Source organism: Perca fluviatilis, chromosome 10, assembly GCF_010015445.1.
Source record: "Perca fluviatilis chromosome 10, GENO_Pfluv_1.0, whole genome shotgun sequence".
Lineage (NCBI taxonomy): Eukaryota > Metazoa > Chordata > Actinopteri > Perciformes > Percidae > Perca > Perca fluviatilis.
Window position 1 is genome coordinate 10,682,494 of NC_053121.1, and position 57,894 is coordinate 10,740,387.

Sequence of the window (57,894 nt, forward strand, 5' to 3'; positions counted from 1 at the left end):
AGTAGCAGACACATCTCTAGAACAACTGTTAAGAGGAGACTGCGCGAATCAGGCCTTCATGGCCAAGTAGCTGCTAGGAAACCACTGCTAAGGAGAGGCAACAAGCAGAAAAGATTTGTTTGGGCCAAGAAACACAAGGAATGGACATTAGACCAGTGGAAATCTGTGCTTTGGTCTGATGAGTCCAAATTTGAGATCTTTGGTTCTAACCGCCGTGTCTTTGTGCGACGCAGAAAAGGTGAACTGATGGATTTTACATGCCTGGTTCCCACCGTGAAGCATGGAGCAGGAGGTGTGATGGTGTGGTGGTGCTTTGCTGGTGACAATGTTGGGGATTTATTCAAAATTGAAGGCATACTGAACCAGCATGGCTACCACAGCATCCTGCAGCGACATGCCATCCTATCCTTTTTGCGTTTAGTTGGACCATCATTTATTTTTCAACAGGACAATGACCCCAAACACACCTCCAGGCTGTGTAAGGGCTATTTGACCAAGAAGGAGAGTGATGGAGTGCTGTGCCAGATGACCTGGCCTCCACACTCACTGGATCTGAACCTAGTCGAGATGGTTTGGGGTGAGCTGGACCGCAGAGTGAAGGCAAAAGGGCCAACAAGTGCTAAGCATCTCTGGGAACTCCTTCAAGACTGTTGGAAAACCATTTCAGGTGACTACCTCTTGAAGCTCATCAAGAGAATGCCAAGAGTGTGCAAAGCAATAATCAGAGCAAAGGTTGGCTACTTTGAATAAACTAGAATATAAGACATGTTTTCAGTTTTTTCACACTTTTTTTGTTAGTAAATAATTCCATATGTGTTCATTCATAGTTTTGATGCCTTCAGTGAGAATCTACAATGTTAAATAGTCATGAAAATAAAGAAAATGCATTGAATGAGAAGGTGTGTCCAAACTTTTGGCCTGTACTGTATGTTACTAATGTTTGATTACTAAATATTAATTAACACCATTCTCAGTTTTTACAGTGCATGATAACATCTAAACAAATGTTGATAGATGTAGCGTTACATTTTTTTAAATATCAAACAAAAAAGCAATCCAGCTTCCCTGGTAATAAGACCGAAATAATAACACAAAGATGAATACATATAAATCATGATAAGATCTCGTGAATAAATGTTGATTAAAAGAGCGGTTATAGGGCTAAAAATACCAATAATAGCAAAGCTGTATACAGCTTCTCTGCTGCAGCCCGACTCTCTGCTGCAGCCCGAGAATCGTGCTGTGGTCACGAAAGATGCTTCCCATTGAAATACATTAGTTTAAAAAACGTGCTGACCATCACGAAAAAAAACTAGATAATAGATTTAATTACGTAAACATTTCACAAACTGCCGTGAGACTGGGTTGCCACACAAGCCAAGAAAAACACAGCTGGAGTAGGAGCTGCCCCTGCATACCTCTCTGTGTGTCTGTGTGGAGGGAGGGAGAGGGAGGGAGAGGGAGGGAGAGGGAGGGAGAGGGAGGGTGTCGGAACGCGACAAAGTCTCATCTACCGACCTGATATTTAGATTTTTTATTCAATAAATATATTTGTTTGACAGGGAAGCTGTACGCAAACATATATATATAAATATATATACATATAAAATAAGAATAAATAATTTAAATAATAAAAGCACTCCAGAAAAAAGGGTACTCTTTCTCCAGGAAGAAAAAGGGCAGGTGCTCAAGCTTCGTTTGATGTCTATGTGTGCACATGCCTGGTTCAGCGCATCGCCACAGTCCTTTACCAATGGTGGGAAAATCTTTACCATCCCCCATCTACCTGACCCAGTGGCCTTAAAGAAAGGAGCGTTTTATTGGTTCATGAAACACGAAAATGATAGGCAGTTCTAACAAAACCTTATGACAATATGCCAATATGCATCTGCCACCACATTCTCCTTGCCCTTAATATGGCATATGTCCAAATGATAAGGTTGTAAGAATAGGGGCCAACTCATTAACCTTAGATTTGGATTTTGAAGGGAACGCAGAAAGGTCAATGGATTATGATCAGTGTGTACTACCAATTAGGAACTTGCCCCACCATGAACATCAAACTGTTGAAAGGCCCAACAAGAGCAAGAGCTTCTTTTTTTGAGTAATGTCTTCGATAAACCTTGAACTTCTTAGAGAAGTAAATGACTGGTCTTTCAACACCATTTTCATCAATCTGCAACAAAACTGCACCAGCCCCAACATCACTCGCATCAACTTGAAAATGGAAAGGCTGGTCCATCCTAGGAGATGCAAGTGCAGGAGCCCTCGACAACAGAGAACACTTGGAGACCAAAAATAGTTAACATCAGCCTTAGGGCTGGGCGATAAAACGATAACGATATGTATCGCGATAGACACGTAATCAATATCAATAGAAAATGCGTTCGATAAAACGTTCGATAACTTGTTTTTCTTCTTCGGAAGAAACCAGAAGTTGCGAAGCAAGTTTGGTTGCATGAACAAAGGCACTCACTCTCTGGTAACCTAGCAACGTAGGGAGTGACACTCTAACAGCCAATCATGTAACAGTATCATGTTTGGTTGCGCCACATCGCTGTCTCGTGTTGGATTCTACAATAACAGAACCGGCGGCGTGGAGCGATAAGTGGAAAGTGAGTGCCGCGAGCGAAGGAGGAAATTGTTGATAAAACAGGAAAAGTCAGTATGGCAGTTTTGGGGATTTGATAAGTCTGACCGTCGTCCCCACCAACACTACCGCAAACTTGTTTTACCACCTTAGCCGCGCTCACACTTTGGAGCAACCGTATTCGCCAGCAACGTCCAACAACATCTGCAGCTGCTACACCGCACAAGCAGCAGACCACCATGGAGAGGTACTCTGCATCAGCGCCTTACTAAACGCTACAAAGAAATAACGGAGGCAGACGTGCTGAGCACTGTCCAGAAGCCAGGTTACCAACCTAGCACTAAACCTGCAGAAAATAGTTCTTCTCAGGTTTCAGGTTTCTCTATGTTTATATTTAACACTTTGCACCATTTTATTACACCTTATTAAGCAGTTCTTACTTATTCTTTCTTCACTGTGATTTTAGACTTATGTTTACATTTTAATTATTTGAGTGATTTCCATGGTTGTGTTGACATTTCTGCTTTTATAACTGAGGGGATTATAATCAGAGGAAGGTTAAGTTTAAAATAAAAATGTTTAAATTTAATATATTTTTCTCCTCGTCCTTATTTTAAATAGGTCATAAAAAATATCAATAATTATCGATATCGACCGATATGAAACACTTATATCGTGATACAGTTTTCATCCATATCGCCCAGCCCTAATCAGCCTTCAAGAACTCCATTAATGGGGTCACTACAGAAGCAAAATTAGCACAAAACCCACGGTAATAACCTGCCATTCCGAGAAAACGTAAGATGGAACAGGAAATTCCTGTATTGCCAGAACTTTCGCATGAACGGGTAAAACCTCCCACACTATCTTGCCCAAATATGTTACTGTCGCCTTAGAAAACTCACATTTAGACAGGTTGACAATCAATCTTGCCCAAACCAACCTGTCGAATAGAGCTTGTACTCTATGAATGTGTTCTTCCCACGTCACTATAAATCACCACGTCATCCCAATACACTGCACAGCTGTCCAACCCACAACCTCTGAAATGTTGCTGGGGCATTTCGCAAGCCAAAGGGCATGAAAGTATAAGAGTATAGTTCTGATGAAGTTACAAAAGCACTAATTTCTTTTTCCAAAGAGGAACCTGCCAATACCCTTTCAGATGGTCAAACTTGCTGACACATTTGGCTGCCCCAACCTGATCAACACAATCCTCCATTCTCTGGAGAGGAAAGGAATCAGGCTTTGTTACTTCATTAATCTTTCGGAAATCAGTGGCCCAGTGTAGGGCCTATGTGTGTAATCAGGTTTGCTAACCAATAGACAGGGAGAAGCCCAACTAGATGAAGATGGTTCGCCAATGCCATTTTCCAACATGTATGACACTTCTGAATACAGTATTTTCCTCTTTTCTGGGGAAACCCGATAGAACATCTGAAATATGGGCTAAGCATCCCCAACATCAACATCATGTTCAATTGAAGTAGTGCGGTTAGGATTATCTGAGAACAGATAGGGGTAACTTTTGATAACCTTGATAAACTGTTTACATTTATTTACATCCAAATGACTTTTCTAAGGTTTCTGAATTTTTTAGTCTTTTCTCCAGCCTCATAAAGCCTCTGCATGAAACAATTTACAATATGTAATTAAGTTCTGTGGAGGGTCAGTCGACATCCACTGATCATGACAGCCAAGGGACCATGAACTGTGTGGGCAAAAACCAGCTCATTGGGACTAAACCCTGTACTTTCTTGAACAACTTCTCTAGCTGCTAACAAGAACCACAGTAAACCCACATCCCAGTCTGCCTTTAACTCTTTAAAGTAAGAACACAGCAATGCTGATGAAAGTGCTCAAGTGCACCCTGGCTCTCTGGATGGAATGCTGAGGACTTGTTATGCTTGATGTTAAGTTGTTGAAGAACTTGTTCAAACAATCAAGATGTAGAGATGACACTTGGTCACTCAATGCAGACAGATATGAACTGGCTGCTACAGATTTTGCAGTGGTGGTACATAGTGGATAAGCAGCTGGATATCTAGTTGATCAACACATTACAGTTAATAAGTAAGTACAACCTGATATAAACCGGGGAAGAGGACCCACACAGTCAATGATGAAATGTTCAAATGGCTGACCCACTGCAGGAATTGGAAACAAAGGAGCAGGTTTTAGGGTTTGATTGGCTTTGCTGGCAACCTGGCAAGTGTCACACAATCTTATGCCGAAACATCACATTTTAAATATGGCCAAAAGAAATGCTGGAGCACACGATTGTAGTTTCTTTTTACATCCATATGTTCTGCAACATTACCATGAGGTGTCTGTATTACTTATGTCCTATATTTTGTAGGCATTACAACTTGCACAACTGGATCACCACTACATCCCTTCCCATGTGGATGCCACACTCTGAACAAAAGGTCATCCTGTATGAAATACCCCTGTGTAACTTCTACCTGAGAAGAAGGCAAAACCTGCTTGAAAATATCTTCCAAAGACTCATCGGCTCTTTGTTCTTTCACTAGCTCTAACCGAGAAACAAAGATCAGTAGGCATTGGAATTATAAACATTATAAAAAAGATGTGGGTGCTGGACGGGAAATTGACAACTACGTCGGTCTTAAACTAGCAAAGACACACTTTGCGCTGCACTGGGTGCAAGATAGGGCCCAATGTCTCAAATGTTGTAACACCCGAAGGAGAGCACCAACAATTAAAATGTAATTTCAAATCCCTGGCAAACTCAATGTGTTTTTTCTTTCTGAAGCCCTGAAACGTTGGCGATATGCCTCAGGAACGAGGTCATATGCCTTCAAGACAGCTGATTGTACTCTTCACAGGCTTCAGAAGACAAAGCTGAGTAAACCTGCTGAGCTTTCTCAGTAAAAATACACTGTAACAACAAAGTTTACTCCTCATCATGCCAGTTTCTTGAATCTGCAACCCGCTCAAACAAACTGAAGAAAATATCTACGTCATTTTCATTAAACTTTGGCAACAACCTCAAATTGCTTGCAACATCAAAACACAAACGAGATGTTTCCAGATTCCAAGCCGATTTAAGCAATTTAAATTTTTGAACTTCCAAATCAAATGTCAGTTGTTCCTTTTTGAATTTCTCCAATTCTTGTTCATGTTCCATTTTCAAAACCAATAATAGTTTTTGTTGTTCAAATGTTAAAGCAGCGGTAGAAGTACTAACGCCACTCTTACCTCACTCGTCTCCCAGCACTCCCTCTTCCTGCAAGTTGACCATCATGATACACTTCAGGGTTTCCTTTGTACGCTTGGGGTCAACATCAATAGAGTAGCAATCTTCTTCAGCTGTTCTTAATTACATTGCTCCAACAATTCATTAGAGGGATCCTGAATGAAAATTTCCACAATATTAGACATAACAAATTAACAAAAGTAGCAAACTAGATACTCAAATTGAAGAAAACAAATCCTCCCAAGAAACTGGAGTCCCCATTCTAAACTAACTAGTTAGATAAACTAGCTAACTAAACTCATCCCTAATCTTTGGACAGATACATGTGGCGTTTTTTTTTCACTGTCAGTTGACCTCAGAGCACCACAGATGTAATCCCAAGCATATAGCTCCAACCACTTTCCTCATTACACTAAAGAAGTCCCCCGCAACAGACTCTCTATTAGACCCTGCTTCTAAACCTCACAGAGGAGAACCCCAGCTAAAACAAGGCCATACCAAACATTTAAGCACTACTTGTTTACCTTAAAACATTGAGCAAAAGAAAAACCCTCCTTTAAAGATGCAGTAGGTCTTATAAAACTAACTTTCTGTCATATTTGCTGAAACTGACCCTATGTTCCAGTAGAACTACATGAATTATGTAATATAAAAAAAATCCAGCTCCTCTGGCACCACCTACAGCCTGTAGTGCGATTGGCAAAATTCCACCGCTCCCGGTTGATTTTCTCCAATCAGGGCCACATCTACTATCACTATCTGCCTGTCAATCACTGCTCAGGCACGTATATAGCGTTCTTCCCTCCCCCTTACCCGGGCACAAGCTGCAGAAAGATTTCCCAAAACTCGGGTGAATATTGGAGTGGCTTTTCAGAGGTGGTGTGAGCTCCGAGATTTTAAAGATCTGAAGAACGATGCAGACGTAGCCACATTTCTTCTCGACAGGTAACATAATTACCATGAATGATTAATCTTTCACTTGGTTATTAGTAGTCAAAAGTCCACAAAGCTACCTTGGTGAGCATGATAGTAACGTTTGCACAGTGGTCGGTCTGATATGATGCTGAAATGGCTAACGTTAGCTTGCTAGATAGCATCATTTTACTGTTGGTGAGTAAAGTTAACGTTGTGTTAGTGTTTAGTTATTGAAAATGTTGTCTGACATGCCGTTAGTTCTGTCACACTCCCTTGTGTGGGAGGGGCTTAGGAGACGGTTTGGGCTGCAGCAGAAAGGGGGGAGGGACTGAGAAGTTGTCGATGTTCAAATTTGTTAGCAAAGTCCTGGCTCTTTACAATCTTACCTACAGCAGCTTTAAGGTCCTCAAACTGAAATGTACCATCTAAAGTCACACGTGATACTCCACCCACACGTAACAAAGAAAACCACAATGGATTTGAAATTAAACGAACAAGAACATCTTGTTCGTTTCATTTCAAATCCATTGTGATGGTGTATAGAGCAAAAAAGATTAGAATTGTGTCGATGTCCCAATATTTATGGACCTGACTGTAACCCCCAACTGCTCAGGGTGCCTTTAATGGGCTGCCCCCTCACTCTGACCATACCTGTCAAGTATCCCGTTTTGGCCGGGAAAGTCCCGTATTTTACCCTTCTTTCCCGCCGTCCTCCCGTATTAGTATTTTCCCGTAAATCTCCCGTATTTTAACCTGCGTTATTAAAAAATAATACCCTGGGTCCGAGCGGAGTAAAAAAAAAAAAACATTCCCAATCTGAGCTCTGTCACTAGCCTCGCGATAACTGCCACCTGCAGTAGCCTACTACAGGTACTGTAGGTGGCAGTTGTCGCGAGTTTAGTGTGTGAGGTCAGATGATGAGAGACGGATGATGGACGCTTCGACAGAGACAGTGCGCTGCCAAAACTTATGAAGGCTTTACTATGCATTCCCCATAGCAATGCAAGTTCAGAAAGGGTGTTTAGCATGGTACGAAAGATTGTTACAGAGAATAGGATGACGTTAGACAACAGAACTGTTTGCGCTCTACTCTCATGTAAACCACTCTGTAAACCACTCTGGCCCAGCCCACAAATACACTCCTTCCAAAACAATCTTAAAGAATGCAAAGTCTGCAACAAATTTATACAATAACTCACTAAAAGAGTAAAGAAAAGTTATGTGAAATGCAAAGAAAAACTGTAAAAGAAAAGCAATATGAAATGAAAAGAATGTGTGGAATGAAAATAAAATGTAAAGACAAGCAATTTTATAAATTGTAAATGTTTTCAGCATTCTGCATCAAGTGGTGATTTTAGCTTTCTTGGACACCTGTCTTAAAATGTAAGGGATACTGGAGCTTGGTTGGGGTGGTGGGACTGCTTGCGGTGGGCGCCGGAAAACTTTCCCTTATTTTCAAATCCAAAACTTGACAGGTATGACTCTGACACCCTCCATTAGTGCATGTATAGGTCCTGGGCATGTGTGTAATAACTAACAACAAAGTGAAAAAAATAGTATTAGTGTTACATTACAATATCAATACAAATACCATAAAACAAATTAAATACAAAAGTTTTTATTTTATTTTTCCATTACTTCTCTACTGTAACTGAACCCCCTTCGACCAGCCACGGCCTCTTTTTTCTTTCATCCCGACTGCTGTGAAGGCATGCATTTGTCAGGCAGCCACCACCACACTTGTATACAAAACCAAAATTGACATTCCTTGCACTTTCCCATATATATATAAATATATATATATATATATATATATATATATATATATATATATATATATATATAAATATATAAAAAATTCAGATTATTTTGTGGGCATTTTAGGCATTTATTTATAGGACAACTGAAGACATGAAAGGGAAGAGAGAGGGGGAATGACATGCAGCAAAGGGCCACAGGTAGGAGTCGAACATACGGCTGCTGTGTCGAGGAGATACCTCTGGATTTACCTCTGGATATGGGTAAAAAATGACAAAAAATGTCTAGAATCCCTTATTTTTTTTAACAGGAATATTTAAATCTCTCCAGTCATATTTTCAGGTAAACATAATTCATTTTACAATATATGCAGCCACCTCTCTGTCTGTATTCTCACTCATCTCCTGCCCACAGCACTACCTGATTGGTTACACATCAGGAAAGCAGTGGTTACGCATCATGAGTAATAGCCAATCAACACCACTGAAGGCTGCTGTGCCACCGACTCAAAGCACCTCTGGTAAACCAGCGGAGCTGTTCGAGGCAGCTGCAGATATTACTGAAGTTGCAATAAACATCACAATTCTCTACACCAAAGTTGCAAAAACACCCAGTGTTTCCATCTGAAAAAAGATCAAAACATCAGTTCTATGAGCAAGAGACCAGGGGCCCATTCTCCGTACGTCGCTAACTCACTTAGCTGGATTTGATTGTTGGCGATTTGGCATGATCTTGGATTGTTTAGTTCTTCGACGCTCATCCTGGACTTGCTGTCATAGCAACAGGTGCGCAATCAATAAGCGAGCAGGCTTATTTCATGTCAACAGGATTAGATCCCGGCTATATAAACGGAGGTGATATGGGAAGTCTGTCGCAGCCATGTCTTGTCCGTTTTTACGTCAGGAACCTGTTGCTGAAGGTGCCAGAATAATTCAAAGAGCTTTTCGAATCAATCGCGTTTTGCGAGATCGACAGGATCCTTTAGCGCAGCGCGATAATCTACTGATTGAGAGATATCATTTTTCTCGGGAGGGTCTCATCTACATTATCAACTTGTTGGAGCCACACGTTAAAAGTTTGACTCGTCAGAGTCGGGCTTTAACAACTTTGTATTGCTTTGCGATTCTTTGTGAGTGGCACTTTCCTTTACACCATTGGAGATGCCGAAAACTTGTGTAAAAGTGCTGTATGTCGTGCCATTCGCAAAGTTTATCTGGCACTCAAACAGTTTTTAGGGGGTTTTGTCGTATTTCCAAGCCACTTAAGACCACAGGCTGTGAAGCAGAATTTTTTTGCCATTGCAGGTACATAATTGTTAAAGTGATGGTTCGGAGTAATTTACCCTAGGGTCCTTTGCACCATGACCTCGAGCCAAACACCCCCCCAGAAGCTTTTTTCACCTGGGTCTAACATTGGGCGAGTTAGCGTAGAGTAGCGTTAGCCGCTGAATAGCTTAGCGCGGGGCTAATGGACCCACGTTTGTATCTCTTAAATGACCCCACTAATAATGCCCAAAATGATACCAAAGGTCTACACTAGTATGTATAGGTTATGCACTCATAAAACGATGGATTGGAAAGTTTGTAAGCACACCAGAAGTTTATGTAAATAACACTTGCCTGCTGGCTTCTGCTCTCTGCTGTTGTTGTTGCTGCTGTGAGACGAGTGCTTAGGGACGTCTACAAATTATAACACCGAAAAGAGATGCAACAAAAATATTTTTCCAATCCATCGTTATGAGAGCATAACCTATTTGTACTAGTGTAGACCTTTGGTATCATTTCGGGCATTATTAGTGGGGTCATTTACGAGATACAAACGTGGGTCCATTAGCCCCTGCGCTAAGCTATTCAGCGGCTAACGCTACTCTAGGCTAACTCGCCCAATGTTAGACCCAGGTGAAAAAAGCTTCTGGGGGGGGTGTTTGGCTCGAGGTCATGGTGCAAAGGACCCTAGGGTAAATTACTCCGAACCATCACTTTAATGAAGATCATGCAACCATGATCATGCCAAAAAGTAGCCTGGGATTTACAGTATTTGTTCCTCAGGCTTCCCTAACGTGATTGGTGCCACAGACTGCACACACGTGCCCATCAAGGCCCTACCTGGCCCCAATGAAGGGGATTTTGTGAACAGAAAGGGATTTCCCAGTGTAAATGTGCAGGTAAATTACTATTCTTAATATTCCAGATTAGAAATATATATAAAAATAATGTAATCAAATAGTATGCAGTTGACTGATTACCAATATTTTAGATGGTGTGTGACTCCATGTTCCACCTCACAAATGTGGAAGCCAAATGGCCTGGTTCTGTGCATGACTCCAGGATTTATAGAGTCACATTTATGCACATTATTTGAACGTGATAAGGAAAAAATTATATTTCAAGCTCACTTTATTACATAATTTTATTCTGAGCCTAACAAAACTGCATTTTCCAGGTGCTTACGACGGGATCCTGCTTTGTGACAGGGGCTATGCCTGCAGGCAGTACTTCATGACGCCATTCCCTGACCCAAACCCTGGACCACAAACCCGTTTCAATACAGCTCTAGCCAGGACAAGGGCACGCATTGAAATGACCTTTGGGCAACTAAAGGGAAGACTTCAGTGTCTGAAGTGTCTGAGGGTTGCACCTGACAGGGCCTGTGACATTATTGTTGCATGTGCCATCCTCCACAATATTGCCACCATCAGAAAGGAGAGGACCCCTGTGGTGGAGGTGCAGTCTGATGATGACCTACAGCCAGTGCACTTGGACCAACCTAGTGGCAGAGCTGCACGGGACAGAATTGTGGAACACCATTTTTGAGTTTTTTTTTTTTTTTTTTAACACACAAAAACCTTCATTAAATGAATAATAGAAGACAAGACAACATGCTTAGTTCATTGAGTTTTATTTCAATTATTGTTTGTCTTGATCAGTCAGTAATGGTCATCTTTTGCCTGCAATAAGATATATTGTTATCCAAGGTTAGCAATAGTACTCTTTGTGAAAAATAGTGTTTTAGCACTTACTCTGAAGTTCCTTTTGAAGCAACTCAATCTCTAGTGCCAGTTTTGTCTTCTTTAAGGCGTCAGGCTCGATTTCTCCCCTTAATTTTTGTTTCTTAAGGTCAAAATACTAAATTTTCTGTTGAAGATGCCGTTTATATAGGGTACGGACATCACCCTGTGCCATTCAGAAAAAAGAAAAATTAACACAAGCCTCATGCAACAGAAATAAAAAGGAAAGGTAGACTGCTCACCTCTGTATCACTTCGTGCTGTAGGCCTGTCTGTAGGCGTTTCCTCCTGCAACTCATATTGCAATCAGACATAATATGCACATAACTATAAATAAAATAAAGTTATTTATGCACTTACACGTACTTCCTCCAAAGGACAGTCATCTGAGAGGGTTTCTTCACTGTCCTGTGCAAAATAAAAATGGGTATTACAAAGTGTTGTCTTTCCTTTGGATGTAAAGTTAGAAAAAGTCCACTTACTGCACATATTTCAGCCACCACTTCCTTGGGAACAGGTAAAAGTGTTGGTGTATTATGTAAAACTACACAAAAGAGGAGAACACAATGGCATTACAATGAACTACACTAGGAAAAAATATGATCAATAACATATTGCAAAACATTAGTACATTAAGTTATGCAGTTTTCACCTTCACAAGTCAAAGCAATTGACTCAATATTTATCTGTTGAAATGACTGTACCAGCCATTTGGATTATAGACATATTTAATTTAATGCAGCAACAAATTATTTACACTGTAGCAAGATGATTTAAAACTCATTTACCTGTAATTAAGGTGTTGCTGTTACTGATCCCTGGCTGTAGGTCTAAGGAAGAGCTGCCCCCAGGGATGCCCTCCACAATGGGTCGGTTCACATTTAGCCCAAGGGCCTTCTCTTCTGCCGGGGTATAATGTGGGGGTGCAGGACCACCACCTGTATTTTTATGCTCCGCCTTTTTCTTGGTTGCTGTTATAAACAGACAAACACATCATTTAAAATGTTTTTGGGTAAAAGAGAATAAAACAGTAGAAGTAGAAAAGCTTACCAATTTGAAGAATATTCTTGTACTTCACTTGTACTTGTTCCCATGTTCTAGTGGGTCCTGAGCTGGCTCTGACATTAAGCAATTATGAAATTATTAAAATACAAGAATATATACTGTAATAAGTGATATAACCATAACGTGGAACACTTACGCATTTAATTTGTCTGCTACTTTTTGCCAGCCCTCTCTCCTGGCTTTTGCAGACTTTGAGGTGTTCCCTGGCGTTTTAATTATTGTTTCAAACTCAGCATACTCTTCCAGTAATAGTTCTTGCTCTGCTGTGTTGAAAAACTGAGCGCGCTCTTTGGCCATGGTGAGCAGATAGCAGCGTTGCTGATCAAAGTTTCTGCTATCGATACATATCCCCTTTTAAACAAGTGCATGAACGCACAATTATCTCACTAACTCAATCCAGCTATACTAATCATCAACGGCAGGTGTGTTCGAAGAACCTAATTAAGCAGGTCATGATTAGCACGATGATATCATCTAGGATGTGTCATTTGATCTCGGATGTTTTAAGCAACGTACGAAGAATGGACCCTAGTAAGGCGAGGAAAAGGGAGTGAGACAGCGCTGGCATACAGATGATAGATGTGACCCGCGACCTTCATAGTTTATTCAAATGCAGCACAGTGAGGATAAATTTCATATACAGTACTGTGCAAAATTCTTAGGCAGGTGTGGAAAAAATGCTGTAAACTAAGAATGTTTTCAAAAATATAAATAATGATTGTTTATTTTTATCAATTTACAAAATGCAAAGTGAGCGACCAAAAAAACATCTAAATCATATCAATATTTGGTGTTACTACCCTTTGCCTTCAAACAAGCATCAATTTTTATAGGTACACTTGCAAAAAGTCAGTGAACGTTGAGGATCGTAGACACAGTGGTCAGCCAAGGAAACGTGCAGCAGATGAAAAACACATAAAGCTTATTTCCCTTCGAAATTGGAAGATGTCCAGCAGTGCCATCAGCTCAGAACTGGCAGAAACCAGTGGGACCCAGGAACACCCATCTACTGTCCGGAGAAGTCTGGCCAGAAGTGGTATTCATGGAAGAGTTGCAGCCAAAAAGCCATACCTCCGACATTGAAACAAGGTCAAGCAACTCAACTATACACGAAAACATAGGAACTGGGGTGCAGAAAAATGGCAGCAGGTGAGTCAAAATTTGAAATATTTGGCTGTAGCATAACGCAGGTTGTTCGCCAAAGGGCTGTAGAGCGGTACAATAAGCAGTGTCTGCAGGCAACAGTGAAGCATGGTGGAGGTTCCTTGCAAGTTTGGGACTGCATTTCTGCAAAGGGAGTTGAAGATTTGGTCAGGATTAATGGTGTCCTCAATGCTGAGAAATATAGGCAGATACTTATCCATCATGCAATACCATCAGGGAGGCGTATGATTGGCCCCAAATTTATTCTGCGTCAGGACAACGACCCCAAACATACAGCCAAGGCCATTTAGAACTATCTTCAGGATAAAGAAGAACAAGAAGTCCTGGAAGTGATGGCATGGCCCCCACAGAGCACTGATCTCAGCATCATCGAGTGTGTCTGGGATAACATGATGAGACAGAAGGATTTGAGGAAGCCTACATCCACAGAAGATCTGTGGTTAGTTCTCCAAGATGTTTGGAACAACCTACCAGCCGAGTTCCTTCAAAAACCTTGTGCAAGTGTACCTAGAAGAATGTATGCTGTCTTGACGACAAAGGGTGGTCACACCAAATATTGATTTGATTTAGATTTCTCTTCTGTTCATTCACATATATATATATATATATATATCATGCTTTCTTTTTTCTGCTTGGCTTGGCTTTTAATTTTACCCAATAAATGTTGCCTACAAGATTTAAACCTTGTACAGCACTTCTGCATTAATCACAGTGTTTCTGCTACACTTTTAGTGTACTGCCCCATTGTCTGTGAGCTCTATTGGTGATTCAGAAAGAGCAACCAATGTCCACTGACTTTATCTGTTGTTCCAACAAAACGAACTTCAATTCCAGGCTGCTATCAGCAGTGTAACACTCTTGTGATTTCTGTGTTGGGAGTTATAGACAATGATAATGGGTTCTGCTGTTTGCCTTCTCCCTGACTTGGACACAACATTATTTAATCTGCAGAAAACTAGAGCAATAAAATAAAATTAAACTTTAATAAAAAAAATTATAAAACTTTTGAAGTTTGTGTCGGACATTTGTTTTAGCATGCATTTCATAGTTCAATAGATGAATGCTGATGTTAGATACAGTGTTGAGCATACTACAGTGTGGATCAGTATCATTAGGTATGTCCAAATGAAGCTTCATGAACCACTAGCTGTATTTGTTGACACAACTAGATGGCGCTCTTGAAAAAGGGCTCAAGTAAAGGCCGTTCAGTGTGCTTTCAACACTTTGTTGAACAGAGCGCCATCAATTAGGCTCAGAAAATAAAAAAAAAATATGCTTCAGAAAGATTCATTTGGACATCACTATTGGTTAGAAACCAGAAGAAATATTAATATTACTCATTGCATCTTCTCCCTCTGTTCCATCCACTCTTTATTACTGAACAACTTGTACTAAATTAATTAAATTAAGAATTATATTATGGAAGGTCAGGGAAGAGAGCATTCCGTAGTAAAAGAGCACTCCTCTGATTTAGCATTCCACTCCTAGAAAAATGTCAGACTAACAATGGACAGTTTAAAAAAGTACCAAAGTCAGTGCAGCAGAACCAGAGATATTGATTTTTTTATTCAGTATACTCTCCCATTTCAAAACCATAGACTGTAAAAATAGTGACGTCGCACATTAATTTGTGGACTGCCGTTTTGAAGCCTTGAGTTTGGCGATACTTGCATCGCCATCTAGGTATTTTGCAACCAGATGTTACGATTTTTGACAAGAGGGTGGAGCTGGGTAGAATGACGCAACCAAGCCAGTGTTGTTTGTGGTTGCAATGGCACTGTGCTAAGCTAAACGCTAGAGGCATTCAGTGGAGATCGAGAAAGAGGATCTCTGGGTACTGCCGCAATCATCTGCATGTCAGCAGTACAGAAAATCAGTAAACTTTACCTTAAGTTACCAGCTAACGCTAGAGGTAGCTAGCTAGCTTGGTTGGCATAACACTGAACAACACATTTTTGGCGAAAACATGGACAACAATCAAAACCAAGTGTCCATGTACAATGTCATGGATATGCATTGCTTAGCCTCTGTCATGATTGACAGGTCGGAGTGTAGCCACGCCCCTAAAGCATCCCCTGCTTTATCAGAAATTGTTAAACAAATGGGATCATTTACAAAATGATCATCAGGCTGTATTGAAGAACACTTGAAGCTAGCCATTCAGTCCATAAACTCATTATGACATTTTTTATTGGGGTGATAAATCAAGTGAGAAGTAGGGTCATTTTCTCATAGACTTCTCTTGAAACTGACTTCTTTTTGCAACCAGTGGAGTTGCTCCCTGCTGGAAATTAGATAGAATCTAGGTTTAAGGCACTTCCGCATTGGCTTCACTTTTCAGGCCCGGAAGCTTCGAGAGGGCCTTTAATGTAGTACTGTGCACCAGCAGATAGACCTACTTGATCTATTAGGGGAGTGATGAGTTGCAGTGTTTGCCTAGACCGGCAAGGGAGGATGTACAGCTACAGACACGGCACCCCTTCTCTTCTCTGCTTCTCTTCATAGTCATCAGATTCATCTACCAACCCTTATAGAGCTGGCTCAGGTTTGCCTTGGACCAGCTCTTAATTATGTTTTTATAGCTTTTGACTGCCGGGGGACTTCCTTTGACACACTGAGCTCCTCTCTCCTCTCTCTTTCCATCTGTGTGCATCCATGCCCCAGAAATGCTTGTTACTAACTTAGCTCTGGGGAGCTTATTCTCCAGAGTCCTTATGTTTTTTCGCGCCGCAGTTTTCCTTGGATTAGGGTGGCACCTAAATCATGGTTGCAGCTGTTGCAGTGCCCTGCTATGTCCTGCTATGCCCTGCAGTGTCCTGCAGTGCCCTGCTACACCCTGTAACGCCCTGCAGTGCCCTGCCATGAACTACTACTATTTCTAGTCATAGTTCCATTATTTATTTTTTTTTAAGATTATTTTTTGGGGGTTTTCCCTTTATTAGACAGTGCATAGATATGAAAGGGGGAGAGAGATGGGGAATGACACGCAGCAAAGGGCAGCAGGTCGGACTCAAACCGTGCGCCGCTGCAGGACTGAGCCAACATGGGGCGAACGCTCTCACTGGGTGAGCTAGAGGCCGCCCCCATAGTTTCATTATTTTTATTGTGACTATAATTGCCACTGTTCATCACACCCCCAACCGGCGCCGTCAGACACCGCCTACCAAGAGCCTGGGTCTGTCCGAGGTTTCTCCCTAAAAGGGAGTTTTTCCTCGCCACTGTCACACTAAATTCTTGCTCTTGGAGGAATTACTGGAATTGTTGGGTCTTTGTAAATTATAGTGTGGTCTAAACCTACTCTATCTGTAAAGTGTCTTGAGATAACTCTTGTTATGATTTAATACTATAAATAAAATTGAATTGAATTATTATATATTATAATAGTATATATATAATATATATTATATATTATATGTTATTATATTATATGACACTGTCGCTGCATCTGGGGCTTGTGATTGGTTTAGAGAAATACAAACAAGCCAGAGCATTTTTAGATGTGTCAGGTGATGCAGAGAGTGGGGCATGTCATGTGTGAATGTAGCAGTGCAGCTCAAGTTGCCTAAATGTAAACTCCTAGTAATGTTAATGTCCTAACTTATGTGCATATACAGTACAATGAAGGATAAGTGTATCATTAGTGTGAGTCACTCAGCGCTGAGAGTAAAAAAAAGTGTTTATAACTGTAGTATGAAGTTTTTTGCTCACAGGGATTTCTTTTAAATTTGTTTACTTCATTATTTTAATGTTTGACCACCTTTAATATGAACATCCAACACTGTGACATTATAGATATACAGTAACAGAAAATACGGGAAAGCATAATAAGTCTCATTTAACTTCCAGAAGGTTCAAGCGAACATCTATAACTCCCCCCAAATCATATGAATTAAATTTAGAAGCTACTTAAAGTATGGCCAAGGGTGCCAGTAAATCTGCAGTAGAGAAAGCGTGAAGCTGTTTTCGAGCATAAGAGGCAGAAATTGATTACTTTGCCAGAGCAGAGAGTAGATAACTTCTCAGCTGGCAACCTTACTGACAAATCTGCAGAGCTCTTTCTCTTCCCCTCTCTCCATCTCTCTCCTCAACATCCAATAATTCATTGGCATGACATGAGTATTTTACCTTGATGCCTCCTGGTAAGAACGCAGGAATAAATAGAAAACTAAACAAAAAGTACTGTGCAGGAATGACCCAATATCCGGGAGACTTGACGGCTCAGTGCCCAGCTGTACATACACATATCTCTCAGCAATCTCTTAAGTTCTAGCTATGAGCATCAATACAAAAATGCTGGCTAATAACCATCCATCCATAATAATACGCAATATGTCTTTATTACATTCGACCCAGCTTAATGAGACACACTACAACACATTATAATGGGATTTAAAAGGAAAACAGTGCTGTTTATCTATTGGCTCATGCCCCATATTTGGTTATCTAAACAGTGAAGCAGCATTAGTCTTACAGTTACTAAAGGCAACTTGTGAACAGGCTATTTTAGTGAACACGAAAGAAGTGTGTAAGCACATTCATTCATGTCCATCAGGGCATCTACTTTTATCTCATTTAGAACAAACAATTCACATCAATTCTTTGATTAATCAAATGAGGATGCATATTTGATTTCCATTATCAATGTGAAACCTGCAACCAACGTAAAAATCAAAGATGAACTGGAAAAAATTGTGGCAGTGGACTTTTCCATGGACTCACTGTTATTTTTATTAGATGGACTTCCCAACATACTGTATTACAAAATAAATGATCACTATTAACTGGATGAAGCCTAACCCCCCCAACGGCTGCACAATGGCTACAAAAAGTAATGCATGTGTGTGTATATATATATATATATATATATATATATATATATACAGTACAGGCCAAAAAGTTTGGACACACCTTCTCATTCAATGCGTTTTCTTTATTTTCATGACTATTTACATTGTAGATTCTCACTGAAAGCATCAAAACTATGAATGAACACATATGGAATTATGTACTTAACAAAAAAGTGTGAAATAACATGTCTTATATTTTAGATTCCTCAAAGTAGCCACCCTTTGCTTTTTTGATAGCGCTGCAAACCCTTGGTGTTCTCTCAATGAGCTTCATGAGGTAGTCACCTGAAATGGTTTTCACTTCACAGGTGTGCCTTGTCAGGGTTAATTAGTGGAATTTTTTCCCTTATTAATGGGGTTGGGACCATCAGTTGTGTTGTGCAGAAGTCAGGTTGATACACAGCCGACAGCCCTATTGGACAACTGTTAGAATTCATATTATGGCAAGAACCAATCAGCTAAGTAAAGAGAAACGAGTGGCCATCATTAAAAAATTGCGATCACTTTCAATGTGTCCCCAAGTGCAGTCACAAAAACCATCAAGCGCTACAACGAAACTCGCTCACATGAGGACAGCCCCAGGAAAGGAAGACCAAGAGTCACCTCTGGTGCTGAGGATGAGTTCATCCGAGTCACCAGCCTCAGAAATCGCTGCTAGGAAACCACTGCTAAGGAGAGGCAACAAGCAGAAGAGATTTGTTTGGGCCAAGAAACACAAGGAATGGACATTAGACCAGTGGAAATCTGTGCTTTGGTCTGATGAGTCCAAATTTGACATCTTTGGTTCCAACCGCCGTGTCTTTGTGCGACGCAGAAAAGGTAAACGGATGGATTCTACATGCCTGGTTCCCACCGTGAAGCATGGAGGAGGAGGTGTGATGGTGTGGGGGTGCTTTGCTGGTGACACTGTTGGAGATTTATTCAAAATTGAAGGCATACTGAACCAGCATGGCTACCACAGCATCCTGCAGCGACATGCCATCCCATCCGGTTTGCGTTTAGTTGGACCATCATTTATTTTTCAACAGGACAATGACCCCAAACACACCCTCAGGCTGTGTAAGGGCTACTTGACAAAGAAGGAGAGTGATGGAGTGCTTCGCCAGATGACCTGGCCTCCACAGTCACCGGACCTGAACCCAATCGAGATGGTTTGGGGTGAGCTGGACCGGAGAGTGAAGGCAAAAGGGCCAACAAGTGCTAAGCATCTCTGGGAACTCCTTCAAGACTGTTGAAAAACCATTTCAGGTGACTACCTCTTGAAGCTCATCAAGAGAATGCCAAGAGTGTGAAAAGCAGTAATCAGAGCAAAGGCTGGGTACTTTGAAGAAACTAGAATATAAGACATGTTTTCAGTTATTTCACACTTTTTTGTTAAGTACATAATTCCATATGTGTTCATTCATAGTTTTGATGCCTTCAGTGAGAATCTACAATGTAAATAGTCATGAAAATGAAGAAAACACATTGAATGAGAAGGTGTGTCCAAACTTTTGGCCTGTACTATATATATATATATATATATATATATATATATATATATATATATATATACTCACCTTAAAGATTATTAGGAACACCTGTAAGATTTCTTGACAGCTGCTTCAATGCATTTAGGGGTGTCATCCAGGTCTAGATAATCTCCTGAACTCCAAACTGAATGTCAGAATGGGAAAGAAAGGTGATCTAAGCAACTTTGAGCGTGGCATGGTTGTTGGTGCCAGACGGGCTGGTTTGAGTATTTCGCACAACCATTTCTAGGGTTTACTAAGAATGGTCTGAAAAAGGAAAAACATCCAGTATGCTGCAGTCCTGTGGGCAAAAATGCCTTGTTGATGCTAGAGGTCAGAGGAGAATGGGCCGACTGATTCCAGCTGATAGAAGATCAACTTTGACTCAAATAACCACTCGTTACAACCAAGGTATGCAGAAAAGCTTTTGTGAAGCCACAACACACACAACCTTGAGGCGGATGGGCTACACCAGCAGAAGACCCCACCAGGTACCACTCATCTCCACTGAAAAAAGGAAAATGAGGTTACAATTTGCATGAACTCACCAAAATTGGACAGTTGAAGACTGTAAAAATGTTGCCTCGTCTGATGAGTCTCGATTTCTTTTGAGACATTCAGATGGTAGAGTCAGAATTTGGCGTAAACAGAATGAGAACATGGATCCGTCATGCCTTGTTACCACTGGGCAGGCTGGTGGAGGTGGAGTACTGGTGTGGGGGATGTTTTCTTGGCACACTTTAGGCCCCTTAGTACCAATTGGGCATTGTTTAAATGCCACAGCCTACCTGAGCATAGTTTCTGACCATGTCCATCCCTTTAGGACCACCATGTACCCATCCTCTGATGGCTACTTCCAGCAGAATAATGCACCATGTCACAAAGCTCGAATCATTTCAAACTGGTTTCTTGAACATGACAAAGAGTTCCCTATACTAAAATGCCCCCCACAGTCACCAGATCTCAACTCAATAGAACAGCTTTGGGATGTGGTGGAACGGGAGCTTCGTGCCCTGGATGTGCATCCCACAAATCTCCATCAACTACAAGATGCTATCCTATCAATATGGGCCAACATTTCTAAAGAATGCTTCCAGCACCTTGTTGAATCAATGCCACGAAGAATTAAGGCAGTTCTGAAGGCGAAAGGGGTCAAACACGGTATTAGTAGGGTGTTCCTAATAATCCTTTAGGTGAGTGTGTGTGTGTGTGTGTGTGTGTGTGTGTGTGTGTGTGTATATATATATATATATATATATATATATATATATATATATATATATATATATATATATATATACATATATATTAGGGCTGTCAATCAATTAAAAAAATTAACTAATTAATTGCACAATTTGCTGTAATTAATCACGTTTAATCGCTTTTTTAAATTGAGACTGAAGCTTGTAATAATGGATATTTAAATGCTAAATCACTTAACTTTGCAAATATGAAGAAAAAAACAAACAAGGTTCTGCTAAGTTCAGAATGTTTAATATATTTCAGAACAACAGCAGCAACAATGTGGCTTAGTCCTGCTGAAGGCTGCTAGAAACTGTCCGACTTGAGAGCAGATTTTTGTTAGCACCGCTGCCCGCGTCTCGCTCGCCTACTTTTGTTGTCGCAGGCGCAGTTCATCTCCAACGAGCCTATGTTCAGTCGGCGGCAGGGCAGTCAGGACTCACCCGGAAATGGCAAGCGGAATGAGGTGACTAGTCTCTCAAAATCTGACGAAAATCTTCTAAACTGACCTTTGATGATCTGAAATTAAGACAGATTCAGCAACTGCATGGCCTATTTCTTAAAATGTTTTCAGAAACATGTTTCAGTGAACTATTTTAGTACAATATGAGATCGTATTCTGAACGACCGCCATGACAGTCTGGCTTTGAATTTACGGAGAAAACAAACCCATGTGACGCGTTCGTCCAATCAGCTGCCGGTTTTCATTACTTGGGCAACAATACAGAGTAGCGCCGCCTGCTGTTATGTAGATGTATTACGTTTCTCAGCCGCCACATGAAGTAAACAAACACAGCTGCATTAATTTCGTAAATTTTTTTTAACGAGTTAAATATTTAAAAAAAAACGCGTTAATTTTGACAGCCCTAATATATATATATACATACTTTATTTAATCAGGAAATTACATTGAGATCAAGATCTCATTTACAAGTGAGACCTGAGTACAAAATGAAAATTCAAACAAAAATACAATCAAATGAAAATAAGAAATATTTAAATATCAAGACAGCAGTATGCAGGAGTAATTGGAATTTTTTTTTACTAAATTATAAACACATTGAAGAAAACCCATTTATAAAAAGTATGAAAATAACTGATGCAAATACAAAGACGTATGATTGTACAACAGTCACAGTTAAAATGAATGAGATCTCTATTTAAAATTTTGAATTGACCCATTGGTATTAGTACATCCAATTTTAGATTACTCTGTAAATTATTGGGAGAAATGGGGCAAAATATCTAAAGGCTGTCTTATCGAGATTTTTTTTATATGTATACATGATGGAATACATGACTGCCCTAGCTACAGCTAAAAGTGCCTATTTTTAAACTTCTTTTTATTTCCTTTGTAATCAAACGTTACAGTCAACTGATCAGAGACACAATACAGGCATGAATGTCTTAATGGGGTCAGTCCATGGATTTCAGCATCCTATTAACATCCACTCATAGTTCGCATGAATTGTTTCACTAACACTTAGGTTACATCATTTGAACAAGTATGTCATAATCGGACACCATTTAGTCAGAAATACCTGGTTTAGTTGTAACCTTGCGGTTAAACTTTCCATGTGGTAAACCTCCTTGACTTTTTCCCTCCATTGTGTCGATGTGGGGGGCTGCCTCAGCCAGGAGACTGTGATCATCTTTTTAGCAAATAGAAGAAGGTATTGATGCCTATTTTCCTCTACATCTTCTGGTAGTAATCCCACTACAAAATAAGATGGTTCTAATGGCATTTCTATTTCCAGACATGTTTTAATTTAATTTAATATGTTTTTCCAATATCCTGATAGTTTTGGACAGTCCCAAAACATGTGTGTGTGGTCCGTCTATATTGGATGGAGGTTTACATAATTTATCCCATTCCTCCTGCTTTTGTAAATAATGTCTAAGCTGTACAGTAGGTATTTTAAAAGATAATGGACCGGAAGGTCATATTTACAGTATGTTGAAGCTGTTCGAAGGACATCATGTCTCCTCCTTCAAATAACTGACCCAGCATGATTAAACCAATTACAATCGCCATTGGCGGCGCTGGGCGCTACACGGAGCCCCGTTGCCGCTGCAAAATAGCCTGGGGATTGAACTTGTTGTGGAACATTTGTATGTTTAAAAGTTGTTTTAGTTGTGCAACAGAAAACTCAGATTGGACAGATAGTCTAGCTAGCTGTCTGGATTTACCCTGCAGAGATCTGAGGAGCAGTTAACCACAGTCCACATAAATTGACTGGAGTTTAAAATTCCAACACAAAGAAAGAGGAAGGTAATGGACATCCGGCCAAAAAAAAGGACATATGGTGGAATTTACCTGATGAGAAACGTTACTGGTTATGCTGCAGATTCAGATTTTACTCACAAAATCACAATTAAAATATGATGAATTATTATATATATATATATATATATATATATATATATATATATATATATGTAAATGTAAGTACATTGTAAATACATTGTGCTAATAATGCCTCTCTTTTCACTTTAAGTAAAGATTTGAATGCAGGACTTGTATGGTATTAATAGTTTAACTATTCGTATTTTATAGTTTTACTTAAAAAAAATGTTTTGAGTACTTTTTCTACCACTGCCAATACCAACAATCCCAGTTAGAGAAATGGTGAAAAGTAAAGCAAGATGCTGTTTTCCAGGGCCCCAAAATCATTATATTACTTTGTTGAACATTTCAGTTAATCTAGTCTCGCCAAAACTATTAATTTTGTAATTTTACTCAAACTGATTTCAAATCTGATTTTATCTAACATATCTTATCATTATCTGATGAAAAAGACAGGTGCCTCCTGACGTCATCCTCTCTTCCCATGTGAGTGTGCTTGAGAGAGAAAGAGGTGGAAGGCAATGGGAGTTTTTTATTTTAAATACATTTTAGTGTTGTCTTCTTCTTCAACGATATTGCACAGCGTTTTGGCGGTGCTGTCTCGTCTCGTCATTTATCATATTATAGTTAATTTTAACACTCAGTATTGGTATTAATTTCCTAAACAGGCTTAGTGGCTTGAGGCGCTGTTCTTGTAGGCTCCTGCTCTTTGACTCCAGGAAAGTGAAGAAAAGTTTGGTTAGTATATGCAGCAATCGTGTAATGTTGGTGGCAGCAAAAAGTGAACCGCAGTTAGAGCATAGGCGGCGCCAGGGAGGGGCTAGGAGGTGCTGTAGCTTCCGCTAGGATTGCCATAGCACCCCCTTAGCACCCCCAAGAAATTTCTGTGGTTGATTTATAAATAAATAAAAAATCATTATTGTGTAAATAGTATAATTTATGTTTGAAAAATGAATAAATATAGGCTAAAAAACACAGGTGATCGTATTCGGCCAAAGGGTGCAGCACACATTGAACTTTTGACCTTACTTCCGCAGTAACGTTTTCACACAGAAGAAGAAGAGCTCAATATTTAGAGCCATTAGGATTACAGAAGTAAGTCTAATGCTAGCAATGGATAGTTTTTTACTCCCTAAATGTCAAGGTGTGGAGACTTTATCAAAACCTGTAAATGAGACTGAGAGATATGGTGAATTTGTCACCAACCAGGACGAAGAAAAGCGTCCGGAGGAAGATGACCTGACCACGGCTGGGATTGCTGCTGAGGATGCTTAAAGCGCCCATATTATGCTCATTTTCAGGTTCATAACTGTATTTTAAGGTTGTACCAGAATAGGTTTACATGGTTTAATTTTCAAAAAACACCATATTTTTGTTGTACTGCACAGCTCTCTCTCACTGCTGCAGATCTTCTTTTCACCTGGTTTCTGTTTTAGCTACAGAGTGAGACCTCTTTTCATCTTCTTCTTCTGTACTATCTTTGATTGCACTCGCACATGCTCAGTAGCTCAGATGTAGATCATGTCAGCTAGCTAACTCTAGAGACAGTAAAAGAAAGCCTGTTTCTCCAACTTTGGTCAGTTACAAGGCAGGATTAGCTGGGAGACTTCTAAATGAGGGCACACATGTAAGTAGTTCTTTTGTAGATTATGGTGAACTTGTGTGTGTTGTAGCAGTGCTTTGCTATTGAGAACGACGTAGCATGCTAGCGTTAGCATTAGCGTTAGCATGCTAATGCTAACGGTTAGCATGCTAACGAGCTAACGGTTGTGGTTAGCCAGCTCATTTCGGACTGTGACGTCACACAAATGTGTGTGCTTGTGTGCTTGGCTATGTGTGGTGTATTTGGCCTGCTGCATTACTCTTCTGAGCCAATGTATGAGAGCTGCAATAATGATTGTTTGAACCCGGATTGTTGGCTGGTATTTGAAATATGTTTGGTGGGCTAATCAGAGTTCTATGGTGCTGTTGTATCGGCAACTTTAAATCAATCTCTCTGGTTCGCTCGCTTTGTAAACCACAGCGGAGGTGGTTGGGCATCTGCCCATGTGTGTGTATTGTTAGGCTATTTGTGTCAGGGGAAACTCAAAATTTCAGAGCACCCTCACTGAAACGTCCAGCAACCCCAAAACACCAGCAAAAGATCAGCTCACACGGAGGGTCCTCGCTGTATAGTTAGATAACAGCTAGTCTATATCCTCGATGTTCCACTTCCGGGATTGCTCCTGTGCAGCGGGAAATTCTGAAGTTTTTTCAAAAATAAAAGGTCTTAACATGAATCCAATAGGGGTGGGAATCACCAGAGGCCTCACGATACCATATCATCACGTTACTTAATATGTCACGATATGATATTATTTTGCGAAATTAAACATATTAATATATTCTGCAATATATTGCAATGTATTACCTTTTTTCCAACTCAAATTTTTCCCAATTTCAAATTATGTCCCCAAAAGGAAACTTTGTCAACATCTGTTTAATTTAAAAAGATACATTTCTCTGTTTGTTCATCTCACTTTAATTTTATTGCTGCAAAATGGGATTGTCAAGCAGACAAACCAATAGATAAATCGATACTTGGCGTCTGTGTGTCGATACAGTATTGCCAAAGAAAATATTGCGAAACGATGCTGTATCGATTTTTTTCCTCGACCCCTAGAATCCAACATATTATTAGAAAATAAAAATCCCCACTGCTTACTGGCGTATAGGAAAGGTGGTCACTAAGGTCATCCACAGATTAGTTAATCCTAAAGATTTGCTGTGTTTGTTTAACATTAAAACTTGATTTATAAAATCATGCCAACAATTATTATGCTATTAAAATAGCTTAGTATTCTATGCAAAAAAGGTATGTATAAAGGCTTTTGGGAACCCTACACATTAATGTAGTCCCAGTTTATTATGCAACTTAATTTTATACAATATATGTAGTAGGGGGTCCCTGTTCTGTCTCTGTTTCAGTTAAGGGGTCCTTGGCTTAAAAAAGGTTGAAGACCCCTGCTCTAGTTTATTAGCATTTCTTTAAACCAAACATAATTGTCTCAGGCAGTGCTAAGCCCCAAATGCAGAAATGGTGCCTCTGCAAAATGGAAGGAACTGGTTTTGGTGGAACATGTGTAACGTTCAAAGTTTGTTTTAGTCGTGCGACAGAAAACTCAGATTGGACAGATAGTCTAGCTAGCTAGAGATCTGAGGAGCAGTTAACTATAGTCCTCATAAATCCACCGGAGTTAATAAAGTAAATATGAAGAAAGCGGAAGGTTATTTCTAGTGATGTCTCAATGAAGCTTTATAAACCTGTATTTGTTGACCCAACAAGATGGTGTTCTTTGAAAGGTTTAAAAAAAAAGGCTCAAGTAATGGCAATTCAGTAAGCTTTTAACCCTTGAACAGAGAGCGCCATCTATTGGGCTCAGAAAAAAATGAAAAAAATGCAGCACCAACAACCATAAACAACAACTTTGTGGAACATGGCCACCATTTGAACGCTGCAAACAGCATCAATAATCATCTTTGGAGTCAGCAAGTAAAACATTTCACATCCACACAGACATGTAAACACAAACACATCTACACAGACAAAAATGTATGAACACACACATGCAGACACACAAGGAGCTTGCGGCACAGCAGCAGATGAGATAACACTAAGTCAACTAGACAGCTTCTACTTTCTATGAGTCACAATAAATGTACTAATATCTGCACTCTCATTTTTGCTTTCTCTGCTTCACTCTGTTTTTGGGAGAAAATAGACCTATATTTACTGACTTACCCTTGTTCTGCCTGTTTCTTACTCTATCCTCTCCCTGCACTTTTAATTCTTCAACCCCTCTCTTTGTTATTATAAATCACACTTAAAGCAAAACAGGTTTTGGGATCATCAGAGTTGTTCTTCATTGTTAAACAACCACCATTGCCAATGAAAATCTATCTGATGAGAAAACCATCCTGTGTTTAGTTAGAACAACTAGAGGGGGTAAAGGTTATAGGATGCCATTAATTTCGGAAACCAAATGAAACACACTGTTACCTACCTACTTTAACATTGTTGGAAACACGTGCGATGTTAGTACACAACTTATCAAGATACATAACAAAGGTCTAGTTGTTTTTAGACAGTTTGATGCGGAAAAGAGATTACTCTGTGTTAGGGAAGCTACTTTGAAAGCATAGCTGTGCAAGCTACCAATTACTTCACACTGGAAGAAGATGAACTTCAGCGAAGCTACCCAACACACATAAGTGGCCTTAGCTATGTTTCAACCGTTTCAATTGAAACAGAGCCTCCCTCCAGGGGGCCCCCAACTGACAGGCAAAAATGAAATCATTTTCTATGTTTGTATGTGACTAATGTATTGTATATTGTTGTCTGTGTTCCGTGCGCGCTGGCGAGTTGTCACTGAGGAGCACTGCTTTAAACTTCTTTTTATTTATTTGTTTCATGTTTTTGCATGACTGTAAGTGATTGGTCCAGTATTAAGCAAGATCGCTGCAGTCGGCAGCAGCGAAACAAGCTACAAAAGTGTTGTTTTACACGCTAAAAGTATTGTTTATTTAAATGAAGTCAGACACTTATTATAAAAATCTGAGCCTGTCAGTGGCAAAAACAGTACTTTTAGTGGATGGAAAGTGACGATGCACAATATGCCTTGTAGGATTACATTGCAGCCTGGTTCGTGGCTGATGGTTACAGCGTTCTTGCTCAATACTGGACTTTTTTTCAAGGATTTTTGTAGACACCATTGCATGCGAAAATAGGGTCCAGGTTGAAAAAAAAGAATTACCATGGGCGCTCGGCTCATGAGAGCAATCACTGACATTCTGAACAGCAGCTAGAAACGTACATACCCAATGGTGAGAGAGAAGGATGAAGAGTGCTTGATTAGTATTCAAATGCTAATATCACTCTGATGCGCATTTAGTATTCACAGGCTCATTTTAACCATGTATAATCCTCTATGTTTGGCAGCATTTACAGAACTGTGCGTGATTGTTCATATCTGGATAAGACTGAGAAGACCTTCAGGGTCCTGCAGAAAGTTATCATGCTTAATTTTCCCGGATAAATTTGATTATTCATAACATGTTTAAAACATGCATGGAGTCAGAAGAGATGCTGTTAGCAAGTCTGAGCATGCTCTTCTTATGGGTTGTTTGAAAGGAGTGTGCAACAGGTTGACCAATGATCTTAGCACACATTTTGAGTTGACTGTATAATTTAGTGTTAAGTTTAGCAGAAAGGCTGCTGAGTCACGATACATGGGTCACGATTCAATATATTGCAATATATTTCGATACTGTGCATAAGGCGATATATTTGGATTTTTTTTAAGTATAATTTTAGAAAAACTAATATTTAAAAAAAGACATGATGTGCATAAAAGTCAAAGAAGTTTACTTTAGGTAAACAATTCAGTACACAGAAAATCTAACTGCCAGTTAGCAGACTGATCTCATAAAGTGGCGTATGTATGACATGCCAATTCGTATGCCCTTTTTGCGTGTTATCGTGACGCATAATCACCCTTTAGCGTTGTTTATCAACACCGTTTGGCCGCCATTGACCTACATTACGTGTGAATTTTCGCCGTAGCGAGTAGTATGAAAGGACATAAGTCCATGGAGGGGGGAGGTTGGTTGGAGTGGCAGATGGGTAAAACACAGGACTTTCACCCAGGAGAGCCAGGATCTTGCCCCGCGTGTGGCGTTTGTCAAAGTTTTTTCTTTTTAAAGCCTTCCCCAATGTTTCTTTCCTAAACCCAACCGTTTATTGTTTTCCTAAGCGTGTGACGTTGGTCACCGTCGTGTTTTTGTCGTTTTTTTTGTCGTTTTTTTTGTCGTTTTTTTTGTGTTACTAAAGCCTTTCCCAATGTTCTTTTCCTAGAACCCAACCCAACTCTCACGATAGTACGGCACGTTCTCGCAATAAGACGCCACGTGGCTCGTGTATGTTTACATCCGCTGTATACAGCATAGACATACACGTGGAAAGCTCAAAATGCGATAACACACCATTTGGCTTTAGGAAAGTGGCGTGTATGTTTACGCAAAGTCATGATGCCAAGTTGCAGTTTGGGATTGTGGTTCACAGGTTCTTAGTGAGCAAATTTTGATATGCTAAAGTAGAACAAAGTTCAGCCATAGCTACATTGTTAGCTTCTAGCAATAAGTCGGGCACTGCTAGGCTCTGTTAGGCAAGGACACTAGTGGTCCATCTCAGCATAGCCATCTAGCAGTGATGGGGTTTAAAAACAACATAAACGTGAACCACTGTCTTCCTTGAATATTTTTGAATCTAAACAAAAAACAAAATGCGTTTTTGAAAATTGATACAGTATTGCAAAATAAAATATCGCGATACTCAAGTGTATCAAATTTTTCTTACACCCCTATACAGTACAGCATGACACTGTGTATCACTGAGTTATAAAACAAATAATCTGGCCGCTGGTTCTAAAGGATCTAAGCCTACGGAGAAAGTAAAGGCGCTGCTGTATCTTTTTACAAATGTGCTCTATGCGAAGTAGTGAAGTCGAAATAAAGCTTCATGAACCACTAGCTCAATTTGTTGTGCCAAATAGATGGCACTCTCTGTTTAAAAAAAAAAAGGCTCAAGTAATGGCAATTCAGTGTGCGTTCAACCCAGGGCCGGCGATTGCCATGGGCGACCTAGGCAATTGCCTAGGGCGTCAAATGTGTTGGGGGCGCCGTGTCGCCCTTAGGTCTACTTCCCATTAATAATATGCCAAGCGAAATAAAACGTGTTTATTAAACATGATCATCCTAGGGCGCCCCCTCAGCCACACGTTTACTTGTCAACCTTTCATTACGCGACGTTTCCAGTCTCTGGGTCAGACTCAAACACACGGAGCTCTGAAGCAGACCTGTGTGTCGCTTATGTCCACTCTCTCTGTAGAAATAGAGACGAGCAGCGGCACAGACACGGAGCTGCTGCAGCGCGCCTTCCGTGGACGCGCTCTGCTGTGGGCATGCTGCAGCAGATGTGTCCCTATTTCTGCGTAGTTTTGTGTTTCCACCGCCGATGTAGAGCAGCGTACAGCCACTTCCCTAAACTGTCTCATTCAGAGACCAGCGTCCCAAACGGGGCTCTGTGTCTGTCAGGAGGTGAGATCTACCATATCAGCAGAGATATCACGTAATGCACAGCAGACTATGGTGTAGGTGGATTATTTTCTGAAATATAGTGACTTTATTCTTGTAATAGCTTATTGTATTATCACTATATTTTTCTCAAAATATCACGACTCCTCAAAACCTCAGAACACAGATGAATACTGTATTTTGAATGTGCACAAAGTTTTGAACATGAGCAGAAATCTTGCTCAAACACATCTGAAATATTACAGTCCAGGGGTTTATTAATTCATTAAAATGAATTAATGTATCATTCAGGTGAATAATTTTAATATGCACATTTAAGGAGGTTACTTCCTCAACAAAAGAAGCAAAAGTGGGAAAAGTAAATGTTGCCTAGGCTACATGTGTATATATCATATATATACATATATCTGGGTCACAATTGTGACCCAGATATAATTAGCAAAGTCGATCTACAGGAGAATAAATAGATGAAAGCAATACAGAATGCCTGAGAGCCTTACTGCAATATATTCCATTATGTTTTTATATTTGGATTGTAGTCTATGTTTTAGAAAATGTGTGATGTGCACCAACAACACCAAAACAAATTCCTTGTATGTGTTAAACGTACTTGGCAATAAAACCCTTTCTGATTCTGATGTTTCCCTTTAGATAGATATTTACAGTATAAATTGATTCAGAAAAAGGTAAACAAAAATAATTGCATACAAATTCACCAGAATGCAGAAAATTAAGTATTTAATGCTCAAAATGTTTTGGGGGTGGACCCCCAGGCCCCCCCCCCATCATAAGTCACCATGCACACAAATCTGGAAACAAAACACTGGCCTCTGGGTTGCCAGACCAGTTATGATTAGACCAAATGTTGGTGCCATCTAACTTACATGGAAGCTAGAAACTAAAATGTACATACATTGCTGCTCTATCGCTGACACAGCGCTGTGGAGATCTGGCAATGCAAGACAAGGGGGGAGGGGGGGGGCGCAAAACTCAATCTCGCCTAGGGCAACCAAAGGGCTAGAACCGGCCCTGGTTCAACCCTTTGTTGAACATGTGTTATTTGATCTTTCTCTGCCCTCTCATAATCTCAAACTGCTTGCTACTATGTGCCTGTGTCGTGTGTTCAAGTCCTCTACTGCTGCCCAGTTACTGTTGTTATGCCTTCCTTAGTTACTGTTGTTACGCCTGACAAGCTTTCATGCCTGGCATGTCTATTACAGTATGTATGCACCGGTGTCAGACATTCCCAAGGAGATAATTAGTAATTTTAGGCGAACAGGTGAAATATCTGAGAGAGCAAGACAAAAGGGACGGCAGTATGCATTCGAGGGATATATATCCACGACATAATATGCAACCCATTAGAGAATAATTTCATCAAAATTGAGGATAAAGCCTATAGGTCATGTCATAATGTGAGCCGCCTTATACGCTGACTATTCAAATGGGAAACACACAAATTGAGGAACAGCTTTGTTCATGCACAGCAGGGTAAGTGAAATTCGAAAATAATCTAATAATTATAAATCAAACAGCTTATCTATAAATCTTGTGGAATAAACATAATACATTAGCCTGAACACTTTGCAAACTTTGCATTCTCCTGCTTATATTTTTAGCGATTAACAAAATGTTGAAATATATTTAATCATCTTAAGGACAATTCCGGCGCAAAACAAACCTTTATAACAGATGTGTACCCACTCAATCGCTCTCTGGGATATGTTTTCATGCTAATCGAATGTGTTTGTAGCTTGAAGCTAGCGCGGACCGCTGATTAGCTTACAACGCTACTATTTGGTGTACAGGGAAAGTAAAAACAAATAGCTATTTATACCTATATATATATATAAAGGCTCAAATATCACCACACTTCAACGGTAGTATAACTAGGGTCCTTAAATGTTAACCGAAGCATTGAGAACATTGTAAGTGTACAGACAGTATATTTAAGGCTATGTTCACACCGCAAGTCTTAAGGCCTAATTCAGATTTTTTGCTCAGATCCGATTTTTTATTTGGCTGTTCACATTACCTTTTAAAATGTGGCCTATATCAGATTTCAGTGTGAACTGTTTGCGGTTTTGAAATGACCCACATTCGCAAAACAACAATAACAACGACATCAGACACAGCACGCTGTTGCACTAAAATTCGGGAGGTTATGGAGGAAGTAAGCATTTTCACTTTTATTTCAAAACGTTTGTGTATTGTATTGTAGCATTAATGAGCAGGTGCTGAGGAGGAGAAGAATGAAGAGAAAAAGAGCCAAATTGGCTATTTTGGCCTTTTATGGGGTTATGGCTGCAAATTCACGGCGGAGGTCTGTGTGACCGGACGACCGATTTGCACGTCAGGACCGTTACGGGCCTCCACCAGAGTTTCCTCTGGCTTCGCCCTCGCACGTGCTCACACACTCCACCTCCCCGACGGTGCGGGCGAGACGGGCCGGTGGTGTGCCTGACCCCGAGGAACCGAGATCCCACCTCAGCCGGCCCTCACTTTCATTGCACCACGGGGCGACCCTTTGACTCGCGCACGCATTAAACTCCTTGATCCGTGTTTCAAAACGGGTCGGGTGGGTTGCCGACATCGCCTTTTAACACGACACAACGCGGTTAGGGCACACTGAGGACAGTCTGCCCAGGTTGACAGCTGCACTGGGAGCAGGAGGCCCCGCCCCGCCCCTCCCCGCGGGGAGAGAGGGTGCAGCGAGGGTTATTGAGGTAAAAGTCGCATCAAATCCGCCTTGGTTGTTCACGCCGCGGCCGCATTGAAAAAAATCAGACCTGGGTCTGATTCAGGACCACATATGGAAGTGGCCTGAATCTGATTTGAAAAAATCAGATCTGGGCTAGATTTGAGTGTTCACACTACTTCTGAAGAAGTCAGACCTGGTCACTTGACCCCAAAAAAATTTGGCCACTTTTGCCTGCAGTCTGAATGTAGCCAAAAAGATAGTTTAGAAAGACAGTAGCTCCCGAGATGGCGACCGCCTGTATAAGAGAATGGGAGTGTCTTTATAATCTATCTTTCTTCAATCTTTTTCTCAATGCTTCAGTTAACATTTAGGGACCCTCATTATGCTACCGTTGAAGTGTGCTGATATTTTGAGCCTTTTTAGTGGTATAAATAGAGATTTGTTTTTACTTTCCCTGTGCCCCGAATACTAGCGTTGTAAGCTAATCAGCGGTCCGCACTAGCTTGTTTCAAGCTACAAACACATTTGATTAGCATGAAAACAGGTTTGTTTTGCGCTGGAATTGATCTTTATTTTACGTTCAAATATATGCATTATGCACAAAGAATCGTCATTGCAAGCAATGCTGTGCTGAGTTAGCTAGCTAGCTAACATTAGCGTGTTCTTGCTTTGGAGCAAACGTAGCTAGCTAGGTGTTTGTTAATCTTGTCGACATTTAGTTGTGAATGGGGCCTCTCACACTGCTTGATCCACGTCCGGCATTTCTCCCCTTGGGTTTTAGGTTTCAGGAAGGGAACAAATTCCACCACCCCGTCCAAACTTTTAGGATAGCGGGTATCGGATTTGCACAACGCCTCGGCGTGTTTCCCTCACTCGAAAGCTTGACAGACCTCCTGTGCCTAGTTACGGTTGCTAAGCCACGATTGGCCTATGGCGGTTTTCAGGCGTGGCTTAGCGAAGGGTCAATTACTCTCTTTCTTCCTTTCCACCTGTGCCGACATTCTTAACGTTTGCTCCGCAAAAAGTTAGGTACCTCAGATCTAAATCTACGCTCAATAATGCCACCCGTGAGGCCAGGCGTGTGTGCAGGAGAGCTGAGCGCAGGTGGAAAAAGGACAAGCTCCATGTATTATATGAAGTCCTTAAGGAAATCTTGAGAAAATATCAGAAAACTGTCAAAGCTGAAAACACAATTATCTCCGAAAATTTTAATAAAAAGCTCAAGTCCTTTTTAAAACAATTTTTTAACGATTCTTTATTAAATTCTGCACAATCCTCTTGCTTGGAAGCTTCTTTTGAAGTCTTTGAAAAATTTCTTAACTTCTTTTTAGGCAAGGTTGCCACTATCAGAGCCCATATTTCATCCCCTGCTTTTGACCCTTCCATAGTTGGCACTTGTGCAACTGTCCTCAACCAGTTTGAGCCTGTGTCGCTTTTAAATCTCACTGAAATCGTCACAAAACTAAAACCCTCATATTGTTCCACTGACATAGTGCCCCCTTGCCTCTTTAAAGAAGTCTGGGAGACTATTGGGCCCGATTGTTCAAAAAATCATTAATAGTAGCTTCTTTGACAACACATGTCAAAGAAGCAGTTGTGGAACCCCTGATTAAAAAAAGAAATCTGGATTCCTCGGTTTTATCCAATTACAGACCTATCTCGAAGCTTCCTTTTATCTCAAACATTTTAGAGAAGACTGTACTTCTACAGTTGCAGTCTTTTTAACATGGAATCTTTGAGATTTTTCAATCTGGTTTTAAAGGATTTCACAGCACTGAAACTGCACTTTTAAGAGTTTTCAATGCCCTTTTATTAACCATTGACTGGCAATTCTGCCATACTAGTGCTTTTAGACCTCACTGCTGCATTTGATACAGTTGACATGCAGTTCTTATCTCCCGTCTAGAGCACTGCGTTGGTATCAGAGACACTGCATTGCAGTGGTTTAAGTCCTATTTGTCTGGGAGATGCTTTTCAGTAAAGCTTGGGGAATTTGGTTCATCTACTGCCACCCTTCTTTGTGGTGTTCCACAGGGCTCAATTCTTGGACCACTTCTTTTTTCTCTATATTTCCTCCCCCTAGGAAACATAATTAGAAAGCATGATATCCTTCCCGTTGACCTAGGCTACTTGCAACAATATGCAAAACCCATAGTCACAAATCTGAGTGTCAAAATAGACAATGGTTTTAAACTTGATAAACAATACATAAATAACATAAATAATGTTGTTAAATCCAGTTTCTATCACTTGAGGCTTTTATCTCAAATTAAACCTGTTTTATCTTGTAATGTGATTCATGCTTTTATTTCAACTCATTTAGACTACTGTAATGCACTTCACGTTGGCGTTAATCAAACCTCTCTCTCACGCTTACAGTTAGTACAAAACTCGGCTGCTCGTCTTTTAACCGGAACTCGCAAGCGTGAACACATAACACCAGTCCTGGCCTCGCTACATTGGCTCCCGGTCCATTTTATAATACACTTTAAGATCTTATTGTTTTTTTTTAAATCACTGAATGGGTTGGCACCTCACTACATCTCAGACCTCTTACAAGTTTACACCCCCTCACGGTCACTTAGGTCTACTGATCAATTTCGGCTGGTCGCTCCAAAAACCAGGGTAAAAACCAGGGGCGACCGCGCTTTTTCAGCTGCAGTACCTAAACTGTGGAATGAGCTACCTCCACAGGTCAAATTGGCCCTGACCCTTGAATCTTTTAAATCCCGCCTTAAAACTCACTTTTCTACTCACTATTCCCTGGCTTTTAACCCAGCATGAGAATTGTGTGGTCTTATGTTGTTTTATGTGTTCTATGTGTTTTATATGTGTTTCTATGTTGTTTATCACTTTGTAAACCTTTGTTTTTTAAATGTGCTATATAAATAAAATGGATTGGATTGGATTGGATGTTATGAATAGCATAAATAATTCCCAAGATTACCACACTTTTGTCAATATCAGAAAAACAAATATCACAATTAGAGAATCCTTTTGCATGTAGGACACTAATAAGACCAAGTTGAGTTGATGCCTGAGTTTGGTATATAGTGAGTAATGTCAATTAAATCTTCATTGAGATCTTCAGAGTATGTTAACATGATTTTAGTTGTGGACAAAATGTGTATGTGTGTGTGTGCAGCAGATGGTTGCTAAGCTACAGTGTACTGTATCTGTATTTGTGTGTGCGTGTGTGACTGTCATAACCCATTGTAACACAGTGCCGGGTTGCTGTCACAATAAAAAATAAACCCATATTTGTCTGTCATACTGTGAAAATGAGTGTGTTGTATGAAGACATAAACACAGCCCGTAGGTGTCTGCCACTGCTTCAGCAGCACAAAGTATACTGTAGTTCAGAAAATGGGTTAATGTAAGAGAAATGTATTTAGTTGTGTTTGTTCATTGGTTTTACCTTCACACAACCAATGATAGAACTAGATTTTCACACCAGTGGACATGGAAGCTACCTAAAAATCAATAAGTCTAAGGGCTACATTTTTCTGAACCCTGCAACATGCAGCATGCTCAGATGGTTTGCTACACAGAACCATCTAAGAAGCCGTTATTGGAAACTGTTTGGAAAAGGGCAAAAAAAAAAAGAAAAAAAAGAAAAAGGAAACTGAAAATTTAAATGTAAAATGATAATTTCAAAATGTAAAGTGCAATGTAAAAAGACAAATTTAAAATGCAAAGATTAAATATAAATGCTTAAACTGAAATCTTTGAAATCTTTTATTGATTGAAAATAGCAATGGAAATAAGAAAAGAGAAACATCAAATATGAAACTCAAAATGTGCTTGTTGTTGCTTAAATGGAAATACTTAAATAAAATCTCAAATAGAAAAAAATAATTATTTTATTTTAGCCTTTGCACTTCATAATTTTCAATTTGAAATTTTATCTTTTGAATTTTACATTTGGAAATTGCCCTTTGACATTTTAAGATTCGATACCCGTACACCGTTTCTGGGTTAGTGGACTACCAAACGCCGCTGCCCTGACAGAGCTCCAGGGCCTGCAGCTCCCCTCTTCCTGCTAAATGGCCGGTCTGTGTGAATGAGGGCATGGTCAGCAAGCTTGTTATGCCCGCAATCTCTTACCACAGGTTCCAGTTAATCTTATAATGGATATGTGTGTTGAGTTATTTAAACAAATGATTGGAGAAATAAACGCCTCTTGTCCGCGAGTGAGCTGGATGGAGCAATGAGAGCTAGCTTGCCTCCTAACAAGACCTCTAAAATTCACAAAAATGCATTAAATTGGACAAAAGTGTTAGCTAAGCTTTGTATGACCTTAGGGAGCTGTTATATACATGCCGTGACGAAATTCAAACTGTAAATATACTATAGTTATGCCAAAAGTGTAGCAAAGCTCTTTTCCCATAGGATTAAATGGGACACATAGCCTAGCTAGCAGCTCCTCCTAAGGAGACCCAATCGGACACAAATGTTAGCTTTATAAAACCTTGGGGTCAGTGGCGTAGGCACAATTAGTATTTTGGGCGGGCCAGTACAAAAGTAAGTGGGCCATTTTCAAAAGACGAAGTAGCAAAAAGAAGAAACTGAAAAAACAGCAACGATTTTACCTTCCAAAATAATGCATTACAACGGCAATAACAATACTGTCTACAACATGCTCAACCAACAAAGCTCAGTCTAAAAAGTTTGTACTCAACAAAATAGATAAAACTGTTATAAAATTAACCCTTTTATTGCACAAAGTGGCAACTTAACCTGAACCCACACAGCAGAGAAGGCGTTTACATACTGCATGACATAGAATAGCCTACATCAGACATAAATCGCACATGTAACAATGCAACAGCATTGTTGCTTCAGGACTATGGTCAGATCATGAGCAGCAAATGGCTACCAGCAGTAAAAGACAATCAAAGAATGAAAACTTCCAGCCAAGCATTGTTTGAATTATGAAAGATATAATGAAAAGTGGCCAGCAAGGCACCAAATCTTAGACCGTGTATCGAGTCCACGGCAGTGACAGGATCAAAGAAAACTAAAAAACGACGTCACTCACAGATAAGTTATCTTCTTGTTTAATGTGGGCAAAAAACGAACGCGTTTGAAAAAAAATCTGTGTTCACCATTTCTTACTAAATAGGAAGGTCACTAGGTTAGGTTACTTAATTAATAACACAAGAAGCATGAAACACATTTTACTTAATGTTACCTCTGTGAGGGCCAGCACTCAAACACACTCCTCTCTGGTTGATGGGCTGACAGCTCCGCTGGGGAAATGTCTGCACATGTTGCTGAAAAGCTCGTCCTCATTTACACTGGATTCCATCCAAGAAAACTGTCCATACCACTTTAAAGAGAAGCCATTGTTGTCGCAGTAACTTTCAACAGTACATTGCTTAACACATCCATGGTACATTGTCTAAAAAGCCAGCTAGCTAACGTTAGCTGCTGAAGGAAGCCCGGAGAGTCTGCCTGTTGTTACCATAGCAACCAACTATGTTCCGAAGGCGTTTGAGCTAATTGTTTGATTGTATGGTTTAAACAGTTTTGTTTTAATCAGAAGAAAATACACATTCAACACACACACAACTAGCTAGTTCTGTTATTATTTCTTTTTTTGCATACATTCTAATATTTTTCATAGCAAAACATATTTTGATCAAACTTGGCTGGACGGGCCAGTGAGTAAAGTGGGTGGGCCAGTGCCGCCCTGGGGTAGCTGTAATATAAGTGGCGTGACAAAATTCAAACTGTAAATATACTCTAGTTATGTCGAGAGTGTAGGTAGCTAACTCGCCGTGTTCTGTACACATAGGATTGAAGGGACTAGCTAGCAGCTAAAGAAACTCCTCATGTTCACAAAAACATGCTTTGCACGTGACGTCCCAACTACTGGCTGGCGGGCAAGAACATCATTCTATAATGTATATTTGTTGTGTGAATTGAGTGAATTTGCTCAAGAATCAATTTGTTGGCTGAAAGCCTACTGTGAAATTTAACACAGGTGTCAGCAAAAGACTGGTTAAAACGAGACTGATAAGAAGAGGCATTGCAACAATGTTTACAAATATACATCGTCACGCTGGCGGCACAGATTATGTAGACGCAGAGCGCTACGATTGACTGACACACACACACACACACACACACACACACATTGTTAAAATCATACGCTGGACGCTTTATTAGTCTTTCTACATGGGTTTAGTTAATGGTCGGGCTATAATAAGACCACGTCGGTTATGTAATCGCTGACAACCGGGACAATTTCATAGTGGTTGGTGTAAACCGGGATATTTTAGCGTCCCGACACTGCTTTTGTCGGGACTCGGGACTGTCCCGGTCAAACCGGGACGTCTGGTCACCCTACATGATACATGCCTAGTGTTTAAAAAAAAAGGTTTAAAAAATAAACTACTTATCAAGCTGTCATTCGCCGGCAGGCAGGGTGTACGTATTCAGATGAAGACTTTATCACTCGACGGAACAGATTAGCAAACGTTAGCAGGTAGTTAGCTAGCTAGCTAACTAGTAACACTCACCTTTGCTTTGATTATGAAGATATTCCTGTTTTTCACCTCTCATACGACAGCTTTGTTAACCCATCCACTCTTGAAAAAAAGATAGCTATCTGTACTTTTGTAGGCTTTCATTTTTTGTGCGGTGTAAAGTGACGGATTCTCTATAAGATAGATGTGAATATCTTCAAACTCCAAGTCTGGTAGAGACTTGCTAGTTTCAAAGCAATGGAAACATCAGCGGGTGCTGTGTATGGATCACAAGTTCCAAGTGACATATGGTCTGAATAGTTGATTGATTGTAGTATTGGAAATCTGCAAGGCTGCAATTCCCGTGACTGGCCACTGTTCAGCGCCCTTCTATCGACGTTTCTTGCCCGCCAGGTATCCACGGTAATGACGTCACTGCAAAGTATGAATTGTTAGCTTTATAAGACCTTGGGGTAGCTGTAATATAAGTGTTTTATTTAAAATAAACGCAAGAACAAGTTTTTCTGTGTCTTGTTTAGACAGAAAACCCTTAATTCACTCCAAATTTTTCAGGTGGTAATAGATAGATTTAGTAATAGCTTTTAAGTGCCTGTTAATATTCAGGTCAGGGTTAATAATTACACCAAGATTTCTGGCTTGATTTGTTGTTTACAATGACATGGGGGTCAAGGTGAGCACTGACCTTTGACCTTTCATTTTTGGGGCCAAAAACAATTACTTCTGTCTTATCTGAATTGAGCTGTAGCTTAGCTGCTACGGGTACAATGGGACTTTTCAGTCATTGTCAGGGTATATGTCCATGTGCCTGTGGCAATTTAAAGGAGAAACTACGGCTGTGAACAAGGAGCACTCATTTCATTTGCAAGCCATGTCTGGTGCCTATGAATGATTAGACAGAAAATCTTTTTGAAGATAGAAATGGAGGAAGAGACTAAATCAGGCATTTCAAAACTGCTCTGGGGCATTTCTGAGCAGTGCTTTTTGTGTTACCTTAGTTTTATGATTAAAAAGGATGAATTTCTATTAGGCGCTTAATCAGTGACTTTATTACTGACAGCCTTGTAATCAAAGTTCCATCAGACGCCTGGTTGACCGAGCAGTTTATTCAGAAAAGTAAACAAGGGTACAATTTCTTTTTTGTTTTATTAAATCAGACCACCGTGGCTTTTTATGATTATCTGTGCTGTTTAAGGTCACATCATTTAGTTTGCTTACCCATCTCTAACATCTGACCTAAATCAGCTAAAAAAGTTTCGTCTTCATGGAGCTCCCTGCAAAATGATGCAAAGCCAGTGTGCTGGAACTGTTAATAAGGATCTTGTGGCAGACTCAGTAAGGAGCTGCCTTTGCTTTTTTTTTTAGCCAGGATTTAAATAGATTTGAGCTGGCTAGTTTGGTTTTGGAATTCTTCCTGCTGCAGCACAAATTGACTTTGCTCTGATTGCAGTTGACGGCTGCACACTGATGTCTGCTGACTCCTTACAGCTTTTATTCATGCCAATTCCTAAACCAGGTCTCTACCTAATAGCCAGGTCAAGTCAATTTTATTTATGTAATAAAATACACAAGCTGTGATGAAATAACAGATACAAAAACTTAAAGGATCATGGGCATGACCAAAATGCATGGACTTTCTTGAAAAAGCAGTGGAGATGGTGGGAATACACTGAGCTTCAGCCGGATTTTGCAGTTTCAGAGGCCATGGATGGCATTTTGAAAGATAGTTGTATCATTTGGGGGTGGCGGTAGCTCAGTCCATAGGGACTTGGGTTAGGAACCGGAGGGTTGCTGGTTCAAGTCCCAGTATGGACCAAAGTACAGAGTGTGGATTGGTAGCTGGGCACTGGCAGGTGCTCTTGAGCAAGGCACCGTACCTCCCCAACAACTCAGGGCGCTGGTCCAGCACTGGCTACCCACTCACTCCGACATCTCTCCATTTGTGCATGAATAGAGCCCAGTCTCACTGAAAAGCGTTACAAATACCACGGGTTTCTACCTGTGAAATACGTGCAATGTGTACGCGAAATTGAAATTGTGCGTACAGCAGATACGCGGAGCGCTCCAATTACAGTAATGGAAACCACTGCGTTTATAGTATGAAGGGACGTGTGGCCGCGTAAGGAGGCTGGTTGGGGTGGTGGATGGGTAAAACACAGGACTTTCACCCAGGAGACCGGGGTTCGCGTCCCGTGTTTGGCGATTTTAGGCCGTTTATTAGCGTGTTCATGTGGCGCGTTTTTGCGACTTTGTAGTGTTTTTTTGTTAAGCCTTTCCCAATGTTTCTTCCCTAAACCCAACCGTTTTATTAGTGTGTTTTTGGCGCTTTTTGCGACTTTGTAGTGTTTTTTTGTTAAGCCTTTCCCAATGTTTCTTCCCTAAACCCAACCGTTTATTAGTGTGTTTTTGTGATTTTCTTGTGTTATTAAAGCCTTTCCCTGCATTCTTTCTCTAAACCCAACCAACGTGGTAACGCGAGCTGCGTGCATATAAAACGCACCGGTCCCCCTTACTTCAATTGGAGCGCTCCGCGTATGTAATGCACGTAGAATTTCACTTTCTCGTACACATTGCACGGTAGAAACCCGTGTTATTTGTACGCTTTTGAGTGAGATCGGGTTGATGAATAGGTCCTGAGCATGTCTGTGTGTATTTCAGGCCTGTGTGTAGTGATTTCTAACAAACAAAGTGTAAATTGTAATTTCCCCACTGGGGATCAATAAACAGTATAATTATACAGAACAGTAAGTAACGTTTATTTATATAGCACTTTTTGCAGATAAAAATCAAGTGCTTCACAAAGTCAAATACAATAAATAAAAGACATAAGAATACAAAGGAAAACAGGTACTGACAGCCAGAAAAAAAAACTGTCTAAAAGCCTGTTTGAATAACAGACACTTGATGTTTTAGGTTTACTGACAAGTCTTCGATTCACCGCACAACTGTGTTCCTGGACATGCTAACGTTGTTGAATTCCTGCATTTTCTCCGGGCACATTATTCCTGCAACTTTAGAGAGACACTGTTTTATGAAGTCACCATCTGAGAAAGGTTTCCCGTGTCAAGCAATCATTTGAGCTGCCTCATAACGTGTTTTGTTAGCACTGAAAAAATGCTGTTATTGAGTTTGCAAGCTAGCTGCCATTTGTTTAACTTTCTGTTCTCGGTCGGCACCAGTATAGGACGTGTAGGTCTGTTTGGTTTCATAGTGTCGTCGTACATTATATTCTTTCATCACTGCAACAGTTTAATTGCAAATCAAGCAGACACACTTCTTCCCTTAACTTCTATGAAGAAGTATTTATTTTCCCATTGTGTCTCAAATGTTCTGTACTCACTTGCTATCTTGCGTTTCATTGATTCTGCCATTTTTGGTCACCTGTAGCTACATTTTTCTTTGCTTGCTCTTTTTTTGTGGAGAAGCTACCTTGTTCAATACAGTAGCTTCACTAGTGTGTAAACTAAGAATTGCAATACAGTCAAGCGCAAGTTTCATGTGTGGGTCGGAACAGTGTTGTATAAAGTACTTAGTAGTAAAGTACAAGTATCTTACCAGACAATGACTTTGGTAGAAGTTAAAGTCTCCTTTTAGAATATTACTTGAGTAAAAGTCTTAAAGTATTTGATATTTACTGTACTAAGTAAGTATCAAAAGTAATTTTCTGATATTAAATGTACTTAGAAGTGAAAGTAAAAAAAAAACTTTGATTATGAACTTTATGGCCAAAGATGTGTAATGTTATCTTCATCACCACGGATCGTCGTCGGGGTGGTCATCGTCTGTTACCATGGTGGCAGAGCCTGCACCAGGTGCTTCCATGACACTGTGAGTCATTATGCTTCCTCCTCTTCTTCTTAAGTTTTGGCCTATGGTTGTTTTTTTTGCTGCTTGGCAACAAACAGGCATTAGGTCACCAACTGTAATGGAGGGTGCATTATCTTGGCAATTTAGGAGCAATGATTCGCCAAACCTGCTTTTTTCCAGTGTAACAAATTTCTTCTGATTTTGCAGTAACGAGTAAGTAAGATGCTTAGGGGAATAGTAGTGGAGTAAAAGTATACATTTTATTTAGGAAATGTAGAATGTAGGAAATATAAATAACGAAGTAAAGTACAGATATGTGAAAATTCTGCTTCAGTACAGTAGCAAAGGATTTGTACTTCATTACATTACAACACTGGTTTCGAAACATTTAAAAAAGAAAATTAAAATGCTAAAAAATTTAACAAAACACCCAAAATTCAATGAAAGTAGAGATCCGATCTTTTGTTGTACTTGCGAAGCGTGTTGTATGGAATCATCCGTGTTGTTTTTGGGTAATCAAAATTAGGTAGTTAAAAAGAAACCCATATTTCTGATAAAGACATTTAGACCACGGGTCAAATTTGACCTGAAGACAACATAAGGGTTAAGGGGAGCTGCAGATTGTATTTTCCAGTTTGCTCCCCTTGCGGTATAAATTACTTTTCAGTGTTTGCTACCTCTCCCCAGCAATGCACACTTTTGACTCTTAGTTTGGCCTGTTTCACCTACCATACATTTCACTGACTGTCAAAGCATATTAGTCGTCAACTGTTATGTCCACATTGAAAGTTCGGTCTCATGTGGTGGCTCCAGTATTTTGTTCACCCACTCCAGTTTTATTCAATCTGTCTGAGATGCACATAAAGGAGGACCTGAGGAGAAAATGATGCTGCAGCTCAGCATGTGTTTAGCAATATGTCCTTACTGTTTTGTACATTCAGTAAATTTGGCCTTTTACAAAATGGCCCCAGACAGTTCATTTGGTAGAGAAAATAGACCTGGGTCGTGATCTGAGCATGGTTGTGCGAGTGCACACACTGGACAAATAATAGAAGAATTTCTGTTTAGGTCTCTCAGCTGTCTGTTCTGTAGGGTATTTTCAGAAAGTAGAAGGGTGTATTTACAAAAAAGGAATCCCACAAAACACACCTTCAGTTTCTTGAAAATGTGGATGAAGAGCATCTTTGCCACACTCCTTATTTTATCCTTCTCTTATAGCCTTTGCTTTCCATTATCATCCACATCTCTTCTTTATTCCCCACTCCCTTCTCCTCTCGCCTTTTTATCACCACCCTTTATCTCCTGCTATCGTTAATGTTCCCTCTGATTTTTCATCATTGCTCTCTCTCTCTCTCTCTCTCTCTCTCTCTCTCTCTCTCTCTCTCTCTCTCTCTCTCTCTCTCTCTTTCTTCACTTCTCTCTCTAAGGAACCAGATGTGTTCTTGTATGATTTATTCAGATGCAGAGCTTGGGGCTGAGAGAGTCTGCTAGAGGCACAACGCACTCTGCTTGAGTTCAAATGGTTGAGTATACTTCCTACTGTAATTCCTCATGAAAATGAGTTTTTCTCATGCTTTTTTATTTATTTTTTTTACTAAAGAAGTTGCATCATCATTGTGGACATGACATTTTTTTGCTGGCTTACACTTAAAAAAAAAAGAGACACAAAAAATTGAGAAAATTGCTTTTTACAAGTGAAAATGTGCTGTGTCTCCCATCTCATGCATATATATATATATATATATGCAATCATGCAATCAATTGAAAGCTGTTTAAACTCTTACATTAATGATAGCCATACGTAGCCTATAGTTGGCAGATGTGTGGATGTTAATGTTGTATCCCGATGTTAACCCCTTAACGCCGACTGTTGCTAATTTGCATCAAACCCCTTCCATTCCGACTGCAGGCGAGATAGCGTGTGTATTCCCCCCAATGCCGGTTTGTTTACATGCGATACATACCTCAGAACCTTTTGCATGCACTGGTTTCTCGTAGGACCGGTCGGAGTGGGAGATACATCCAGTTCACGGAAGCGAAATTAAACCTAACCCTACCCCTAACCCTACCCCTAACCCTAAAGAAACTACTGTCAATGTGAGGGAGTAGGAGAGTGTTTTCTTTCTTGCCGTTGTCAAGATCCATGTATTTGTCAATTACAGTTTAGAAGTTCTAACAACTTTGTGACATGAATGAAATCTACTATGTGTTTTATTAATTTTACCATTTTGTAAAGAATTTTACCATAATGCCTGTTGTCGCTAATTTGCATCATACCTACATTTATATCTATTCCATATGCTATAGACAAATTAACAATCTCAACTTAATTTAGCATCAGCTTGGAGCCAGAAACACACATAATATTTTGTTTATATAATTGTGAATAAATTCAGGCGTCAAGGGGTTAATGTATATTGTTTATTTCATGAAACCTGCGATGACTTTACAAGTTTTTTTAACTAATGCTTTATTTGCAAATTCATAACAGTACAAAAAAGGACAAGCATATAGCTCAACAATGAAGCCACCCACATGTAATACTAAAAATAATACAGACCACAGAAGTTACAATAAATCATGCCTCCCATTAGAGGGGTATCTGATATTATCTAAGATAAGGTAAGAGGAGGTTAACCAATATTTTATTTTAAATTTTTCTTCTATATTTCTAAAGCTGCATTTATGAAAATGGAATTTGGCAAGAAGAAAAATTAGGATCATAAGAAAATATTGGTTAACCTCCTCCTTTCTGAAATCATAAAAACAAAGTAAAAATTTTAGAGATGAAGGGACCTTTTAAAACTGCATCCGCGTTTAACGTCGACATTTGTTTAAGCCATATGAGAGGGTTTAATTTCAAGGTCTGTAGCATCACTGAAGTGTACCATATAGTCCAGAGATCTTCAACAGGGGGTCCGGGACCCCTAGGGGGTCCTCAGAGTCACTGCAGGGGGGCCTCCAAATTATTGTAAGTTTTCCAACATATTATTAGCAAATACAAATACCCACTGATAGTAGGCTTACTGGCCTACAGGTAAGATAGTCACTAAGGCCATCCACATATACAGTTCATCCTAAGGATTCACTGTGCCACATGTATATGTAACATTAAAAGATGATTTATAAAATAATGCCGACAATCATTATTTGACTAGCTAAGTGTTCTATGCACTAAAAAGGTGTGTATAAAGTCTTTAGGTTGCCCTACACTTTATTGTAGGCCAAGTTTAACATGTAACAATTTATGTAGTAAGGGGGTCCTTGCTCCAACTCTCTCTCAGTTAAGGGGTCCTTGGTTTGAAAAACGTGGAAGACCCCTGCTCTAGTCTAATGCGATTATACAACAACAGTTACCAACAAAAAAGTGATAGCCAATCTGTATTCATACTGTGGAGCAATTCATTTTAAAATGATAAATCTCACCTCCCAATGTTCAATCTAGGTGAAAAGCTTCTGGGGTGTTTGGGCCTCGGAGGTCATGGTGCAAAGGACCCTAGGGTGAATTACTCCGAACCATCACTTTAATATGCACATGTTGCTAATGTTGGCTGTGTGTGTGTGTGTGTGTGTGTGTGTGTGTGTGTGTGTGTGTGTGTGTGTGTGTGTGTGTGTGTGTGTGTGTGTGTGTGTGTGATATGTAGGTTCATTCATTTTGTCAGGAGGATTTGCATCTCACTTTACTTTATTTAGTTTTGGGGAAAACTCTCACTCCCTCCTTGCTGTTTGCTTGTTGCTTTGCCAAGTCAGCATGTGTAGTGGAATTGTCATAGGTTACCTTTGCAGTACTGTAGGAGAGGACACAGTAAATTGGGCTGGTAGTTTGCCTTTTTCCAGGGAAGGGAAGGGGGTTCAGAGAGCCAAGGCTTTAAGAGTCAAGGTTCGCTTTTAAATGTAATGGTTGGAAAAGGTCAGTCTATACTCTCAAGAAGAAATCTCTCTCATGTAACAGCTGCAGAAGCTGTAAAATGCAGTGTTGTACTGGAGCCTGGATCTCAGGTTGTGGTTTTAGAATGACACAGTAGTTCCTCTCTGTAATGGAGCTACAGGGCAAGGGCAGCAAAGCAAAGCGTGTACAGTGGATCTTGTGCGATGACATTAAGTCTGAGCATACCTCGTATTTTTCTGCTATCTGACTCCAGTGGCTTGTTATCAGACAAGGCTTAACCTATTTTAGGCATCAGAGCCCCCGTGTTGCTTCCCACAGGCTGTCAGAGCACATATGGCACTTCAGAAACACTGCTTAGGGCAAGATTATCAATTCATTGCTTTGTTTAAATGGCTTCCCTTTGGGACACATGCCTTCCTTTATTCTCTGTTCAGGTGCACATTTAAAAGAGGCTATCAGTCATGGATTATATGGCTGGTTTGTGGGGTAAGTACAATAATTCATTACTATGTTACATTATCTCCTTCAGGATTGCATGGCTACATTTGAAAAACCCTGGAATCAGTCAGATGTATTCAGTTAATGGTGACTGTCAAATACTCAACAGGCTTGTAGACTCCCCTTGGCAATCAGCTGAGCCGGTGAGTGACACACAGACATAATTGTTAAACAGTTAACAGCAGGTGTGCCAGTGGGTTTATCAACTGTGAGCTTTCCATTATGAAGGAAACATGAGAGGCTCAATTATATATATATATATATATATATATATATATATAATACCATTGAACCTCTGGGAAGATTCTCACAATGTGACTCATCCTCAGAAATATCACTGGAGGGAAGGACTGATAATCGAGGGCTAAGATGGTTAAAGCGGCATTAGGTACAGTAAATTACATACTGGTGGCTCCAAAATGGCAGTAAGACAAAAATCCCCCCCATGTTAGCCAAATATATTACACCCTATTGGTGATTACAGCCAAAATATTTTAGTTTAGCTTTTTTTTCTTCTGCAGGGTGAAGAGGGTTCCATTCTGACTGGAGGGGTAATCTTGAGGATCGGGAGAAACCTAGTCGGGCTCTGATTTTTCAGGCTGAAGGCTGAGCTAATAAAGTTAAGCACTTTTAAACACGCACAGGGACTCTTTTGAAGTCCATATCAAGGCATCAGTAGGAAAATCAAAGATGGCACCTGGTACATCCTAACTTGACTGAGAGCTAAGAATATAAAGAAACAAACAAGAGACTCAAAATGAATGGTCAATCTATTGAACAATCAAGCTAATGTTTGCAGCGGGAGCGGAACACACACACTGGGGGAGAGGGTAGTAATGGTTAGAAATCTACCGACAGCAGAAAGGAGAGGGGTTAAATTGGACTTATTATGCTTTTCCGTATTTTCTGTCATATCTACAATGTTATAATGTCGGATTTTCATGTTAAATGTGGCCAAAACAAATAACGAGGTAAACCTATTTTAGACAAATCCCGAGAGCTAAAACTGCTAACTATTAAGTAGCTGCATGCTAACGCCAGATAGCTGTAATCTTGGCGGCCCAATTTTGGGGCCACATTACTGCTGGGACATGTCTGGTTGTGTAGTATTTGGTTTAGAAACTTTTATTGGTGATTAAAGCGATTAAAGAGACAGACGCTCCAGCATAGCGTCTAATACAGAGGGGGAATACAGGTGCAGCAGCCATGGGCAGTATGAGAAAGATGTGGGGCCCTATCTTGCACCCGGTGCGTCGTAAAGCCCGACGCAAGACCCCCAGGTTGTTTAAATAGAAAATGCACCTGCGCCCATCTGTGCGCCCATGGGCGTGCTGGTCTTACAGGGAGGTGTGTTCCGGTGCATTCTTGGCGTATTGCTATTTTGAGGCAGGGGGAAGTGATTGCGCCATTGACCAACAAAAACCTGGTCTAAAGTCAATAAAGCAGTATTTCATTGTTATTTTAACAGTGCGAGCCTAGGCGCACAGCACAAAACATTGCAAAAGATTAAAAATAAAAATATTACAATGTGAAATAGTATTATGATATGATCTGCTCCATGCTTTCACTTCACGCACAAGCAGATCAGTTTCTTCTCTCCTTCCTGCTCAGCAAATTCGCCATCATCATAGCAATGCGCCAAGGTACAAACACGCCTGGCAATTAAAGGGAATGGGAGAATACACTCTGATTGGTTTATTGCATGTTATGCCCAAAACACACCTATGATTAATTAAGCCACAAAGTACAACCCTAAACCCTAAACGCATCTGCGCCAGGCGCTTCACGCCGTGCGCTTAGATCGTTTAGATATAATAGTTCCCCTTTAAGAAAACAGTCCAGCGCAGGGCTCTAGTTAAAAGCACACTGAATTGACATTCCTTGAGCCTTTTTCTTTAAACCAAGAGCACCATGTAGGCTCAGAAAATAGCTAAAATGGTTTACAAAGCTTTATAGGCTTCATTTGGCCATCACTACTTATAACAATTTTGTCCATGGCATGGCTCTGTAAACAGCACCTGCTCACCCTACATCAATAGGACATCTTTAACCATAAATTGTTTAGCTTAAAGTGAATCCAACTGTAGTTCCTGTATTTAATTGGGATTGCAGATAGGGATGTGCATTATTAGTCGACTAGTTGGTTAAAGGTTGTTACCCTCGCTAGTCTCCACCAGAAATACTTGTCAGTCAAATGTTTTATTAAAATTATTATTACTTTATTAATGTACACATTTAAATTTACATAATGGCATATGCTGTTTCAACTGTTTGCTGTGGAGAGCCTTTTCTGCACTGATCTGAACTCACTTACCTATGTTTCAACCGTTTCAATTGGCCCTGCCCTCCAGGGGGCCCTCAACAGACCCTCTAATTTACCCTAGTTTGTATGTGATTAATGTATATTGTTGCTGTAAATAGTCTACCAAAAGTGACCTCTTTCTAAGGTCCAGCATCTGTAACAGCCCTACCTACGACAACAGCGGCATAACTGATGGTGATGCCAATGGTTCCAAAGTACAAATCAAGGCAATATGCACATTTTGATTTGGACTCACCTATAAAATACACCAACTAATAATGTTTGCAAATATTACTTTCATAGCTGTCCAACTTAAGTGTTAAATAATTAACTCATAGCTGTCAACAAAATGTTTTTTAAAAATACTTTCATAATAAAAACTTAAAATCTAGTCACATACTAAATACAAACATCATCACAATTCTTTGTAAAAATTTTGTGTAAAACTAAGTTTGACTCTAAAAAGCCCCGTGCAAAATAGGGCTAAAGCTGATCTTCATCACTTGACATAAAAGGCTACTAGTGGCCCGCAGAATACAGGCTGAAGGAACCTATTACTCTCAAAGTCTAACACTGCAAAACTCCAGCTCTTCTTATCAAACGTAACATCATGGTTACAAATTAACCACCAATACATTACCAGGCAAACATTACTTCTAAGCGACCTTTAATAAACGAATTCATAAAGTTAATTTGTATTTGAACAAACTGCAAACTTTTCACAAAGTTTGACACAACCTTTACTGCCTTGCATCACGGAATTGACCAGCCAATAACCACCTGACTGCAGTACGCAAATCGGAGTTCAAGGCATAGAGCAGGCCGAAAGGTAGGCAACTGAAAACCCTGCAGAACTGCCCAGGAAACCCTGTTTTAGCGTGGAGCATGAAAAGAGCAATTGACCTGGCCTCAATTTGAGTCTAACTACAATTTCAAAGTGGCGCCACCATACATTTTGAAGTGAGACCAACTTATCATAATAAACTTAATACAGTGAGTTGAAGTAACTACTTTAACAAAGTTTATAATGCAATTATGTGTTTTTTGTTCTGTTTAATTGAAAATCAAAGTAAGATGAGCAATTTCAAGTTCTCGTTTTTACAGTGTATGAGTCCCAAAATTCAGAGCCTTCCCCGACAGTGACACCCGAGGAACAGTTCAGGAGAGATGTTTTCCTCCCACTAGTTGACTGCCGTAACAGGCACTAGTGAGCGCTTTGAGCTGATGGAGTCATTTCATAGTCTGTTCAGCTTCATTTATGGAAGAGGGGAAATGGAAAAGGCTGTAGAAAGTCGCCCACTTGAAGACTTGAAGCTGCATAAACATGGAAAAAACACTGCAATGTGGACGCTGAGGACAATGTGCACATGTTGGCTGCTGTCACTGCCATGCCGCCTGTCACGTCCAGTTCCACTCTTATTGTGTTTTCTGTTTGTTTCTTGGACTTCCTATTTTATTTGGACATTTACTGTTTTGTCTTCATTCACTTCACTTGTCTTCCTGCTTTTGTTTGTTTCCCGCCGTTTGTGATTACCTGTCTCCACCCTAATGTTATTCACCCGTGTGTAGTTGTCTTCCCATCCCCCGTGTATATCTAACCCCCTTGTTACACTCGTTCCCTGCCAGATTGTTGTTACTCCTAGTGTGTCTCACTCTCCAGCGTTTTCCTAGTTTGTGTTTCCTTGACTGTGTGCCTGTGTGCTGACGACGATTTTTGCCTGCCGATTTTTGTACCTCTGCCTCATTGTTCCTTGAACAATAAATTGTATTTACCTTTTCATCTCGATCCTGAGTCGTGCATTTGAAGACCACCATTGTACCCTGTCACCGCCAAAAGAAACCGCTGGCCTGCAGAATCTGAGCTACATTTACAGAAACAATTTAGTTTAACTATATCCAAACCTCAGCATTGCTCTCCGACTCATGATGACAGTGCCTGTGACTGTAGCGAGGGGGGATAGGAGATTCTCACGCTTAAAGTGAATCAAAACAAATCAGAGGTCAACAATGCTCCAGGAGTGGCTGTCAGTTCTCGTTTAGATTTCAATTGAGCATGAGGTAACAAAATCGCTGGACAAAGATGAACTTATTAGAGAATCCTTAGCACTAAAGCACAGAAGTATGGATTTTTAAACAGGACTCACTCAGGTGGAATCTACGCCCGCCGCCCAGTGAGCTGTCCATGGTGCTGAAATAGTGGGAAACCAATCATTGTAAATTATCATTAGTTTAGTTTCACTCAAACACTTTTCGTTCTTTGCTTTGTTTGTTAATTTAAGATATGGGGAATGTTTTTTTTTTATGTCAGCTCAGACAGCTGATAGGTACATACTGCACTTTTCAATTAAGCAGAGTAGTTGCCGTCCGAGAAGGGTGAGGCTCATTCCAAAGCAAAGTACTGTATAAGTGTTTCAGTTTTAATCAAGGAGTAGGCCTAGGTTGGATTATTTCTATGTTGAGCTTCCCGTTCATAAAGCTGAAAGCTCACACAGCAACGAAAATATACCATTAATGCAAACCAACAGAAATCCTTGTTTTTCCTGCTCTTTTATGTTTACATTTTATGTGGGTAGGGCCCAACATTAATCATTGAAACGGGCCCCCAGATCCATAAGGTCGCCATTGTTGTGTTTTGAGTAGCGATGCTGTGGTGATGTGTGAAGAGGAAATCCGCTTGACACTGTACTTGATCATAAAGATTTTATTACATCAAGTTTCCAGCATCAATGACGGGTCCTGCAGAACCCGGAGAGACAAAGCCAATATGCACTCTGTCTTGCTGCAGCAAGAACATGGTTTATAAGGGGTACGTTTAGGTAACATGTTAGATAAAGTAAACAGTTGTGAGTTGGCAAGTAAAGGTCTGAGTTCCTTTGAGGTTGAGTGTCTACTCATAAAATCATTGATTTTACTCAGCCACCTAATCACAGAATCAAATAGGACATCCTCTTCAACACATCGCTCTGCTGAGAGGAAAATCATTGAACTTACATCCCTAACACAGTGCTCATGATTTCTCAGGATATTTGAGCTTTATACAGACTTTAACCTTATAGGGCCAGATACCACACCATTGCTCCTGACTTACTTCCACCCCATTGTGTTCTCCCAGCCCCGCCTGCCACCACCTCCTCTTTGCGAAATAGCGACTAGGTTCAGCAGTCAGTCTGGTTGTCTCCTGATCCAATGGATTGGCCAGCAGCACAATCAACAAAGCCGGCTAACGCCAGCTAGCTCAATTAATCAAACTTGCACGCTTAGATGCCAAACCATGACTCTTGTTAGACCAAATCCAAGTTTCATTAAATATTACACCACAGACCGAGTTTGTGAGGTGCATTCCTAACCAGGCAACTGGAGCTGTTCAAGAGTAGACACATATTGATTTCAGTAGCATTTAAAATACAATTTGATTATTGAAAAATGTGATTAACAACATCAAATGGCTCTCATAATAATTATAATAATTTTTCAGAGAATATTTAACCTTACAGATCAAATTGCGTTCAATTCTGACTAATGCTTTTTACTTTTAAATTAGTCGACTAGTCTACATTTAAACTTCTGGTTTAACGTCAGGCAAATTAGTTGTCAGGAAAATCCCTTAATTGTCATAATAAGCATCAAATGGAAATACTAAAGTAAGTTACAAGTTTCAAATTTTTTACTATGGCACAGTAACAACTTTAAGTGATTTGTAACTATTGCCAAGAAAGTGTGAGACACTTAAAGGAGAATTCTGGCCAATTTTTACCTGAATCTTGATCGCTATATATCTACAAGTACTGTAAAATAGGAAAAATAATTAGCAAAATCTGTGCCAGCAAACTGGAGTTGCTGTAGCTACGTCCAGAGCTCCCAGTTAGCTAAAATGCCAGTTATCGGGGCACCTTATAAAGCGTGCCTTTGTGTTTAAAAACGTAAAGGCCCTTACGTGACAACAAGATGCGTTTTCAACTCAGACATTGTGAAGAAACCATTTAAATTCAAAGAGTGAGTGCGAAAAGAGTGAAGATCGGAGGTGTTCACAAGGGAAGAAGCTTGGAGTAAGAATAACGTGTGTTGATCTACTGTGGAAAAGAAATGGTTCGCGTTTGTTTTTACCATTTCCTGCAACAACTGAATTCCAACGGGACTTCAGCGCGAGAATACAGCTAGCCTTCAGTAACCTATTACTGTACAAGCCACAGGCATCATTTGGACTGTTTCCATGTAGTTACATATCACTGATATGGTCATAACCACTACAGTGCTCAATTACATATTTTTGAAGGGGAAATAAACTTCAAGTTTTCGTCGTGAAGGCATGACCTTTCCTCGGGAGGACATAGCCAGACTACCGGCGCTCCGTGGATTGTTGTCGGCAGCGGAAGGCGGCGGGAGAGAAAGCAGAGGGCCTGTTAGCCCGGCTAACTCACCAACGCCGGTAGGTGACAGTACAAACTTTGAATTTAAACGGTTTCTTCACAATGTCTGAGTTGAAAACGCATCTTGTTGTCACGTAAGGCCCCTTTAATTGCATTTGTGTCTGTTAAGAGGCACAAAGGCACTCTTTATAAGATGCCCCGACAACTGGCATTTAGCTAACTGGGAGCTCTGGACGTAGCTGCAGCAACTCCAGTTTGCTAGCACTGATTTTGCTCGTTTCTTTTCCCCATTGACAGTACTGGGAGATATAGAGATATAGATTCAGGTAAAAATCAGCCAGAATTCTCCTTTAAGCACCATGGCTACATGCAACCACATGCATTTCAGACACCCCGTTGTAACAGGGACTATCCCTAACACCCAGAGTAGCCTAGCACCACCGTAAATGCCTGTCATCACCAGTCCTGGCCACATTCAGAGCAAATGGCCCCTTGCCCACCAATCAGCCAACTGCCAACCAGATCACAGAATGTGCAGTGATTTGATTCCTTTATTTTATTCAATAGCATAAAACAATGAATTCTGTAAACAGATAACTATGTTTGCTTCACACTACAAATCTCAAAGTCACTTTAGCCCAAAAGTTGTACCAGAGACGAAACAAAGGTTTAAAGCTACTGTAAGGTGAATGAAAACCTTGAGAAACTTTAGGGGACTATTGGGCACCGCAACTGACATTCGAACCAGCAGGCTCTCAGCCAGTGTTTAAATAGCCCCTTTCAGACATGCACCCTTTTACAATAATCTGATGGCAATTTAACATGTTGATCTAATGTCTGAATAAGCATAAGCGTCACTAAATGTCAAGATGTAAATCTTACAAGGTCTGAGTTGTAACATTTCAAGACAATTTTCGTTCACATCAACTGCATGGATGAATACTCAGCAAAATGCTTCCATAAAACACATGAGGTAACAGGAATAAAATGAGAGTCCCAACTCAACCTATTATTTAATGTTTCTGAGTTGTTGGATATTATTAAACAGGAAGCAGAATTTGCTCTTGAAATAATGTGAAATGATGAAATTGATTTAAATGTATTAGTGGATTCACTGTGAGAAGAGGGTGCGGACATCATTCACTCTCACGATGATCATTATTTAAGGATGTAACAATGATACAGTGAATGCAGCCTGCGAGGAAACATGAAACGTTTTTAACTCACTGCTCTCGCGTGTGCGTGTGCAGCTCTTGCCATAAATGAGCTGTCATGTTTGAATAAAGGAAGGAACCTTAACATAAACGTCACCTGTGTTTACATGAGATGTTTTTGTCATTATTCAAGGAGTGAAATAAAAAATTGTTTAAATTGAGTGTGAATAGTGAGAGTTGAACAATAAAAGTACCACCCATTGTGTATTTATTTATCTCAATGTTTTGTTTACATTGGATATGTAGTGAATACACCATCTATATCCACACTTAACAATGCTGCCATCTGGCCTCAGATACAGGACTCTGAGGTGTAAAAATACTCACTTTGGCAGAAGTTTTGTCGTTTCTGGCATAGCACTGCTGAACAAACCGTCCCGCTGACCTTGTATGGATCTGGTGTCGTAAATATGCTTGATTCTATGTGTCTATATATCTGTCTTTATGTTATCTGTTGATGTATTTGTCGGTGTGCTGCCTCAGGAACTGCTCTGGTGCTTCGGCTCTGCTCCGCTCGCGGACTCACTCGGCCATTCTCGCTCCTACTTTGGTGTAGTAGTTTGGGTTTTAAGAGGTGTATTTACAAAAGTTTGTGTTGTGGGAAATAAGAAAGTCTTTCAGTCCTTTGTCTTCAGTAGTGTTCTTTGTGTAGAGACGTTCACTTGAGGCTCTTTTCCCGACTGCTTCCAGCTGGAAGCAACCTTCTCTAAATGGCATTATCCGACACACCTCTGACTCTGGTTTATATCAGCACACAAACACTCCCCCCTCATGTCACGTGCCAGTATTTCCCTATCAGCGCACTACTCAAAAAGACACTAAACTGATAACACTAGTCATAGTTCTATTATATTTATTGTTACTATAATTGCCACTGTTCATCATGTGATTCCATTACACCCACTGCTATGATTGTCATTTATTTCTCTCTCTCTTTCCCAACCAGTCGAGGCAGATGGCTGCCTACCAAGAGCCAGATTCTCTCCAAGATTTCTGCCTGTACCTCCTCGCCACTGTCGCACAAAATGCATGCTCTTGTATGGTCTAGACTCTACAGTATTTTACATATACGTGTGTGTGTGTGTGTGTGTGTGTGTGTACTGTATGTCAGTGGTTTCTTGGACAAAGCTAATTTGGTCATATGTGAAATATTGTTATTGCATGAATCACAAATAAACAAACGTGAAGGTACAATATGTAATATTTCAGCGTCAAACTATAGCTATGTTATATATTTTGTTGAGTTGTGTACTTACATTATCCCAAATGTTTCCAACAATGTTCAAACCCAGCGAAATCTTTAATTTTATTTCAATGACTCATTTGGTCGCCTGTCAGTGGCATCATATAACCTTTGACCCCTCTAGTTACTCTAACTTCCATCAAAACATGGAATTAACTAGATGATACGTTTGAGAGTAATTGTAAATCATACATTGTCACAGAATAATACTCAGTAACAGTCATACAGCTTTTTTCATCCACAGAGCATCATTTTGTCATTGATTACATGGCACTTTGCAACACAGTAATACAGCACAGATTAATACATCAAGCTTCTGAACATAGCCATTTTGAGAAATACAGAGAGAGTTGTGTGGAGCTGATAGTCTTAATTAGCTTTGTAGCAACTCATTTGGCAATGGCTGTATTGGCTGGAATGTAAGGGACGTTCATTAATATAAAAAAGTTCCACACTAAAGCTTTAAAGTGGCTATATGTAACTTTCAGTTTGTGTTGATTTCAGCGACCCCTTCGGACAAAAGCGGAAGGGTTTTTACTACACTTGCTGTCGTGAAGGTCTAGGAGATAGCGTTACCGGGAGGTCA

General features: G+C 40.1%; 1 pseudogene; it reads left to right on the top strand.

The window, feature by feature from the left end:
- Nucleotides 1-9,313: 9,313 nt before the first annotated feature.
- Nucleotides 9,314-24,940, top strand: LOC120567427 (annotated as a pseudogene).
- Nucleotides 24,941-57,894: the final 32,954 nt, after the last annotated feature.